Source organism: Chiloscyllium plagiosum, unplaced genomic scaffold (genome assembly GCF_037043375.1).
Source record: "Chiloscyllium plagiosum isolate Xiang-an unplaced genomic scaffold, Cpla_swu_hap1 HiC_scaffold_21, whole genome shotgun sequence".
NCBI lineage: Eukaryota > Metazoa > Chordata > Chondrichthyes > Orectolobiformes > Hemiscylliidae > Chiloscyllium > Chiloscyllium plagiosum.
Window position 1 is genome coordinate 62,211,228 of NW_028270159.1, and position 71,494 is coordinate 62,282,721.

Here is a 71,494-nt window from a genome sequence, read left to right on the forward strand (position 1 = left end):
TCCCTGCTTTACCCTGGTGCCTTAAAGATTTGATCACATTCAGATGATGCTCGGTCCATTTGGTACACTCTGATCTCCACCCAAGAAACCCAAAAACAAGGCTCTGTCTTTTTCATTTTGAATCCTCTTCTTCTCAGCAGTTCTGTATTTGAAGCTGATAAATGTTCCAAACAAAGTTGAAAACAACATTCACACTGTTCAATGAGATTAATCTAATTCATTTTTGATGATTAAAATGACCTGTGCGAGCTTGCCGCAAATTGAACTAAAGAGATACCAGCTAAACAGCTTTTCCCCGCAATTTAACTCAGTGCAGTCAGCTCTCTGAGAATCAACTTCGAATTGAACAAGATCACCTTCTCTTGCTTCTCCCGATATATTTCTTCACGTTTTGATTATTTCCAGGATGTGTTGGTTGATTGGTGAGCCATTTCTCAATCTACAGAAACTGGTATTTTTTAGACAACTCAGCATCGGCGATGAGAAGATGAAACTGCTCCAGGTGATGCTTAAACTCAGAACCTCGGCATAGCTCACTCTGCCATATAAATACGGCGCGCTGACCGATGACTCCACAGGAGCGAGATGCTTTTCGATTGCTTAATATCACGTTCCAATATCACAAGTTATAACTCAACAGTTGACAAATTGGCCGTGATGTAAAATTTTCCGGTTGTATTTACACGTGGTTCCTCACTTATTTGAGGAATTTGCTTAATTACATAGTGCTAAACTGGATTGATATTGAAAAAATGTATTTTCAATATTTTCCTCGATTGCTCTCTGACCAATTGAGGCCTTTAGTCAGTAGAATCATTACAATCTCATTCGCGGGTCGCCTCAATGACTGATCACCACCGTATCTTTGGCACCAAGTTCCAGAAGTTGATCTTGCTCTGAGTTTTGGCATCACAAACAGAAACATATCCTGGCTGTGGAGTAAAAGAAAGACCTTTTAGATTGGAGATCAGGAGAAACCTCTTCAGCCAGAGAGTGGTGGAATTCAAAAAGCTGTAGAGGCTAGTGGGTGATTGAGTATATTTAAGATTGAGATAGATTGGTTCTTGAGTATCAAGGGGACCCAGGCTTACAGGGAGCAAGCGGGAGAATGGAATTGAGAAACTTATCAGCCATGATTTAATGGAGGAGAGTACTCGATGGGTTGAATGGCCTGATTTCTGCTCCTCTGTCTAATGGTCTTACGGTCTATTCATCAAGTGAACCTATGAAAGAATATTTTCATTTTAAACATAACAAATGCAAATAACACATGCAGCCACTCAGCCCATCGAACCTGCCTCGCTGTTCAGTGAGATCATGAGCCGCTCCTCCATCATCGTTATTTTTCTGTACTATCCCCTGAGCTCTTGGTGTTTTTATGGAGGCGTGGGAGGCCACAGTTGTCAGATCAAGTCCCACCCAAAGCAGTTTTTATGAACATAGATCAGGGCTTCTCGGAACATCTGGCTCAGGCAAATGACGGAGAGTGAAATTCAGTGAAACAGAACAGACCCCAGTTTCCAGCTTTGTCAATCTTTCAAAATTCTTCATGTACAAAGTGGAAGAAAATGGTTGAATAATCCGTCAATGGACAGGGCCCAGTCCCAGGGAAAAGGATACACTGGAAACAGAATGAGAAGGAGATGTTCTTGAAACTCTTCCCAGCTTCAAATTCCTGGAGCAAGGTGGGATGGACTTCGCTCTGAGCCAGTCTCAGCCGATAAGGCAAACACTGCCCATTTTATCGGATGGTTCGTTCGAGGAAGTCTGTGGTTCCCGCTTTGGGCTTTGTTATATTGTACACATGGGAGAGGTCAGCAGTTCCAATCCCGGACGAGTACTTCTTGCTTGTTCTCAGTTTCGCCAAAATGCACGATCCGCTTTCCAACAAAACAGCTTCGCTCAATGCGGTTGGACTACCTGAAGTAGAGATGGGGCATTGGCTATCACTTGGTCAAAGTGAAAACAAGTGTCTCCGAGTGTTCGCCCCCGCCATCCGACTCTGAGTGAATCCCCCCAGCTGCATCATTGCTGAATTCTGGGTGTGAAACGTCAGGAAGCGGTGAAGTGGTTGGAGACAGGTTCACAGGAAAGGTGCAGTTTTTGAGGAATGTCAGCAATGAAGAGAGATTGGGAAGTAGAGACACTTCTCCTTGGAGAACAGAAAGCTGAAAGCTGGTCTGATTGAAGCTTTCCAAGTCATGGGGGATCTGGACAGAGGAAATATGGGAGTGAAAATGCTGCCACACCTAAAAGGATCGAGAACGATTAGACAGAGATTTGATGTCTCCAGGAAAAGGAGTAAAAGTGCCATGAGGAAGACTGTTTTCACACAGGGAGTGGTCCGGGTCTGTGAGCGAGCTGCATGTTGCTGCATGTGTGCCCTGTCCCCGTCAGTGTTCCTCTGGAACACAACTCTGTTCGACTTGCTGCATTTTTAATCAGCTTTCTGCTTCCCGTCACTCCATAGATCTGAAATAAATCTTTCACATTGATACACGGGCCACATTTACACAGGGTGGGGTGAGGCGCTTGTGAAGGTCTGGATGCTCTTCTGTTTTTTAGATTAGATTACAGTACATTGTGGAAACTGGCCCTTCGGCCCAACAAGTCCACACCGACTTGTGGTCCACACCGAAGCGCAACCCACCCATACCCCTAACCTAACACTACGGGCAATTTAGCGTGGCCAATTCACCTGACCTGCACATCTTTGGACTGTGGGAGGAAACCGGAGCACCCGGAGGAAACCCACGCAGACACGGGGAGAACGTGCAAACTCCACACAGTCAGTCGCCCGAGGCGGGAATTGAACCCAGGTCTCAGGCGCTGTGAGGCAGCAGTGCTAACCACTGGGCCACCGTGCCGCCCTCCCAATCCGACATTCATTCAATCCTCCGTCAGGCTTCAGGAAGCGGATAGGTGGTGATTGGAGAGAGGGCTGAGCAGGTTCATGGGAATGATGCCGTGTAGAAGGAATGTCAGCAATGAAGATAGATTGGAAATCTGGGACAGTTCTCCTTGGAGACTGAAGGCTGACAACTGATCTGATAGAAGCTTACCAAGCCGTGAGGTGTCCAAACAGAAGAAATAGGGAGTCGATGTGCCCATACCTGAAAGGATCGAGAGCGATTAGGCAGAGATTTACAGACATGAGGAAAAGAAGAAAAAGTGACATGAGGAAGAATGTTTTCACACAGGGAGTGATTCGGGTCTGTAAATCACTGTCTGACAGGGACAAAGAGACAGATTCAATCGAGTTATTGAAAATGGAATACGACGGCTATGTTAAAAGCAATAATGTGCAGAGAGACAGGAGGAGGGAAGAAACTGATGCTAAAAGAGACACTCATTTCCGCACTGTGGAGAGCTAGCACTGCCAAGGTGGGCTGAATGGCCTCCGTCTGCACTGTGACCAATTTGAGATCCTGAGTCAAACAAAGTCCGAATGTGGGGAGTTGACACAGCTACACAACAGAATATTACACATGTCCATGTCTCAGGGAGGATGGCGCTGTCTGAGTCAATGTGGGGGGGTCCTGGGCATCCGACACAGTACACTGTACCATTCAGGGAATGCCAGAGTGAGAGAGCCAGAGAAGGCCAATCGGTCCATCATACCTGTGTCAGCTCGGACGGTGGTGCAAAGGATTCGTGAAAGTGGAAACACGTGATAGATTTATTCGGCTTCGAAGTGTTTTACCGGAAGTTGGAAGGAGAGTAAGGTATGGGGTGAAGCGATTGAGATCTGACTGCAGGTGCAGCAAAGACACTGTACAGTGCAGAGGAGAGCTTTGATGTATTGAATTCGGGATGATGGGCCCAGCATGCTTTCACTCGGCCATGCTGCTCCAGGAGAGAGTATGTCAGTGCGTGTCAGTGCTGTCATGTAGCGAGGCAAATATTCAGCTGCTCACCACAGTTACACTGCAGGAAATTCAGTCTCTCCAATGTGACTGCAGTCTGTATGGAGCAGAGGTTATATTAAGAATTCTTTCACACAAATAATTACACTCCACCTCAGCGTGTTACATGTCTCCTTGACACTTAGTCTGGCAGTGTGCCTGTGTCTTTCTGTGGCTCTCTTTGCATGACCCTTACCCTCTGGGTGATGTGACGCAGGGGAATTGTGACGTCAGATTTAGGCTGCAAAAAAAAATGTCCTTATCTTCAAACTGATAGAAATCTGACAAAGACCTTAAATTTTTGGAATATTCTGAAATATTCCTTGTGCCTCCTTCTGAGTCTGCCATTGCATCTACATTTTCCACTTAACATCACCCTAACTCCATCCTGATATCTTTGCCCTTGTTTAGGTTTTAAACATTCATCTTAGATCCAACCTCCTCTCCCTCAAAACTCAGTGAGTCTGTCATCACTGCCCCTGTACTCTGAGGTCATTAGTAATCCCTGTTTCATTTTCGGTGTTGCTTCTAGATAGTACTGATGTAATAAATTTTAAAATTATCATGATGAACGTGCCGTGCTCCTCAAGCTTGTGATTTCAAAATAACTATTGGATTATAACCTGATGTTGTGTGACTTCTGACTTTGTCCATGCCAGTCCAACACCAGCATCTCCACATCGTCATCACGAGTGAGATTGGTTGGAATAGTTGGAAAAGTAAGATAAACTGACAAATTATGTGATGGCAAAATCTAGAACGGGATGCGAAGGGATCACAGTGAGTGATAGCATTCTGAGAATTTTGAAGATCACTGTACACGTGAGTCAGGCAACTGCACAATTCAGGAAAGTTTACCATCCACAAACAAACGACAATGAGGAATGTAACTGTTGGGACAGCCTTTCTTGGAATCAGATTGTGAAATCTGGATAGGACTCTGACTGCAATTGTTTTGGTTTTAATGAGCACACCGATGTTGGCCAGTGCAGTGATGATTACCAAACCCGGAGAAGGAAATACTCGCCTTCAAGATCATGTCAGAAATATTCAGTGGATTCAGATGAATGAGAAAATTGTCTTCCGGGAGCATACCAATAAAATCAGTCCATGTGCCATGGAGTTTAGAATAATGAGAGTTGAGGAGAATGTCTCCATTCACGAATTCCATTCCCTTTATCCAATTCCATTGGGTGGAATTGGATAAAGGGAAACAGGAAGTGATGTAAAAGGGGACACCAACATAGAAAGACAGCACGCGATAAATAGGACAGCTTTTCTTTATTGAAGTGTAGATTTCCGATTCATAACGACAATTAAAGGCCTTTACTGTCCTTATCCAACCTGCAATAGAAGTGACGATAGCCACACAGTGAGGTGGTTGAATCTTACTTAGTTCAAATTCACACAATACCACGTTATACTCCAACATGTTTAATTGGAAGCACTAGCTTTCAGAGCACCGTCTTTTTATCAGATGGTTGTGGAGGACGCAAATTTAAGACACAGCATTTATAGCAAAATTTACAGTGTGATGTAACTGAAGTTATATATTGAAAAATACCTTGATTGTTGAGTCTTTCTTCTGTTAGAATGACCGTGATAGTTTAACTTCTTTCATATGCCAATTACAAACCTTTTTTTTAAAGTTACATTCTCAGGTTAAGTGTAACAATTGGTGTCAAACAAGATAATATGTTGAAGGTGTTCGCCCCCGGTGTTCCCTGTCTGTGCCATAATGTTTAGATTGATTCTATTCTAAAAAGTGAGTTAACAGAGTCTCACATGGATTCATGCAGTTTTTGAGAAAAGTACAATGTAACTCTGCAAATACAAATTTACCCCACAACGTATATGTATATGTGTGCATATGGAGTATGGGGTTGTGCGTGTGAGAGAGAGTGTATATGTGTGTGTATAGGAGTGCCTGTGAGCGTGTGTGTGTATAGGAGTGCTTGTGTGTGTGTGCGTATAAGAGTGCGTGTGTGTGTGTGTGTGTGTGTGTGTAGGAGTGCCTCTGTGTGTGTGTCTGTGTATGTGCGTGTGTGTATAGGAGTGCCTGTGTGTGTGTCTATGTGTGTGTAGGAGTGCCTGTGTGTGGGTGTGTGTGTGTAGTGTATATATAAAGGAGTGTCTGTGTGTGCGTGTATGTGTGTATAAGAGTGCCTGTGTGTGTGTGTGTGTGTGTTTAGGAGTGCCAGTGTGTGTGTGTGTGTAGGAGTGCCTGTGTGTGTGTGTGTGTGTGTGTAGTGTATATATAAAGGAGTGTCTGTGTGTGTGTGTGTGTAGGTGTGCCTGTGTGTGTGTGTGTGTGTAGGAGTGCCTGCATGTGTGTGTGTGTATAGGAGTGCCTGTGCGTGTGTGTATGTGTGTCGGAGTGCCTGTGTGTGTATAGGAGTGCCTGTGTGTGTGCGTGTGTGTGTATAGGTGTGTCTGTGTCTGTGTGCGTATGTGTGTAGGAGTGCCTGTGCGTGTGTGTGTGTATAGGAGTGACTGTGTGTGTGTGTGTATGTGTGTGTGTGTGTGTAGGAGTGCCTGTGTGTGTGTGTGTGTATGTGTGTGCATAGGAGTGCCAGTGTGTGTGTGCGTGTGTCTGTAGGAATTCCTGTGTGTGTGTGTGTATGAGTGCCTGTGTGTGTGGGTGTGTGTATAGGAGTGCCTGTGTCTGTGTGTGTGTGTCTGTAGGAGTGCCTGTGTATGTGTGTGTATGTGTGCGTATAGGAGTGCCTGTGTCTGTGTCTGTGTGTATAAGAGTGCCTGTGTGTGTGTGTGTGTATGTGTGTGTTTAGGAGTGCCTGTGTATGTGTGTGCGTGTGGGAGTGCCTGTGTGTGTGTGTGTGTGTATATATAGGAGTGTCTGTGTGTGTGTGTGTGTAGGAGTGCCTGTGTGTGTGTGTGTATAGGAGTGCCTGTGCGTGTGTGTATGTGTGTAGGAGTGCCTGTGTGTGTGTGTGTGTATAGGAGTGCCTGTGTGTGTGTGTGCGTGTGTGTGTATAGGAGTGCCTGTGTCTGTGTGTGTATGTGTGTAGGAATGCCTGTGCGTGTGTGTGTGCATAGGAGTGCGTCTGTGTGTGTAGGAAGGCCTGTGTGTGTGTGTGTGTATGTGTGTGTATAGGAGTGCCTGTGTGTGTGTGTGTGTAGGAATGCCTCTGTGTGTGTGTCTGTGTAGGAGTGCCTGTGTGTGTGTGTGTGTGTATATGAGTGCCTGTGTCTGTGTTTGTGTGTGTGTGTGTGTAGGAGTGCCTGTGTGTGTGTGTGTGTGTGTTTTTAGGAGTGCCTCTGTGTGTGTGTATGTGTGTAGGAGTGCCTGTGTGTGTGTGTGGGAATGCCTCTGTGTGTGTGTACAGGAGTGCCTGTGTCTCTGTGTGTGTGTTGGAGTGCCTGTGCGTGTGTGTATGTGTGTAGGAGTGCCTGTGTGTGTGTGTGTGTGTGTATGGGAGTGACTGTGTGTGTGTGCGTGTGTGTGTATAAGAGTGCCTGTGTGTGTGTGTAGGAGTGCCTGTGTGTGTGTGTATGTGTGTGTATAGGAGTGCCTGTGTGTGTGTGTGTGTAGGAATGCCTCTGTGTGTGTGTGTGTATAGGAGTGCCTGTGTGTGTGTATAGGAATGCCTGTGTCTGTGTGTTTGTGTGTGTGTGTGTAGGAGTGCCTGTGTATGTGTGTGTGTGTGTATAGGAGTGCCTGTGTGTGTGTGCATGTGTGTGTGTGTGTGTATAGGAGTGCCTGTGTCTGTGTGTGTGTGTGTGTGTGTATAGGAGTGTCTGTGTGTGTGTGTGTGTGTTGGAGTGACTGTGTGTGTGTGTGTGTAGGAGTGCCTGTGTGTGTGTGTGTGTGTATGGGAGTGCCTCTGTGTGTGTGCATAGGAGTGCCTGTGCATGTGTGTGTACAGGAGTGCCTGTGTGTGTGTGCGTGTGTGTGTATAGGAGTGCCTGTGTGTGTGTGTGTGTGTATAGGAGTGCCTGTGTGTGTGTGTAGGAGTGCCTGTGTGTGTGTAGGAGCGCGCACGTGTGTGTGTGTATAGGAGTGCCTGTGTGTGTGTACAGGAGTGCCTGTGTGTGTGCGCTTGTGTGTGTAGGAGTGCCTGCATCTGTGTGTGTGTGTGTGTGTGTATATAGGAGTTCCTTTGTGTGTGTGTATGTGTGTGTGTGTAGGAGTGCCTGTGTGTGTGTGCATGTATAGGAGTGTCTGTGTGTGCGTGTGTGTGTGTATGGGAGTGCGTGTGTGTGTGTGTGTGTGTGTGTGTATAGGAGTGCCTTTGTGTGTGTGTGTATAGGAGTGCCTGTGTGTGTGTGTGTGCATGTGTGTGTATAGGAGTGCCTCTGTGTGTGTGTGTATAGGAGTGCCTGTGTGTGTGTGTTTCGGAGTGCCTGTGTATGTGTGTGTGTAGGAGTGCCTGTGTCCATGTGTGTGTGTGTAGGAGTGCCTGTGTGTGTGTATGTGTGCGTATAGGAGTGCCTGAGTGTGTGTGTGTGTTTAGAAGTGCCTGTGTGTGTGTACATATATAGGTGTGTGTGTAGGAGTGCCTGTGTGTGTATGTGTGTCGGAGTGCCTGTGTGTGTGTGTGTGTGTGTATAGGAGTGCCTGCGTGTGTGTGTGTGTGTGTGTGTGTATAGGAGTGCCTGTGTCTGTGTGTGTATGTGTGTAGGAGTGCCTGTGCGTGTGTGTGTGTACAGGAGTGCCTGTGTGTGTGTGTAGGAGTGCCTGTGTGTGTGTGTATAGGAGTGCCCGTGTGTAGGAGTGCCAGTGTGTGTGTGTGTATGTGTGTGTATAGGAGTGCCAGTGTGTGTGTATGTGTGTGTATAGGAGTGCCAGTGTGTGTCTGCGTGTGTCTGTAGGAATGCCTCTGTGTGTGTGCGTGTGTGTGTGTGTATAAGAGTGCCTGTGTCTGTGTGTGTGTGTGTGTAGGAGTGCCTGTGTGTGTGTGTGTGTGTGTGTATGTGTATGGGAGTGCCTGTGTGTGTGTGTGTATGTGTGTCGGAGTGCCTGTGTGTGTGTGTATAGGAGTGCCTGTGTGTGTGTGCGTGTGTGTGTGTATAGGAGTGCCTGTGTCTGTGTGTGTATGTGTGCAGGAGTGCCTGTGCGTGTGTGTGTGTACAGGAGTGCCTGTGTGTGTGTAGGAGTGCCTGTGTGTGTGTGTGCGTGTGTGTGTGTGTGTAGGAATGCCTCTGTGTGTGTGTGTATAGGTTTGCCTGTATGTGTGTGTATAGGAGTGCCTGTGTCTGTATGTGTGTGTGTGTGTGTGTTGGAGTGCCTGTGTGTGTGTGTGTGTGTATAGGAGTACCTGTGTGTGTATAGGAGTGCCTGTGTGTGTGTTTGTATAGGAGTGCCTGTGTGTGTGTGTGTATAGGAGTGCCTGTGTGTGTGTGTGTATAGGAGTGCCTGTGTGTGTGCGTGTGTGTATAGGAGTGCCTGTGTGTGTGTGTTTCGGAGTGCCTGTGTATGTGTGTGTGTAGGAGTGCCTGTGTCCATGTGTGTGTGTGTAGGAGTGCCTGTGTGTGTGTATGTGTGCGTATAGGAGTGCCTGAGTGTGTGTGTGTGTTTAGAAGTGCCTGTGTGTGTGTACATATATAGGTGTGTGTGTAGGAGTGCCTGTGTGTGTATGTGTGTCGGAGTGCCTGTGTGTGTGTGTGTGTGTGTGTATAAGAGTGCCTGTGTCTGTGTGTGTGTGTGTGTAGGAGTGCCTGTGTGTGTGTGTGTGTGTGTATGTGTATGGGAGTGCCTGTGTGTGTGTGTGTATGTGTGTCGGAGTGCCTGTGTATGTGTGTGTGTGTGTGTATAGGAGTGCCTGTGTGTGTGTGCATGTGTGTGTGTGTGTGTATAGGAGTGCCTGTGTCTGTGTGTGTGTGTGTTGGAGTGCCTGTGTGTGTGTGTGTGTATAGGAGTGTCTGTGTGTGTGTGTGTGTGTTGGAGTGACTGTGTGTGTGTGTGTGTAGGAGTGCCTGTGTGTGTGTGTGTGTGTATGGGAGTGCCTCTGTGTGTGTGCATAGGAGTGCCTGTGCATGTGTGTGTACAGGAGTGCCTGTGTGTGTGTGCGTGTGTGTGTATAGGAGTGCCTGTGTGTGTGTGTGTGTGTATAGGAGTGCCTGTGTGTGTGTGTAGGAGTGCCTGTGTGTGTGTAGGAGCGCGCACGTGTGTGTGTGTGTGTATAGGAGTGCCTGTGTGTGTGTACAGGAGTGCCTGTGTGTGTGCGCTTGTGTGTGTAGGAGTGCCTGCATCTGTGTGTGTGTGTGTGTGTGTATATAGGAGTTCCTTTGTGTGTGTGTATGTGTGTGTGTGTAGGAGTGCCTGTGTGTGTGTGCATGTATAGGAGTGTCTGTGTGTGCGTGTGTGTGTGTATGGGAGTGCCTGTGTGTGTGTGTGTGTGTGTGTGTGTGTATAGGAGTGCCTTTGTGTGTGTGTGTATAGGAGTGCCTGTGTGTGTGTGTGTGCATGTGTGTGTATAGGAGTGCCTCTGTGTGTGTGTGTATAGGAGTGCCTGTGTGTGTGTGTTTCGGAGTGCCTGTGTATGTGTGTGTGTAGGAGTGCCTGTGTCCATGTGTGTGTGTGTAGGAGTGCCTGTGTGTGTGTATGTGTGCGTATAGGAGTGCCTGAGTGTGTGTGTGTGTTTAGAAGTGCCTGTGTGTGTGTACATATATAGGTGTGTGTGTAGGAGTGCCTGTGTGTGTATGTGTGTCGGAGTGCCTGTGTGTGTGTGTGTGTGTGTATAGGAGTGCCTGCGTGTGTGTGTGTGTGTATAGGAGTGCCTGTGTCTGTGTGTGTATGTGTGTAGGAGTGCCTGTGCGTGTGTGTGTGTACAGGAGTGCCTGTGTGTGTGTGTAGGAGTGCCTGTGTGTGTGTGTATAGGAGTGCCCGTGTGTAGGAGTGCCAGTGTGTGTGTGTGTATGTGTGTGTATAGGAGTGCCAGTGTGTGTGTGTGTGTATGTGTGTGTATAGGAGTGCCAGTGTGTGTCTGCGTGTGTCTGTAGGAATGCCTCTGTGTGTGTGCGCGTGTGTGTGTGTATAAGAGTGCCTGTGTCTGTGTGTGTGTGTGTGTGTAGGAGTGCCTGTGTGTGTGTGTGTGTGTGTGTATGTGTATGGGAGTGCCTGTGTGTGTGTGTGTATGTGTGTCGGAGTGCCTGTGTGTGTGTGTATAGGAGTGCCTGTGTGTGTGTGCGTGTGTGTGTGTATAGGAGTGCCTGTGTCTGTGTGTGTATGTGTGCAGGAGTGCCTGTGCGTGTGTGTGTGTACAGGAGTGCCTGTGTGTGTGTAGGAGTGCCTGTGTGTGTGTGTGCGTGTGTGTGTGTGTGTAGGAATGCCTCTGTGTGTGTGTGTATAGGTTTGCCTGTATGTGTGTGTATAGGAGTGCCTGTGTCTGTATGTGTGTGTGTGTGTGTGTTGGAGTGCCTGTGTGTGTGTGTGTGTGTATAGGAGTACCTGTGTGTGTATAGGAGTGCCTGTGTGTGTGTTTGTATAGGAGTGCCTGTGTGTGTGTGTGTATAGGAGTGCCTGTGTGTGTGTGTGTATAGGAGTGCCTGTGTGTGTGCGTGTGTGTATAGGAGTGCCTGTGTGTGTGTGTTTCGGAGTGCCTGTGTATGTGTGTGTGTAGGAGTGCCTGTGTCCATGTGTGTGTGTGTAGGAGTGCCTGTGTGTGTGTATGTGTGCGTATAGGAGTGCCTGAGTGTGTGTGTGTGTTTAGAAGTGCCTGTGTGTGTGTACATATATAGGTGTGTGTGTAGGAGTGCCTGTGTGTGTATGTGTGTCGGAGTGCCTGTGTGTGTGTGTGTGTGTGTATAGGAGTGCCTGCGTGTGTGTGTGTGTGTGTGTATAGGAGTGCCTGTGCCTGTGTGTGTATGTGTGTAGGAGTGCCTGTGCGTGTGTGTGTGTACAGGAGTGCCTGTGTGTGTGTGTAGGAGTGCCTGTGTGTGTGTGTATAGGAGTGCCCATGTGTAGGAGTGCCAGTGTGTGTGTGTGTATGTGTGTGTATAGGAGTGCCAGTGTGTGTGTGTGTGTATGTGTGTGTATAGGAGTGCCAGTGTGTGTCTGCGTGTGTCTGTAGGAATGCCTCTGTGTGTGTGCGTGTGTGTGTGTGTATAAGAGTGCCTGTGTCTGTGTGTGTGTGTGTGTAGGAGTGCCTGTGTGTGTGTGTGTATGGGAGTGCCTGTGTGTGTGTGTGTATGTGTGTCGGAGTGCCTGTGTGTGTGTGTATAGGAGTGCCTGTGTGTGTGTGCGTGTGTGTGTGTATAGGAGTGCCTGTGTCTGTGTGTGTATGTGTGCAGGAGTGCCTGTGCGTGTGTGTGTGTACAGGAGTGCCTGTGTGTGTGTAGGAGTGCCTGTGTGTGTGCGTGTGTGTGTGTAGGAATGCCTCTGTGTGTGTGTATAGGTTTGCCTGTATGTGTGTGTATAGGAGTGCCTGTGTCTGTATGTGTGTGTGTGTGTGTGTGTTGGAGTGCCTGTGTGTGTGTGTGTGTATATAGGAGTACCTGTGTGTGTATAGGAGTGCCTGTGTGTGTGTTTGTATAGGAGTGCCTGTGTGTGTGTGTGTATAGGAGTGCCTGTGTGTGTGTGTGTATAGGAGTACCTGTGTGTGTATAGGAGTGCCTGTGTGTGTGTTTGTATAGGAGTGCCTGTGTGTGTGTGTGTATAGGAGTGCCTGTGTGTGTGTGCATGCTGTAGGGTGACATTAACCCAAGGTTCCGGTTGAGGCCCTCTCTATGGGTAGGGAATTTAGCTATCAGCCACTTTTCGCTGCTGCCTGTCCTGAAGTCCACCTTGGAGGATGGTCACCTGAAGGTCTGAGCTCGGATGTCCTGGACCACTGAAGTATTCCCCAACTGGGAAGGATCACTCCTGTCTGTTGATTGTTGAGCGGTGCCCATTCATCTGTTGACCGTAGCCTTTGCTCAGTTTCCCCAGTGTACCATGCCTCAGGGCATCCTTGCCTGCAATGTATAAGATAGACAAAGTTGGCTGAGTCACACGAGTACCTGCCACGTACATGGTGGGAGGTGTCCCCACGTGTAATGGTGGTATCCATGTCCACACTCTGACACGTCTTGCAGTTCCTACCGTGACAGGGTTGTTTGGAGTTGTCCTAAAGGCCGGGAAGCTTGCTACGAATCTGTTTGAGGTTTGGCGGTTGTTTAAAGGCGAGCAGTGGAGGTGTGGGGAATGTCCTGGGAGGTGTTCATCCGAATTGTGTAGTTTTCAGCTACTGGGAAATACTGGACAACGAAGGGAACCCTGTCGGTTGAAGAACGTGTCAATCCCCTGAGGATATCATTATGGATCCTTGCTGCGTCAAGTCGGAACACGTGTGGACACCTCCCACCCTGCAAGTGGCAGGAAATCGTGTGACTCAGCCAACGCTGTCTATCTTATACAATGCAGGAAAGGATGCCCTGAGGCATGGTACATTGGGGAATTTCGAATTTCTGTGGCATCATATGTGTAGAAGATTATTGAACACTGAAGATTGAGTATGAAAAAAAGCTGCTAGTTTTGAAAAGTCACTTTACCCTTGGCTTGCCCGAAATTTAAATCGGAGCAGTCCGCTGTTTCATAGCATTTTCGAGCTGTGCAAGATCACCTGCTCATGTTTCTCCCCAGTTCAAATATTTCCAGGATAAGTTGGTTGACAGCCGAGACATTTCTCAGGAAAGGTCATTTGGCAATCCCGAGAAACTTGTATTTCCCAAGAGACTCTTTGGTCATGAGTAGATAAAACTGCTCCAGGTGAGGCTCGAACTCACAACCTCGGCATTGCACACGCCTCCATACTGCCATATAAGTACCGCGCGCTGACCCATTGCGCCACTGGAGCTGCATGCTGGTGGCTTTTCCAATATCACAGGTTATACCTCAACAGTTGACAAATTGGCCGTGATGTAGGATTTTACGGTTGTATTCACATGTGGTTCCTCACTTATTTGAGGAATTTGCTTAATTACACAATGCTAAACTGGATTGATATTGAAAAATGTATTTTCAATACTTTCCTCGATTGTTCTCTGACCAATGAGGTCTTTAGTCAGTAGAAACCATACAATCTCATTCAGGGATAGACTCAATTACTCATCGCCACCGTATCTTGGGCACCAAGTTCCAGAGGTTGATCTAATGTATATGCCAGCATTTGGTCTATATCCCTCTCAAACCTTCCGATGTGAATGTGTTCAGAAAAGATGTACAAGGATGGCTAGCCCGCAATTTAAAAGGAAGCAGTCCACTGTTTCGAAGAGTTTCGAATTGAACAAGGCGACCTGCTCATGTTTCTCCCCAGATATTTCATCACGTTTCAAATATTTCCAGGATAAGTTGGTTGATGGCAGAGGCATTGCTCAGGAAAGGTCATTTGTCAATCCAGAGAAACTGGTATTTTCCAATAGACTCTTTGGTCATGAGGCGATAAAGCTGCTGCAGGTGAGGCTCGAACTCACAACCTCAGCATTGCACACGCCGCTATACGGACATATAAAACATCACGTGCTGACCGATCGCGCCACCTCCTGCACTGCCCTGCTTCGGGATGCAACGACAATAGTATTTTTGTGGAAACACCCCGTGCAGAGATGCTACTGTGCAGCTCTGAAGCAGATGGAGCTTGAATCCGGGGTCCCTGCATCCGAGGTGGGGACATTGTCACCGCCTGAGTGTCACTGGGTTTATATTCAAAGACGGCTGCATTATTGCACGTTCGTTGACCTGGCGGTAGGATTCTCGCTTCAGTTAAGTGCTCGCACATGCGGGAGGTCCCGGGTTTAAATCCCGGCCGAGCCCTGTCTCTTGCTCCCGTTGTGTGGGGAATGTATGACGGTGGCTATTCCAAACCGAATGAGACAATCTCATTCAGGGATAGACTCAATTACTCATCACCACCGTATCTTGGGCACCAAGTTCCAGAGGTTGATCTAGTGTATATGCCAGCATTTGGTCTATATCCCTCTCAAACCTTCCGCTGTTTCTGATTTACAGCATCTGCAGCACTGTTGGGTTTTGTTAAATATCTCACGTTGTTTGCCCACGCAATCCGACCTTGAATGAATCCTCCATAATAAATGCGTGAAGGTGAAACACATCAGTTACAGTGTGTTTGATGCTCAGGACGCCCTGCAGTAATTCCCCACGCTGTTCCACACAGCAGCCTCCTCCCGGGAAGATGGGAAATTGTAAATAACAACATATTGGAGACAGCATCACCGCACAGACACAGTTCCCCATTATTCCGACAGATATCACCGATTGTGAATAACCTCAGAGAGATTGTGGTGACAGATAGCCGCCTTGGACACGATGGGCTGAACGGCTTCTGTCTGTGTGGGAATGAAACCACGTGTTTGTGATGTCCCTCTCCCTGTCTCTGGGACAGAGTGGCTGAGGGAGAAACAATGGCCCATCTTTAACCCTACCTTCCGCGTTCGACTGTCTGCAGCCCCTTCCCCCGCCCCTCCCCCGAGCTCCGGACCGTGGGGGTGACTCTCCGGGAGTGAGGGTCTCCATCGGATTCTCCTAATCTGGGACCGTTGGGGATCAGATACTAACTGCTGCCCGATCACAGCAGAGAAAGCGACCCCCGCATTGTGAAGATCTTTCTGCAGGAATACTGTGTGAAGACGGATCCTCAACAGCAAACACGCTGCATAGAAAGATCCCATATTAAGTTACCCACGTGTCCCTGGTGTCCATTTCTCTCTTTCCCACCAGCTCAGCACCTTTCTCTCTGTCTCAGGTAAATGAGGAAGTTCACAATCAAAGTTGGAGGAGGCAAAAGGGCAGCATTTGCCCTTCCCTGCCCTGGCGCTGCCTGTCAGTGGGAGAAAATGGCTGAACTCTCCGCTAATGGAGACAGCTTGGTCCAGGGGGAAGGGACAAACAGCACCGTCCCGACAGCAAGGAGACAGAACGAGAAGCAGATATTCTTGACATTCTTTGCTGCTTGGAATTCCTGCTGCAACGTGGGATGTACTTCTCTCTGAGCGACTCTCAGCTGGTTCGGTGGTAGAAATGCCACAATTTCACCTGCTCCTTTGTCTCGGGGCACGATCGTCGCTCAGGAGCTTGTGTTAAACTGGTCTGACTTCATAATTTGGAGATGCCGGTGTTGAATTGGGGTGTACAAAGTTAAAAATCACACAACACCAGGTTATAGCCCAACAGGTTTATTTGGAAGCACTAGCTTTCGGAGCGACGCTGCTTCATCAGGTGATTGTCCGCCGGCTTAAAGTGGAGAGGATCTCCAAGAAGATTGTACATATCGACACAGACAAAAAAGTACACCCCAGTCCAACACCGGCATCTCCAAATCACATCTGTTAGAATGACCGTGATAGTTTCACTTCTTTCATATGTGAATCGCAAAATATATTTTTTTAAAAATTACATTCTCAAGTGAACTTTAACAATTGGCGTCAGCCCAGATAATGTATTGGGTATTAGCACCTCTGTGTGCTGCTCTCTGTGTCAAAATATTTGGACTGATTCTAATCCAAAAAAATGAATTAACACTATCGTACATGGATTCATGCAGTTTTGGAGCAAAGCATCTACGCTGACCCCTGTCTTTGTTTAATTTTCAACTTAACTTCAGCCCTAACATCATCCTGATACCATTGCCCTTGCTTAGGATTTAAACGATCGGCTTAGGGCCAACCTTCTCTCCCTCAAAGTAAACGGGAAACTCAGTTACAGAGGGGGTCCTGCACTCTGAGGTCATTAATTACCTCAGTTTCATTTTCGTGGTTGCCTCTAGACAGTACCGCTCTAATAAATTAATAATTTATCTTGATCAATGAGCAGTGCTCCGAAAGCTTGTGATTTCAAATAAACCTGATATCGTGAGGCTTCTGACTTTGTCCATGCCAGTCCAACACCGGCATCTCCACATCGTCATCATGAATGAGATTGGTTGGAATAGTTGGAAAAGTAAGGTCGTTTGATAAATTATGTGATAGCAATATATAGAACGGGATTCAAAAGGGATAACAAAAGTGACTTTTATTCGAGTGATGGAAAGGGATAAGTGTGCACTGCAGAGCAAGAGTTATAGTTGGGGGCAGGGAAATTATGATGCGGTGAGGCATGTCTTTGGATGTGTGGCTTGGAAAAGTCGGCTTCAAGGGAAGGGCGCAATTGGTGTGTGGAGCTTGTTCAAGGAGCAACTATTGAGTGTCCTTGATAAGTATGTACCTGTCAGGCAGGAAGGAAAGGGTCGTGTGAGGGAGCAGTGGTTTAATAGGGAATTCGAATCCCTTGATAAAGGGAAGAGAGCGGCCTATGTAAAGATGAGGCGCGAAGGTTCAATTGGGGCGATTGAGAGTTATAAGGGAGCCAGGAAGGACCTGAAGAGAGTGCTAAGAGCAGCAAGGAGGGGACATGAAAAGTCCTTAGTTGGTAGGATTAGGGAAAACCCAAAGGCTTTCTATAGATATGTCAGGAATAAAAGAATGACTAGGGTAGGAATAGGTCCCGTCAAGGATAGTAGTGGGAAGTTGCGTGTCGAGGCTGAAGAGATTGGGGAGACACTGAATGAATACTTTTCGTCAGCATTCACTCAGGAACAGGACATTGTTGCCGATGTGAATACTGAGTCACAATTAATTAGAATGGACGGCTTTGAGGTATGTAGGGAAGAGGTGTTGGAAATTCTGCAAAGGGTGAAAATAGATAAGTCCCCTGGGTCTGATGGCATTTATCCTAGGATTCTCTGGGAAGCAAGGGAGGAGATTGCAGAGCCATTGGCCTTGATTTTTATGTCCTTGTTGTCTACAGGAATAGTGCCAGAAGACTGGAGGACAGCAAATGTGGTTCCCTTGTTCAAGAAGGGGAGTAGGGATAACCCTAGTAACTATAGGCCAGTGAGTCTCACTTCTGTTGTGGGTAAAGTCTTAGATAGAATTGTAAGGGATAGGATTTATGAACATCTGGATAGGAATAATGTGATCAAGGAGAGTTAGCATGGTTTTGTGAAGGGCAGGTCGTGCCTCACAAACCTTAGTGAATTCTTTGAGAAGGTAACTAAGGAGGTGGATGAGGGTAAAGTGGTAGATGTGGTGTATATGGATTTTAGTAAGGCGTTTGATAAGGTGCCCCATGGTAGGCTACTGCAAAAAATACGGAGGCATGCCATTGAGGGTGAGTTGGAAGATTGGATTAGGAATTGGCTGGCTGGAAGAAGACAGAGGGTAGTAGTTGATGGTATAGGTTCATCTTGGAGTGCAGTTACTAGTGGTGTTCTGCAAGGATCTGTTTTGGGACCATTGCTGTTTGTCATTTTTATAAATGACCTGGAGGTTGGGTGAGCAAGTTTGCGGATGATACGAAAGTCGGTGGAGTTGTTGATAGTGAGGAAGGATGTGGCAGGTTACAGCGGGATATAGATTAGCTGCAGAGGTGGCAAATGGAGTTCAATGTAGGTAAGTGTGAGGTGATTCACTTTGGTAAGAGTAACAAGAAGATGGGGTGCTAGGCTAATGGTCGGATACTTGGTAGTGTGGATGAGCAGAGGGATCTTGGTGTCCATGTACACAGATCTCTGAAAGTTGCCACCCAGGTAAATAGTGCTGTGAAGAAGGCATATGGCGTACTGGCTTTTATTGGTAGAGGAATTGAGTTCTGCAGTCCTGAGGTCATATTGCAGTTGTATAAGAAGCTAGTGTGGCCGCATCTGGAGTATTGAGTGCAGTTTTGGTCGCCATACTATAGGAAGGATGTGGAGGCACTGGAACGGGTGCGGAGGAGGTTTACCAGGATGTTGCCTGGTATGGTAGTAGGATCGTATGAGGAAAGGCTGAGGCACTTGGGGCTGTTTTCATTGGAGAAAAGAATGTTTGGGGTGACTTGATAGAGGTGTACAAGATGATTAGGGGTTTAGATTGGGTTGACCATGAGAACCTTTTTCCACGTATGGTGTCAGCTATTATGAGGGGGCATAGCTTTAAATTAAGGGGTGGTAGGTATAGGACAGATGTTAGGGGTAGATTCTTTACTCAGCGAGTCATGAGTTCATGGAATGCCCTGCCAGTAGCAGTGGTGGACTCTCCCTCTTTATGGGCATTTAAACGGGCATTGGATAGGCATATGGAGGATAGTGGGCTAATGTAGGTTAGGTGGGCTTGGATCGGTGCAACATTGAAGGCCAAAGGGCCTGTACTGAGCTGTATTTTTCTATGTTCTATGTTCTAACAGTGAGTGATAGCATTCTCAGAATTTGGTAAATCACTGTACACAGTGAGTCAGGCAACTACACAATTCAGGAAAGTTTACCATCCACAAACAAACGACAATGAGGAATGTAACTGTTGAGACAGCCTTTCTTGGAATCAGATTGTGAAATCTGGATATGACTCTAACTGCAATTGTTTTGGTGTTAATGAGCACACCGATGTCGGCCAGTGCGGTGATGATGACCAAACCCGGAGAAGGAGATACTCGCCTTCAAGATCATATCAGAAATATTCAGTGGATTCAGAGGAATGAGAAGATTGTCCTCTGGGAGCATACCAATAAAATCAGTCCACGTGCCATGGAGTTTAGAATAATGAGAGTTGAGGACAATATCTTCATCCACAAAAATTAATCATCGTGTAGAATTCAACAAAGGGAAAAATGAAGTGGTGCACACAAACGGGACACTGGCACAGAAAGACAGCACACGATGTATAGGACAGGTTTTCATTGAAGTATCGATTTCCTAATCATAATGACAGGTTAAAGGTATTTATTGTCCTTATTCAACCTGCAGTAGAAGTGATTATATCCCACAGTGAGGTGGTTGAATCTCACTTACGTTTTGAAACAGTTGAAAGTCACTCAGATCACGGGGATTGACCTTCCAAGCCATTCCCATATTCTATGAACGTACAAAGAGAAGTGAGTGGAGAGATCTTTTGTTTTTCTTTTCCCAGAAACTATATACAGAAGCTGATTCCAGCATGTTTTAAAATTCACACGAGCATAGAATCACACAATCATACAGCACTAAAACAAATGCTTCGGTCTAAACACTCCATGCCGAACACAATCCCAAACTAAACTCGTCCTTCCTGCCAGATCCTGCTCTCTGTCCCTCCAAACCTTTCCTGGTCATGTACCTGTTCAACTGACTCTTAAACGTTGTAATTGTACCTGCATCCACACTTCCTCAAGGGGTTCATTCCACATGCAAAGCACCCTGTGTGAAACAAAAAAAGCCTCTCATGTTTTTTTTTGAAAATATCTCTCAACTTAAAAATGTGCCTCTGCATCTTCAATCCTCCCGACCTAGGAAAAAGACAGCTATCGTTAACATTACCTATACTTCTTATTATTTTATAAACTTTTATCAAGGTCCCCTCTCCATCTCCTATCCTCGAACACAAAAAGTACCAGCCTGACTAACCTTCCTTTATAACTCAAATCTTCTATACCAGGCAAAATCTTGGTACAGATCTGAAAATGTGTTGCTGGAAAAGCGCAGCAGGTGAGACAGCATCCAAGGAGAAGGAAAATCGACGTTTCAGGCTTGAGCCCTTCTTCAGGAATGAGGAAAGTGTGTCCAGCAGGCTAAGTCTGAACCCTCGACAGCTTGATAATGCCCTTCCAATAACTGGGCAACCAGAACAGGATACAGCATTCCAGAAAAGCCCTCACTAGTGTCCTGTACAATCTCAACCTGGCTTCCGAATTCCATTCCTCAAACACTGAGCCAACGAAGGCAAGCTTACCAAAAGACTGTTAAACATCCTGTCGACTGTGCCTCAAACTTCAAAGAATTATGTGGCTGCACACCCCGTTCCCTAAGGAGGGAATTTAACAGTGGGAGAAAGTCGATTAGTGGTTGGGGAACAACTCTGAATTTCTTTGACTTCCCGTGTGGAGAGGTTTATTGAACACTTGTAGCTGTGTAGGATTGAGTATGAGAAAAGCTGATGGTTTTGAAAAGTTAGACCCTCGTGAGCCTGAAGTGAACCGTCTCTCAGAGATGCAATCCCTGCTTTATCCTGGTGCCTTAAAGATTTGATCACATTCAGATGATGCTCAGTCCATTTGGTACACTCTGATCTCCACCCAAGAAACCCACAAACAAGGCTCTGTCTTTTTGCAATTTGAATCCTCTTCTTCTCAGCAGTTCTGTATTTGAAGCTGATAAATGTTCCAAACAAAGTTGAAAACAACTTTCACACTGTTCAATGAGATAAATCTAATTCATTTTTGATAATTAAAATGATCTGTGCGAGTTTGCTGCAAATCGAACTAAAGAGATACCAGCTAAACAGCTTTTCCCCGCAATTTAACTCAGTGCAGTCAGCTCTCTGAGAATCAACTTCGAATTGAACAAGATCACCTTCTCTTGCTTCTCCCGATATATTTCTTCACGTTTTGATTATTTCCAGGATGTGTTGGTTGATTGGTGAGCCATTTCTACATCTACGGAAACTGGTATTTTTTAGACAACTCAGCATCGGCGATGAGAAGATGAAACTGCTCCAGGTGATGCTTAAACTCAGAACCTCGGCATTGCTCACTCTGCCATATAAGTACGGCGCGCTGACCGATGACTCCACAGGAGCGAGATGCTTTTCGATTGCTTAATATCACGTTCCAATATCACAAGTTATACCTCAACAGTTGACAAATTGGCCGGGATGTAAAATTTTCCGGTTGTATTTACACGTGGTTCCTCACTTATTTGAGGAATTTGCTTAATTACATAGTGCTAAACTGGATTGAGATTGAAAAATGTATTTTCAATATTTTCCTCGATTGCTCTCTGACCAATTGAGGCCTTTAGTCAGTAGAAACATTACAATCTCATTCGCGTGTCGCCTCAATGACTGATCACCACCGTATCTTTGGCACCAAGTTCCAGAAGTTGATCTTGCTCTGAGTTTTGGCATCACAAACAGAAACATACCCTGGCTGTGGAGTAAAAGAAAGACCTTTTAGATTGGAGATCAGGAGAAACCTCTTCAGCCAGAGAGTGGTGGAATTCAAAAAGCTGTAGAGGCCAGTGGGTGATTGAGTATATTTAAGATTGAGATAGATTGGTTCTTGAGTATCAAGGGGACCCAGGCTTACAGGGAGCAAGCGGGAGAATGGAATTGAGAAACTTATCAGCCATGATTGAATGGAGGCGAGTACTCGATGGGTTGAATGGCCTGATTTCTGCTCCTCTGTCTAATGGTCTTACGGTCTATTCATCAAGTGAACATATGAAAGAATATTTTCATTTTAAACATAACAAATGCAAATAACACATGCAGCCACTCAGCCCATCGAACCTGCCTCGCTGTTCAGTGAGATCATGGGCCGCTCCTACATCATCGCTACTTTTCTGTACTATCCCCTGAGCTCTTGGTGTTTTTAAGGAGGCGTTGGAAAATGCCACAGTTGTCAGATCAAGTCTCACCCAAAGCAGTGAACATAGATCAGGGCTTCTCGGAACATTTGGCTCAGGCAAATGACGGAGAGTGAAATTCAGTGAAACAGAACAGACCCCAGTTTCCAGCTTTGTGAATCTTTCAAAATTCTTCATATACCAAGTGGAAGAAAATGGTTGAATAATCCGTCAATGGACAGGGCCCAGTCCCAGGGGAAAGGATACACTGGAAACAGAGTGAGAAGGAGATGTTCTTGAAACTCTTCCCAGCTTCAAATTCCTGGAGCAAGGTGGGATGGACTTCGCTCTGAGCCAGTCTCAGCTGATAAGGCAAACGCTGCCCATTTTATCGGATGGTTCGTTCGAGGAACTCTGTGGTTCCCGCTTCGGGCTTTGTTATATTGTACACATGGGAGAGGTCAGCGGTTCCAATCCCGGACGAGCTCTTGTTGCTTATTCTCAGTTTCGCCAAAATGCACGATCCGCTTTCCAACAAAACAGCTTCGCTCAATGCGGTTGGACTACCTGAAGTAGAGATGGGGCATTGGCTATCACTTGGTCAAAGTGAAAACAAGTGTCTCCGAGTGTTCGCCCCCGCCATCCGACTCTGAGTGAATCCCCCCAGCTGCATCATTGCTGAATTCTGGGTGTGAAACGTCAGGAAGCGGTGAAGTGGTTGGAGACAGGTTCACAGGAAAGGTGCAGTGTTTGAGGAATGTCAGCAATGAAGAGAGATTGGGAAGTAGAGACACTTCTCCTTGGAGAACAGAAAGCTGAAAGCTGGTCTGATTGAAGCTTTCCAAGTCATGGGGGATCTGGACAGAGGAAATACGGGAGTGAAAATGCTGCCACACCTGAAAGGATCGAGAACGATTAGACAGAGATTTGAAGTCTCCAGGAAAAGGAGTAAAAGTGCCATGAGGAAGACTGTTTTCACACAGGGAGTGGTCCGGGTCTGTGAGCGAGCTGCATGTTGCTGCATGTGTGCCCCGTCCCCGTCAGTGTTCCTCTGGAACACAACTCTGTTCGACTTGCTGCATTTTTAATCAGCTTTCTGCTTCCCGTCACTCCATAGATCTGAAATAAATCTTTCACATTGATACACGGGCCACATTTACACAGGGTGGGGTGAGGCACTTGTGAAGGTCTGGATGCTCTTCTGTTCTCAATGGGTCTGCTCTGATCAATTTGCAAATGCTGCTCTCTGAGGCTGGAATAAATGGGTGAAGGTGAAAAACATCAGCTCCGGTGTGTTTAATGCTCAGGACGCCCTGCAGTAATTCCCCACGGGGTTTCACACAGCAGCCTCCTCCCGGTGACATGGAAAGCGGTGAATGACAAGACGATCAGCATGTCAGAGATCACATCACCGCACAGACACAGTTCCCCATTATTCCGACAGATATCACCGATTGTGAATAACCTCAGAGAGATTGTGGTGACAGATAGCCGCCTTGGACACGATGGGCTGAACGGCTTCTGTCTGTGTGGGAATGAAACCACGTGTTTGTGATGTCCCTCTCCCTGTCTCTGGGACAGAGCGGCTGAGGGAGAAACAATGGCCCATCTTTAACCCTACCTTCCGCGTTCGACTGTCCGCAGACCCCTCCCCCGCCCCTCCCCCGAGCTCCGGACCGTGGGGGTGACTCTCCGGGAGTGAGGGGCTCCATCGGATTCTCCTAATCTGGGACCGTTGGGGATCAGATACTAACTGCTGCCCGATCACAGCAGAGAAAGCGACCCCCGCATTGTGAAGATCTTTCTGCAGGAATACTGTGTGAAGACGGATCCTCAACAGCAAACAGACTGCATAGAAAGATCCCATATTAAGTTACCCACGTGTCCCTGGTGTCCATTTCTCTCTTTCCCACCAGCTCAGCACCTTTCTCTCTGTCTCAGGTAAATGAGGAAGTTCACAATCAAAGTTGGAGGAGGCAAAAGGGCAGCATTTGCCCTTCCCTGCCCTGGCGCTGCCTGTCAGTGGGAGAAAATGGCTGAATTCTCCGCTAATGGAGACAGCTTGGTCCAGGGGGAAGGGACAAACAGCACCGTCCCGACAGCAAGGAGACAGAACGAGAAGCAGATATTCTTGACATTCTTTGCTGCTTGGAATTCCTGCTGCAACGTGGGATGTACTTCTCTCTGAGCGACTCTCAGCTGGTTCGGTGGTAGAAATGCCACAGTTTCACCGGCTCCTTTGTCTCGGGGCACGATCGTCGCTAAGGAGCTTGTGTTAAACTGGTCTGACTTCATAATTTGGAGATACCGGTGTTGAACAGGGGTGTACAAAGTTAAAAATCAGACAACACCAGGTTATAGCCCGACAGGTTTATTTGGAAGCACTAGCTTTCCGTGTGCTGCTCCTTCAGCAGGTGGTTGTGGAGTCCACGATTGTAAGACACAGAATTTATAGCAAAAGTTTACACTGTGATGGAACTGGAATTATAGATTGAAAAATACCTTGATTGTTTGTTAAGTCTCTCATCTATTAGAATGTTAAAAATCACACAACACCAGGTTATAGCCCAACAGGTTTAATTGGAAGCACTAGCTTTCGGAGCGACGCTGCTTCATCAGGTGATTGTCCGCCGGCTTAAAGTGGAGAGGATCTCCAAGAAGATTGTACATATCGACACAGACAAAAAAGTACAGCCCAGTCCAACACCAGCATCTCCAAATCACATCTGTTAGAATGACCGTGATAGTTTCACTTCTTTCATATGTAAATCGCAAAATATTTTAAAAAAGTTACATTCTCAAGTGAACTTTAACAATTGGTGTCAGCCCAGATAATGTATTGGGTATTAGCACCTCTGTGTGCTGCTCTCTGTGCCAAAATGTTTGGACTGATTCTAATCTAAAAAAAATGAATTAACACTATCTTACATGGATTCATGCAGTTTTGGAGCAAAGCATCTACGCTGACCCCTCTCTTCATTTAATTTTCAATTTAACTTCAGCCCTAACATCATCCTGATACCATTGCCCTTGCTTAAGATTTAAACGATCGGCTTAGGGCCAACTTTCTCTCCCTCAAAGTAAACGGGAAACTCAGTTACAGAGGGGGTCCTGCACTCTGAGGTCAATAATTACCTCTGTTACATTTTTGTGGTTGCGTCTAGACAGTACTGCTCTAATAAATTAATAATTTATCTTGATCAACGAGCAGCGCTCCGAAAGCTTGTGATTTCAAATAAACCTGATATCGTGAGACTTTTGACTTTGTCCATGCCAGTCCAACACCGGCATCTCCACATCGTCATCATGAATGAGATTGGTTGGAATAGTTGGAAAAGTAAGGTCGTTTGATAAATTATGTGATAGCAATATATAGAACGGGATTCAAAAGGGATAACAGTGAGTGATAGCATTCTCAGAATTTGGTAAATCACTGAACACAGTGAGTCAGGCAACTACACAATTCAGGAAAGTTTACCATCCACAAACAAACGACAATGAGGAATGTAACTGTTGGGACAGCCTTTCTTGGAATCAGATTGTGAAACCTGGATATGACTCTAACTGCAATTGTCTTGGTTGTAATGAGCACACCGATGTAGGCCAGTGCGGTGATGATTACCAAACCCGGAGAAGGAGATACTCGCCTTCAAGATCATATCAGAAATATTCAGTGGATTCAGAGGAATGAGAAGATTGTCCTCTGGGAGCATACCAATAAAATCCGTCCATGGAGTTTAGAATAATGAGAGTTGAGGACAATATCTTCATCCACAAAAGTTAATCATCGTGTAGAATTCAACAAAGGGAAAAATGAAGTGATGCACACAAACGGGACACTGACACAGAAAGACAGCACACGATGTATAGAACAGGTTTTTATTGAAGTGTCTATTTCCTAATCATAATGACAGTTTGAAGGTATTTATTGTCCTTATTCAAACTGCAGTAGAAGTGATTATATCCCACAGTGAGGTGGTTGAATCTCACTTACATTTTGAAATAGTTGAAAGTCACTCAGATCACGGGGATTGACCTTCCAAGCCATTCCCATATTCTATGAACGTACAAAGAGAAGTGAGTGGAAAGATCTTGGTCGCCATAGAGACAATGTTCATGATGTGGTAAGATAATGAATTGGATTCGGGCTGAAAATATGTTGCTGGAAAAGCGCAGCAGGTCAGGCAGTATCCAAGAAGCAGGAGAATCGATGTTTCGGGCATAAACCCTTCTTCAGGAATGAATTGGATTACTTGAGTTTATAAATGAATAAATCATACTACAGAAGCGTATAGATCATTGTACAAGTGTAATATCCTTGATTGCGCCTCACTTAGAGCATGGTGTGTAATCCTGATCTTCAATCTTCACCACAAATGTGAAAAGTTTGGAAAGGACACAGAAGCGTTTCCTGGGATATGAAGACATCGAAAGGACACAGATGGGGTTTATCGGCATGGTGGGAAGGATGAAGGATTTTAGTCGCGAGATATTGGAAATGCTGTTGCAGAAACAGGAAAAATTGGCAAGTAAACTAATAGATTTTCCAGATGATGTGATGTTCGAACTAACTGAGTAGGAAGTGAATTCCCTCTTTCAGGTGAATCAATAAGTTAGAGATTTAAAACTGTGTATGATAAATATAGGACGAGAGCAGAGTTTCTTTCACTCAGAGAATTATTTATCTCATGAATGTTTTGTTTTTCTTTTCCCAGAAACTATATACCGAAGCTGATCCCAGCATGTTTTAAAATTCACACGAGCATAGAATCACACAATCATACAGCACTAAAACAAATGCTTCGGTCTAAACACTCCATGCCGAACACAATCCCAAACTAAACTCGTCCTTCCTGCCAGATCCTGCTCTCTGTCCCTCCAAACCTTTCCTGGTCATGTACCTGTTCAAATGACTCTTAAACGTTGTAATTGTACCTGCATCCACACTTCCTCAAGGGGTTCATTCCAAACGCAAAGCACCCTGTGTGAAACAAAAAAAGCCTCTCATGTTTTTTTTGAAAATATCTCTCAACTTAAAAATGTGCCTCTGCATCTTCAATCCTCCCGACCTAGGAAAAAGACAGCTATCGTTAACATCACCTATAGCTCTCATTATTTTATAAACTTTTATCAAGCTCCCCTCTCCATCTCCTATCCTCGAACACAAAAAGTGCCAGCCTGACTAACCTTCCTTTATAATTCAAATCTTCTATACCAGGCAAAATCTTGGTACAGATCTGAAAATGTGTTGCTGGAAAAGCGCAGCAGGTCAGACAGCATCCAAGGAGAAGGAAAATCGACGTTTCAGGCTTGAGCCCTTCTTCAGGAATGAGGAAAGTGTGTCCAACAGGCTAAGTCTGAACCCTCGACAACTTGATAATGCTCTTCCTATAACTGGGCAACCAGAACAGGATACAGCATTCCAGAAAAGCCCTCACTAGTGTCCTGTACAGTCTCAACCTGGCTTCCGAATTCCATTCCTCAAACACTGAGCCAACGAAGGCAAGCTTACCAAAAGACTGTTAAACATCCTGTCGACTGTGCCTCAAACTTCAAAGAATTATGTGGCTGCACACCCCGTTCCCTAAGGAGGGAATTTAACAGTGGGAGAAAGTCGATTAGTGGTTGGGGAACAACTCTGAATTTCTTTGACTTCCCGTGTGGAGAGGTTTATTGAACACTTGTAGCTGTGTAGGATTGAGTATGAGAAAAGCTGATGGTTTTGAAAAGTTAGACCCTCGTGAGCCTGAAGTGAACCGTCTCTCGGAGATGCAATCCCTGCTTTACCCTGGTGCCTTAAAGATTTGATCACATTCAGATGATGCTCGGTCCATTTGGTACACTCTGATCTCCACCCAAGAAACCCACAAACAAGGCTCTGTCTTTTTCATTTTGAATCCTCTTCTCAGCAGTTCTGTATTTGAAGCTGATAAATGTTCCAAACAAAGTTGAAAATAACATTCACACTGTTCAATGAGATAAATCTAATTCATTTTTGATAATTAAAACGACCTGTGCGAGCTTGCCGCAAATTGAACTAAAGAGATACCAGCTAAACAGCTTTTCCCCGCAATTTAACTCAGTGCAGTCAGCTCTCTGAGAATCAACTTCGAATTGAACAAGATCACCTTCTCTTACTTCTCCCGATATATTTCTTCACGTTTTGATTATTTCCAGGATGTGTTGGTTGATTGGTGAGCCATTTCTCAATCTACGGAAACTGGTATTTTTTAGACAACTCAGCATCGGCGATGAGAAGATGAAACTGCTCCAGGTGATGCTTAAACTCAGAACCTCGGCATTGCTCACTCTGCCATATAAGTACGGCGCGCTGACCGATGACTCCACAGGAGCGAGATGCTTTTCGATTGCTTAATATCACGTTCCAATATCACAAGTTATAACTCAACAGTTGACAAGTTGGCCGTGATGTAAGATTTTCCGGTTGTATTCACATGTGGTTCCTCACTTATTTGAGGAATTTGCTTAATTACATAGTGCTAAACTGGATTGATATTGAAAAAATGTATTTTCAATATTTTCCTCGATTGCTCTCTGACCAATTGAGGCCTTTAGTCAGTAGAATCATTACAATCTCATTCGCGGGTCGCCTCAATGACTGATCACCACCGTATCTTTGGCACCAAGTTCCAGAAGTTGATCTTGCTCTGAGTTTTGGCATCACAAACAGAAACATACCCTGGCTGTGGAGTAAAAGAAAGACCTTTTAGATTGGAGATCAGGAGAAACCTCTTCAGCCAGAGAGTGGTGGAATTCAAAAAGCTGTAGAGGCCAGTGGGTGATTGAGTATATTTAAGATTGAGATAGATTGGTTCTTGAGTATCAAGGGGACCCAGGCTGACAGGGAGCAAGCGGGAGAATGGAATTGAGAAACTTATCAGCCATGATTTAATGGAGGAGAGTACTCGATGGGTTGAATGGCCTGATTTCTGCTCCTCTGTCTAATGGTCATACGGTCTATTCATCAAGTGAACATATGAAAGAATATTTTCATTTTAAACATAACAAATGCAAATAACACATGCAGCCACTCAGCCCATCGAACCTGCCTCGCTGTTCAGTGAGATCATGGGCCGCTCCTCCATCATCGTTATTTTTCTGTACTATCCCCTGAGCTCTTGGTGTTTTTATGGAGGCGTGGGAGGCCACAGTTGTCAGATCAAGTCCCACCCAAAGCAGTTTTTATGAACATAGATCAGGTCTTCTCGGAACATCTGGCTCAGGCAAATGACGGAGAGTGAAATTCAGTGAAACAGAACAGACCCCAGTTTCCAGCTTTGTCAATCTTTCAAAATTCTTCATGTACAAAGTGGAAGAAAATGGTTGAATAATCCGTCAATGGACAGGGCCCAGTCCCAGGGGAAAGGATACACTGGAAACAGAATGAGAAGGAGATGTTCTTGAAACTCTTCCCAGCTTCAAATTCCTGGAGCAAGGTGGGATGGACTTCGCTCTGAGCCAGTCTCAGCCGATAAGGCAAATGCTGCCCATTTTATCGGATGGTTCGTTCGAGGAACTCTGTGGTTCCCGCTTCGGGCTTTGTTATATTGTACACATGGGAGAGGTCAGCGGTTCCAATCCCGGACGAGTACTTCTTGCTTGTTCTCAGTTTCGCCAAAATGCACGATCCGCTTTCCAACAAAACAGCTTCGCTCAATGCGGTTGGACTACCTGAAGTCGAGATGGGGCATTGGCTATCACTTGGTCAAAGTGAAAACAAGTGTCTCCGAGTGTTCGCCCCCGCCATCCGACTCTGAGTGAATCCCCCCAGCTGCATCATTGCTGAATTCTGGGTGTGAAACGTCAGGAAGCGGTGAAGTGGTTGGAGACAGGTTCACAGGAAAGGTGCAGTTTTTGAGGAATGTCAGCAATGAAGAGAGATTGGGAAGTAGAGACACTTCTCCTTGGAGAACAGAAAGCTGAAAGCTGGTCTGATTGAAGCTTTCCAAGACATGGGGGATCTGGACAGAGGAAATACGGGAGTGAAAATGCTGCCACACCTGAAAGGATCGAGAACGATTAGACAGAGATTTGAAGTCTCCGGGAAAAGGAGTAAAAGTGCCATGAGGAAGACTGTTTTCACACAGGGAGTGGTCCGGGTCTGTGAGCGAGCTGCATGTTGCTGCATGTGTGCCCCGTCCCCGTCAGTGTTCCTCTGGAACACAACTCTGTTCGACTTGCTGCATTTTTAATCAGCTTTCTGCTTCCCGTCACTCCATGGATCTGAAATAAATCTTTCACATTGATACACGGGCTACATTTACACAGGGTGGGGTGAGGCGCTTGTGAAGGTCTGGATGCTCTTCTGTTTTTTAGATTAGATTACAGTACATTGTGGAAACTGGCCCTTCGGCCCAACAAGTCCACACCGACTTGTGGTCCACACCGAAGCGCAACCCACCCATACCCCTAACCTAACACTACGGGCAATTTAGCGTGGCCAATTCACCTGACCTGCACATCTTTGGACTGTGGGAGGAAACCGGAGCACCCGGAGGAAACCCACGCAGACACGGGGAGAACGTGCAAACTCCACACAGTCAGTCGCCCGAGGCGGGAATTGAACCCAGGTCTCAGGCGCTGTGAGGCAGCAGTGCTAACCACTGGGCCACCGTGCCGCCCTCCCAATCCGACATTCATTCAATCCTCCGTCAGGCTTCAGGAAGCGGATAGGTGGTGATTGGAGAGAGGGCTGAGCAGGTTCATGGGAATGATGCCGTGTAGAAGGAATGTCAGCAATGAAGATAGATTGGAAATCTGGGACAGTTCTCCTTGGAGACTGAAGGCTGATAACTGATCTGATAGAAGCTTACCAAGCCGTGAGGTGTCCAAACAGAAGAAATAGGGAGTCGATGTGCCCATACCTGAAAGGATCGAGAGCGATTAGGCAGAGATTTACAGACATGAGGAAAAGAAGAAAAAGTGACATGAGGAAGAATGTTTTCACACAGGGAGTGATTCGGGTCTGTAAATCACTGTCTGACAGGGACAAAGAGACAGATTCAATCGAGTTATTGAAAATGGAATACGACGGCTATGTTAAAAGCAATAATGTGCAGAGAGACAGGAGGAGGGAAGAAACTGATGCTAAAAGAGACACTCATTTCCGCACTGTGGAGAGCTAGCACTGCCAAGGTGGGCTGAATGGCCTCCGTCTGCACTGTGACCAATTTGAGATCCTGAGTCAAACAAAGTCCGAATGTGGGGAGTTGACACAGCTACACAACAGAATATTACACATGTCCATGTCTCAGGGAGGATGGCGCTGTCTGAGTCAATGTGGGGGGATCCTGGGCATCCGACACAGTACACTGTACCATTCAGGGAATGCCAGAGTGAGAGAGCCAGAGAAGGCCAATCGGTCCATCATACCTGTGTCAGCTCGGACGGTGGTGCAAAGGATTCGTGAAAGTGGAAACACGTGATAGATTTATTCGGCTTCGAAGTGTTTTACCGGAAGTTGGAAGGAGAGTAAGGTATGGGGTGAAGCGATTGAGATCTGACTGCAGGTGCAGCAAAGACACTGTACAGTGCAGAGGAGAGCTTTGATGTATTGAATTCGAGATGATGGGCCCAGCATGCTTTCACTCGGCCATGCTGCTCCAGGAGAGAGTATGTCAGTGCGTGTCAGCGCTGTCATGTAGCGAGGCAAATATTCAGCTGCTCACCACAGTTACACTGCAGGAAATTCAGTCTCTCCAATGTGACTGCAGTCTGTATGGAGCAGAGGTTATATTAAGAATTCTTTCACACAAATAATTACACTCCACCTCAGCGTGTTACATGTCTCCTTGACACTTAGTCTGGCAGTGTGCCTGTGTCTTTCTGTGGCTCTCTTTGCATGACCCTTACCCTCTGGGTGATGTGACGCAGGGGAATTGTGACGTCAGATTTAGGCTGCAAAAAAAAATGTCCTTATCTTCAAACTGATAGAAATCTGACAAAGACCTTAAATTTTTGGAATATTCTGAAATATTCCTTGTGCCTCCTTCTGAGTCTGCCATTGCATCTACATTTTCCACTTAACATCACCCTAACTCCATCCTGATATCTTTGCCCTTGTTTAGGTTTTAAACATTCATCTTAGATCCAACCTCCTCTCCCTCAAAACTCAGTGAGTCTGTCATCACTGCCCCTGTACTCTGAGGTCATTAGTAATCCCTGTTTCATTTTCGGTGTTGCTTCTGGATAGTACTGATGTAATAAATTTTAAAATTATCATGATGAACGTGCCGTGCTCCTCAAGCTTGTGATTTCAAAATAACTATTGGATTATAACCTGATGTTGTGTGACTTCTGACTTTGTCCCTCCCAGTCCAACACCAGCATCTCCACATCGTCATCACGAATGAGATTGGTTGGAATAGTTGGAAAAGTAAGATAAACTGACAAATTATGTGATGGCAAAATCTAGAACGGGATGCGAAGGGATCACAGTGAGTGATAGCATTCTGAGAATTTTGAAGATCACTGTACACGTGAGTCAGGCAACTGCACAATTCAGGAAAGTTTACCATCCACAAACAAACGACAATGAGGAATGTAACTGTTGGGACAGCCTTTCTTGGAATCAGATTGTGAAATCTGGATATGACTCTGACTGCAATTGTTTTGGTTTTAATGAGCACACCGATGTTGGCCAGTGCAGTGATGATTACCAAACCCGGAGAAGGAAATACTCGCCTTCAAGATCATATCAGAAATATTCAGTGGATTCAGATGAATGAGAAGATTGTCTTCCGGGAGCATACCAATAAAATCAGTCCATGTGCCATGGAGTTTAGAATAATGAGAGTTGAGGAGAATGTCTCCATTCACGAATTCCATTCCCTTTATCCAATTCCATTGGGTGGAATTGGATAAAGGGAAACAGGAAGTGATGTAAAAGGGGACACCAACATAGAAAGACAGCACGGGACAAATAGGACAGCTTTTCTTTATTGAAGTGTAGATTTCCAATTCATAACGACAATTAAAGGCCTTTACTGTCCTTATCCAACCTGCAATGGAAGTGACGATAGCCACACAGTGAGGTGGTTGAATCTTACTTAGTTCAAATTCACACAATACCAGGTTATACTCCAACATGTTTAATTGGAAGCACTAGCTTTCAGAGCACCGTCCTTTTATCAGATGGTTGTGGAGGACGCAAATTTAAGACACAGCATTTATAGCAAAATTTACAGTGTGATGTAAGTGAAGTTATATATTGAAAAATACCTTGATTGTTGAGTCTTTCTTCTGTTAGAATGACCGTGATAGTTTCACTTCTTTCAAATGCCAATTACAAACCTTTTTTTTAAAGTTACAGTCTCAGGTTAAGTGTAACAATTGGTGTCAAACAAGATAATATGTTGAAGGTGTTCGCCCCCGGTGTTCCCTGTCTGTGCCATAATGTTTAGATTGATTCTATTCTAAAAAGTGAGTTAACAGAGTCTCACATGGATTCATGCAGTTTTTGAGAAAAGTACAATGTAACTCTGCAAATACAAATTTACCCCACAACGTATATGTATATGTGTACATATGGAGTGTGGGGTTGTGCGTGTGAGAGAGAGTGTATAGGTGTGTGTATAGGAGTGCCTGTGAGCGTGTGTGTGTATAGGAGTGCTTGTGTGTGTGTGTGTGAGTATAAGATTGCCTGTGTGTGTGTGTGTGTGTGTGTGTAGGAGTGCCTCTGTGTGTGTGTCTGTGTATGTGCGTGTGTGTATAGGAGTGCCTGTGTGTGTGTGTATGTGTGTGTGTGTAGGAATGCCTGTGTGTGTGTGTGTGTGTATAGGAGTGCCTGTGCGTGCGTGTATGTGTATAGGAGTGCCTGTGTGTGTGTGTATAGGAGTGCCTTTGTGTGTGTGTATGTGTGTAGGAGTGCCTGTGTGTGTGTGTATGTGTGTAGGAGTATGTGTGTGTGTGTGTGTTTTTAGGAGTGCCTCTGTGTGTGTATGTGTGTAGGAGTGCCTGTGTGTGTGTGTGTGTGTGTGTGTGTATGGGAGTGACTGTGTGTGTGTGTGTGTGTTTTTAGGAGTGCCTCTGTGTGTGTATGTGTGTAGGAGTGCCTGTGTGTGTGTGTGTGTGTGTGTGGGAATGCCTCTGTGTGTGTGTATAGGAGTGCCTGTGTCTCTGTGCGTGTGTTGGAGTGCCTTTGAGTGTGTGTGTGTGTGTGTGTGTGTGTGTATAGGAGTGCCTGTGCGTGTGTGTATGTGTGTAGGAGTGCGTGTGTGTGTGTGTATGGGAGTGACTGTGTGTGTGTGTGCGTGTTTTTAGGAGTGCCTCTGTGTGTGTGTATGTGTGTAGGAGTGCCTGTGTGTGTGTGTGTGTGTGTGTGTGTGGGAATGCCTCTGTGTGTGTGTATAGGAGTGCCTGTGTCTCTGTGTGTGTGTTGGAGTGCCTTTGTGAGTGTGTGTGTGTGTATAGGAGTGCCTGTGCGTGTGTGTATGTGTGTAGGAGTGCCTGTGTGTGTGTGTGTGTTTTTAGGAGTGCCTCTGTGTGTGTGTATGTGTGTAGGAGTGCCTGTGTGTGTGTGTGTGTGTGTGTGGGAATGCCTCTGTGTGTGTGTATAGGAGTGCCTGTGTCTCTGTGTGTGTGTTGGAGTGCCTTTGTGTGTGTGTGTGTGTGTGTGTGTATAGGAGTGCCTGTGCATGTATGTATGTGTGTAGGAGTGCCTGTGTGTGTGTGTGTGTGTGTGTGTATGGGAGTGACTGTGTGTGTGTGCGTGTGTGTGTATAAGAGTGCCTGTGTGTGTGTATAGGAGTGCCTGTATGCGTGTGTATGTGTGTGTATAGGAGTGCCTGTGTGTGTGTGTGTGTGTAGGAATGCCTCTGTGTGTGTGTGTGTATAGGAGTGCCTGTGTGTGTGTATAGGAGTGCCTGTGTCTGTGTGTTTGTGTGTGTGTGTGTGTGTAGGAGTGCCTGTGTATGTGTGTGTGTGTGTATAGGAGTGCCTGTGTGTGTGTGCATGTGTGTGTGTGCGGGAATGCCTCTGTGTGTGTGTGTGTGTGTATATAGGAGTGCCTGTGTGTGTGTGTGTGTGTGTGCGCGTGTTGGAATGCCTGTGTGTGTGTGTGTGTGTGTGTATAGGAGTGTCTGTGTGTGTGTGTGTGTGTTGGAGTGACTGTGTGTGTGTGTGTGTGTAGGAGTGTCTGTGTGTGTGTGTGTGTGTATGGGAGTGCCTGTGTGTGTGTGCATAGGAGTGCCTGTGCGTGTGTGTGTATAGGAGTGCCTGTGTGTGTGTGTATAGGAGTGCCTGTGTGTGTGTGTGTGTGTGTGTGTGTATAGGAGTGCCTGTGTGTGTGTGTAGGAGTGCCTGTGTGTGTGTAGGAGCGCGCACGTATGTGTGTGTGTATAGGAGTGCCTGTGTGTGTGTACAGGAGTGCCTGTGTGTGTGCGCTTGTGTGTGTAGGAGTGCCTGCATCTGTGTGTGTGTGTGTGTGTGTATATAGGAGTGCCTTTGTGTGTGTGTATGTGTGTGTGTGTAGGAGTGCCTGTGTGTGTGTGCGTGTATAGGAGTGTCTGTGTGTGCGTGTGTGTGTGTATGGGAGTGCCTGTGTGTGTGTGTGTGTATATAGGAGTGCCTGTGTGTGTGTGTATAGGAGTGCCTGTGTGTGTGTGTGTGCGTGTGTGTGTATAGGAGTGCCTCTGTGTGTGTGTGTGTATAGGAGTGCCTGTGTGTGTGTGTTTCGGAGTGCCTGTGTATGTGTGTGTGTAGGAGTGCCTGTGTATGTGTATGTGTGTAGGAGTGCCTGTGTGTGTATGTGTGCGTATAGGAGTGCCTGTGTGTGTGTGTTTAGAAGTGCCTGTGTGTGTGTACATATATAGGTGTGTGTGTAGGAGTGCCTGTGTGTCTGTGTGTGTGTGTATGTGTGTCGGAGTGCCTGTGTGTGTGTGTGTGTGTGTATAGGAGTGCCTGCGTGTGTGTGTGTGTGTGTATAGGAGTGCCTGTGTCTGTGTGTGTATGTGTGTAGGAGTGCCTGTGCGTGTGTGTGTGTACAGGAGTGCCTGTATGTGTGTGAAGGAGTGCCTGTGTGTGTGTGTGTATAGGAGTGCCCGTGTGTAGGAGTGCCAGTGTGTGTGTGTGGATGTGTGTGTACAGGAGTGCCAGTGTGTGTCTGCGTGTGTCTGTAGGAATGCCTCTGTGTGTGTGTGTGTGTGTAGGAGTGCCTGTGTGTGTGTGTGTGTGTGTGTATGGGAGTGCCTGTGTGTGTGTGTGTGTGTGTGTCGGAGTGCCTGTGTGTGTGTGTGTGTGTGTGTGTGTGTATAGGAGTGCCAGTGTGTGTGTGCTTGTGTGTGTGTGTAGGAGTGCCTGTGTCTGTGTGTGTATGTGTGCAGGAGTGCCTGTGCGTGTGTGTGTGTACAGGAGTGCCTGTGTGTGTGTAGGAGTGCCTGTGTGTGTGTGTGTGTGTGTGTGTAGGAATGCCTCTGTGTGTGTGTGTATAGGTTTGCCTGTATGTGTGTGTATAGGAGTGCCTGTGTCTGTATGTGTGTGTGTTGGAGTGCCTGTGTGTGTGTGTATAGGAGTACCTGTGTGTGTATAGGAGTGCCTGTGTGTGTGTTTGTATAGGAGTGCCTGTGTGTGTGTGTAATAGGAGTGCCTGTGTGTGTGTATAGGTGTGCCTGTGTGTGTGTGCATGCTGTAGGGTGACATTAACCCAAGATTCCGGTTGAGGCCCTCCCTATGGGTAGGGAATTTAGCTATCAGCCACTTTTCGCTGCTGCCTGTCCTGAAGTCCACCTTGGAGGATGGTCACCTGAAGGTCTGAGCTCGGATGTCCTGGACCACTGAAGTATTCCCCAACTGGGAAGGATCACTCCTGTCTGTTGATTGTTGAGCGGTGCCCATTCATCTGTTGAACGTAGCCTTTGCTCAGTTTCCCCAGTGTACCATGCCTCAGGGCATCCTTGCCTGCAATGTATAAGATAGACAAAGTTGGCTGAGTCACACGAGTACCTGCCACGTACATGGTGGGAGGTGTCCCCACGTGTAATGGTGGTATCCATGTCCACACTCTGACACGTCTTGCAGTTCCTACCGTGACAGGGTTGTTTGGAGTTGTCCTGAAGGCCGGGAAGCTTGCTACGAATCTGTTTGAGGTTTGGCGGTTGTTTAAAGGCAAGCAGTGGAGGTGTGGGGAATGTCCTGGGAGGTGTTCATCCGAATTGTGTAGTTTTCAGCTACTGTGAAATACTGGACAACGAAGGGAACCCTGTCGGTTGAAGAACGTGTCGATCCCCTGAGGAGATCATTATGGATCCTTGCTGCGTCAAGTCGGAACACGTGTGGACACCTCCCACCCTGCAAGTGGCAGGAAATCGTGTGACTCAGCCAACGCTGTCTATCTTACACATTGCGGGAAAGGATGCCCTGAGGCATGGTACATTGGGGAATTTCGAATTTCTGTGGCATCACATGTGTAGAAGATTATTGAACACTGAAGATTGAGTATGAAAAAAAGCTGCTAGTTTTGAAAAGTCACTTTACCCTTGGCTTGCCCGAAATTTAAATCGGAGCAGTCCGCTGTTTCATAGCATTTTCGAGCTGTGCAAGATCACCTGCTCATGTTTCTCCCCAGTTCAAATATTTCCAGGATAAGTTGGTTGACAGCCGAGACATTTCTCAGGAAAGGTCATTTGGCAATCCCGAGAAACTTGTATTTCCCAATAGACTCTTTGGCCATGAGTAGATAAAACTGCTCCAGGTGAGGCTCGAACTCACAACCTCGGCATTGCCCACGCCACCATACTGCCATATAAGTACCGCGCGCTGACCCATTGCGCCACTGGAGCTGCATGCTGCTGGCTTTTCCAATATCACAGGTTATACCTCAACAGTTGACAAATTGGCCGTGATGTAGGATTTTACGGTTGTATTCACATGTGGTTCCTCACTTATTTGAGGAATTTGCTTAATTACACAATGCTAAACTGGATTGATATTGAAAAATGTATTTTCAATACTTTCCTCGATTGTTCTCTGACCAATGAGGTCTTTAGTCAGTAGAAACCATACAATCTCATTCAGGGATAGACTCAATTACTGATCACCACCGTATCTTGGGCACCAAGTTCCAGAGGTTGATCTAATGTATATGCCAGCATTTGGTCTATATCCCTCTCAAACCTTCCGATGTGAATGTGTTCAGAAAAGATGTACAAGGATGGCTAGCCCGCAATTTAAAAGGAAGCAGTCCACTGTTTCGAAGAGTTTCGAATTGAACAAGGCGACCTGCTCATGTTTCTCCCCAGATATTTCATCACGTTTCAAATATTTCCAGGATAAGTTGGTTGATGGCCGAGGCATTGCTCAGGAAAGGTCATTTGTCAATCCAGAGAAACTGGTATTTTCCAATAGACTCTTTGGTCATGAGGCGATAAAGCTGCTGCAGGTGAGGCTCGAACTCACAACCTCAGCATTGCACACGCCGCTATACGGACATATAAAACATCAAGTGCTGACCGATCGCGCCACCTCCTGCACTGCCCTGCTTCGGGATGCAACGACAATAGTATTTTTGTGGAAACACCCCGTGCAGAGATGCTACTGTGCAGCTCTGAAGCAGATGGAGCTTGAATCCGGGGTCCCTGCATCCGAGGTGGGGACATTGTCACCGCCTGAGTGTCACTGGGTTTATATTCAAAGACGGCTGCATTATTGCAGGTTCGTTGACCTGGCGGTAGGATTCTCGCTTCAGTTAAGTGCTCGCACATGCGGGAGGTCCCGGGTTTAAATCCCGGCCGAGCCCTGTCTCTTGCTCCCGTTGTGTGGGGAATGTATGACGGTGGCTATTCCAAACCGAATGAGACAATCTCATTCAGGGATAGACTCAATTACTCATCACCACCGTATCTTGGGCACCAAGTTCCAGAGGTTGATCTAGTGTATATGCCAGCATTTGGTCTATATCCCTCTCAAACCTTCCGCTGTTTCTGATTTACAGCATCTGCAGCACTGTTGGGTTTTGTTAAATATCTCACGTTGTTTGCCCACGCAATCCGACCTTGAATGAATCCTCCATAACAAATGCGTGAAGGTGAAACACATCAGTTACAGTGTGTTCGATGCTCAGGACGCCCTGCAGTAATTCCCCACGCTGTTTCACACAGCAGCCTCCTCCCGGGAAGATGGGAAATTGTAAATAACAACATATTGGAGACAGCATCACCGCACAGACACAGTTCCCCATTATTCAGACAGATATCACCAATTGTGAATGACCTCAGAGAGACAGAAGCGACGGACAATCGCAGTGGATTCGATGGGCTGAACGGCTTCTGTCTGTGTGGGAATGAAACCACGTGTTTGTGATGTCCCTCTCCCTGTCTCTGGGACAGAGCGGCTGAGGGAGAAACAATGGCCCATCTTTAACCCTACCTTCCGCGTTCGACTGTCTGCAGCCCCCTCCCCCGCCCCTCCCCCGAGCTCCGGACCGTGGGGGTGACTCTCCGGGAGTGAGGGGCTCCATCGGATTCTCCTAATCTGGGACCGTTGGGGATCAGATACTAACTGCTGCCCGATCACAGCAGAGAAAGCGACCCCCGCATTGTGAAGATCTTTCTGCAGGAATACTGTGTGAAGACGGATCCTCAACAGCAAACACGCTGCATAGAAAGATCCCATATTAAGTTACCCACGTGTCCCTGGTGTCCATTTCTCTCTTTCCCACCAGCTCAGCACCTTTCTCTCTGTCTCAGGTAAATGAGGAAGTTCACAATCAAAGTTGGAGGAGGCAAAAGGGCAGCATTTGCCCTTCCCTGCCCTGGCGCTGCCTGTCAGTGGGAGAAAATGGCTGAATTCTCCGCTAATGGAGACAGCTTGGTCCAGGGGGAAGGGACAACCAGCACCGTCCCGACAGCAAGGAGACAGAATGAGAAGCAGATATTCTTGACATTCTTTGCTGCTTGGAATTCCTGGTGCAACGTGGGATGTACTTCTCTCTGAGCGACTCTCTGCTGGTTCGGTGGTAGAAATGCCACAGTTTCACCGGCTCCTTTGTCTCGGGTCACGATCGTCGCTCAGGAGCTTGTGTTAAACTGGCCTGACTGGGAGTGACAGGCGAGCCCGGGCTGGTGGTTACACTTTTGCCAGGTCGCCCCATCAGCTTTTCAAAGACAAACACAGGTGCACTCCTTGAAATAAGACTGAGCTTTGGGGCCAGAGGGATGGTTGTAGTGAACATGGCACATCAGAACACGCACTGAAAGGGAAAACAAGTGTTTCCGGATGTTCGCCCTCCCAATCCGACATTCATTCAATCCTCCATCTGGATTACCGCACAGTTCTGGGCGTCAGGCTTCAGGAAGCGGATAGGTGGTGATTGGAGAGAGGGCTGAGCAGGTTCATGGGAATGATGCCGTGTATAAGGAATGTCAGCAATGAAGATAGATTGGAAATCTGGGACAGTTCTCCTTGGAGACTGAAGACTGATAACTGATCTGATAGAAGCTTACCAAGCCGTGAGGTGTCCAAACAGAAGAAATAGGGAGTCGATGTGCCCATACCTGAAAGGATCGAGAGCGATTAGGCAGAGATTTACAGACATGAGGTAAAGAAGAAAAAGTGACATGAGGAAGAATGTTTTCACACAGGGAGTGATTCGGGTCTGTAAATCACTGTCTGACAGGGACAAAAAGGCAGATTCAATCGAGTTATTGAAAATGGAATACGACGGCTATGTTAAAAGCAATAATGTGCAGAGAGACAGGAGGAGGGAAGAAACTGATGCTAAAAGAGACACTCATTTCCGCACTGTGGAGAGCTAGCACTGCCAAGGTGGGCTGAATGGCCTCCGTCTGCACTGTGACCAATTTGAGATCCTGAGTCAAACAAAGTTCGAATGTGGGGAGTTGACACAGCTACACAACAGAATATTACACATGTCCATGTCTCAGGGAGGATGGCGCTGTCTGAGTCAATGTGGGGGGGGTCCTGGGCATCCGACACAGTACACTGTACCATTCAGGGAATGCCAGAGTGAGAGAGCCAGAGAAGGCCAATCGGTCCATCATACCTGTGTCAGCTCGGTCGGTGGTGCAAAGGATTCGTGAAAGTGGAAACACGTGATCGATTTATTCGGCTTCAAAGTGTTTTACCGGAAGTTGGAAGGAGAGTAAGGTATGGGGTGAAGCGATTGAGATCTGACTGCAGGTGCAGCAAAGACACTGTACAGTGCAGAGGAGAGCTTTGATGTATTGAATTCGGGATGATGGGCCCAGCATGCTTTCACTCGGCCATGCTGCTCCAGGAGAGAGTATGTCAGTGCGTCTCAGCGCTGTCATGTAGCGAGGCAAATATTCAGCTGCTCACCACAGTTACACTGCAGGAAATTCAGTCTCTCCAATGTGACTGCATTCTGCATGGAGCAGAGGTTATATTAAGAATTCTTTCACACAAATAATTACACTCCACCTCAGCGTGTTACATGTCTCCTTGGCACTTAGTCTGGCAGTGTGCCTGTGTCTTTCTGTGGCTCTCTTTGCATGACCCTTACCCTCTGGGTGTTGTGACGCAGGGGAATTGTGACGTCAGATTTAGGCTGCAAAAAAATCCATGTCCTTATCTTCAAACTGATAGAAATCTGACAAAGACCTTAAATTTTTGGAATATTCTGAAATATTCCTTGTGCCTCCTTCTGAGTCTGCCATTGCATCTACATTTTCCACTTAACATCACCCTAACTCCATCCTGATATCTTTGCCCTTGTTTAGGTTTTAAACATTCATCTTAGATCCAACCTACTCTCCCTCAAAACTCAGTGAGTCTGTCATCACTGCCCCTGTACTCTGAGATCATTAGTAATCCCTGTTTCATTTTCGGTGTTGCTTCTAGATAGTACTACACATAGAGTAATAGAGATGTACAGCACGGAAACAGACCCATTGGTCCAACCCATCCATGCCAACCAGATATCCCAACCCAATCTAATCCCACCTGCCAGCACCCGGCCCATATCCCTCCAAACCCTTCCTATTCATATACCCATCCAAATGCCTCGTAAATGTTGCAATTGTACCAGCCTCGACCACTTCCTCTGGCAGCTCATTCCATCCACATTCCACCCTCTGTGTGAAAAAATTGCCCCTCAGATCTCTTTTCTCTTTCCCCTCTCACCCTAATCATATGCCCTCTAGTTCTGGACTCCCTGACCACAGGGAAAAGCCTTTGCCTAGTTACCCTATCCATGCCCCTCATAATTTTGTAAACCTGTATAAGATCACCCCTCAACCTCCGACGCTCCAGGGAAATCAGCCCCAGCCTGTTCAGCCTTTCCCTGTAGCTCTAAACCTCCAATCCTGGGAACATCTTTGTAAATCTTTTCTGAATCCTTTCAAGTTTCACAACATCTTTCCGATAGGAAGGAGCCCAGAATTGCACGCAATATTCCAACAGTGGCCTAACCAATGTCCTGTACAGCCGCAACATGACCTCCCAACCCCTATACTCAATACTCTGACCAATAAAAGAAAGCATGCCAAACACCTTCTTCACTATCCTATCTACCTGCAACTCCACTTTCAAGGAGCTATGAATCTGCACTCTATGGTCTCTTTGCTCAGCAACACTACCTAGGACCTTCCCATTAAGTGTATATGTCCTGCTAAGATTTGCTTTTCCAAAATGCAGCATCTCGCATTTATCTGAATTAAACTCCATCTGCCACTTCTCTGCCCATTTGTTACAGAGTTGGAAGAATAATGAATAAAAGTCCAGACTAAATTGAAAAACTTTGTTAAAAGTGTTCAACTTTGTCTCCTTTTCACAGGGTCTGTGGCAGTATTTAGCCTCCAGCAAAATTTCCAGACCACGCTAGACTTCAAAACTTGAGGCATCGCTTCCATTCCCCAAGGATCACACTGCCTTCAGTCGGGACTCACCCTGCGCTGGCCTGGTCAGGGACTCACTCCCGCACTGGCCTCCTCTGGGTCTCCCCTCCTGTGCTGAGACTCGCCCCTGGAACATGCATCGTTCCCTGGCCTGATCTATGATTCATTTCCGGAGCTCGCCAGTGATGGCCTCCAGTCTGAGAGTCGTCCCCTCCATTCCCCGCCCAGTGAGGTTAAGATGTTAAAAGTTTTGTACACTAAACTACACAGAATAGAAAAATTTCAAACAAAAAGATAAAGAGTTGGAACAGAGGAGCTCCGAATGGAGCGTCCTATTGTGCCACTATCAGGGGAACATCAGAACAGCACAAGTGGGTCACTACTTCCCCTTAAAATGAAGTTGTGGTTGTTCTTATTCTGGTTCCAGTAAAACTTTTCCTTTCAGACCGTGTTATCCCTGACTCACTCTCTATCGAAAATCTGTCTGTTTTAATTCTCCAGCCTCCACAAACTACTGTTGAAGAGAACTCTCACTTGAATCACCTCTGAGAATGTCCCCTTGGCCCTCTTCAGGTTGGTGTTCAGGGCTGACTGTGATCCTTTGTGTTCCCGCTCCTCAACCAATCACAACACATTTCAAATTTGACACGGTCAATGATACAGGCCTCAGACTGGGCCAAGTTCACTGTTAAGAGTAAGTCAGGTGGGTTTCATTAGTCAACAACAAACGACTTGTTTATTTCCAAGATGAAATTGGTATGAAACCTAATGACAAAAAAAATGTTTAGACAATACAAGTATACACTGGGAATCCATATGTTCGACTGTCTTCAATATCTAGTATGGCTCAATATGATCACCTCTTCTAATTTGTTAAAAGCAACAAGAAACTTGTTAACACCTTCATACCATAACTCCGTCATCAAGGAAGTAGTGAAGTGAAATATCTCTCAGCTGTAAATCAATGAGATATTTTGGTTTCTAATTAAGATGTCACAGCTGCACAAACTGATCTGATGTGGTCTCACCAAGACCCTGTACAGATGAAGCAAATAATATTGAACATCTATATTCAATAATCTATATTCAATCAAGACACACACTTCATCTGCACTGCTGAATTCTACAATCTCACTCTATTTAAATAGTTTGCTGTTGATTTATCCTTCCTGCCAAAATGGACAAATTCTCAGTAACACATCACACTGCTCCTGCTGACTGTTTGTTCACTCACTTCCTCCCGTCTAATTCCCATCGATACCTCGATACCTCCAACTGACAACTTATTGAAGGATTTCCTTGGTACATTAGCTAATTGAGATCCAATGCATTCTCAGTTTCAGAGCATAAACTGAGATAGCATTGGTTCAAAGACAATTAGCATTCCACTCTGTCAGAATTCCAGTCTTTCATTAATATCTCTAAAGTAACAATTCAAACCCATAGACATTTCACATGAGGAAACCATATTATACAGAAATAAAGATTCATCTGTATGTCAAAATAATATTCAAAAGATCACTATCGCCAGAAAATGAGAATCAAATCTTGACAATTTAATAATGTAACCAATTATCAAAAGCTCTATCCTTAATGTAACTCAGGAAAAGTAGGGACAAATTGCATGCTGTTTCCTAATTATTCTTTCTCCAGTTGGCCTTATGCAGCTCTTTACAGCTGAGGGAAATTCGTACAAAAGATCTTTACATTCTGACTTTGAATTAAAGTTTAATAGCAGTCTGTTTGTGATCACTAAAATGTCCTTACCGTGAAAGAACACTTTGCCTCTCCATCCTTTAATCAATTTGGAATTTGCTTCAAAATTCTTCCTTCAGACCAGCGGGTCAGAATAATGCCATGAAGCCCAACACTAAATGCAACAGCCAATTCTGCAAATTAACCTGACATCTCTATAATTTCAACTGATAAAGTACAGATACTCTCTCTGTGGGACTGGTTTCAGATACTCTCTCAGATATAGAGATTTCTGCGATTGTATTCAGACGTACCATTCATAGGGCATGGCCACAATACAGGAGCTTACCTCCACTCCTCCTCCCAGCTGTGACTAATATGTACTGTTTGCAGAATGTTCCTTGTAATTCCAACATCCGAAATTCAAACAGAGAATGATTTCCTTCTCTGTGAGGGTGTCTCGAACTCCTGATGTTTGTTTCCTAATGTATTATTCACTCACTTCATCACGTTTTCAATTTGTCGAAACGGAAAGATCCAAATGTTGTTCATCATGATCTATCTTTTATTTGTCCCAACACACGCCCTGTTGCGTGGGGATTGGAATTGGATTCCTGCTGTTCTTAAAACATCTCTTCCTCCCTGTAGGATCCTTATTTTTATCAGCCAGCAACCTAGTTAGTGACAGATCGAATGGGTCAGTCGGAGAGACAGTTAGAGGCAATGAGGAGTTTACAAGAGCAAGGGGATGTGATGGATGGAAGTTATAGGAAGGGGGAAACATTGCAGATACAGTCACATGGATGGGTTAACTTCAGGAAAGGTCACAGAGATAGTCAGGTAGTGTAGGAGTCTTCTGTGGCTCTCCCCATTTCAAACAAGTTTGCTGTTTTGGAAAATGTAGGGAGTGATGGATTCTCAGGGGAATGTAGCATGAACAGCCAAGTTTCTGGTATTGAGACTGGCTGTAATGTAATGAGGGGTATGTTGAGTTCCAAGAGATCAATTATGTTAGGGGACTCTCTATTCCAAGGCACAGACACACATTTCTGTGGCCAGCAGTGAAAAATCAGAATGGTGCATTGCCTCCTGGTGTCAGGATCAAGGATGTCTCAGAATGTTCTCAAAGGGGGAGAGGGGCCAGCAGGAGGTCATTGTACACATTGGAACCAATGACAACGGAAGGGAAAATGGTGAGATTCTGAAGGGGAAATACAGAGAGTTAGGCAGGATTTTAAAAAGGAGGTCCTCAAGAGTAATCTGGATTACTCCCAGTGCTGCGAGCTAGTGAGGGTAGGAATAGGAGGATAGAGCAAATGAATGCGTGGGTGGGGAGCTGGTGTATGTGAGAAGCATTCACATTTTTGGATCATTGGAATCCTTTCTGGGGTAGAAGTGACCTGTACAAAAAGGACGGGGATTGCACCCGAATTAGAAGGGGGATAATATACTGGGAGGAAGATTTGCTAGAGCTCCTCAGGAGGATTTAAACTATTAAGGTGGGGGCATGGGACCAAAGGAGATAGTGAGGAAAGAGATCAATCTGAGACTGGTACAGTTGATAAAAGAAGTGAGTCAAATAGTCAGGGCAGGCAGGGACAAAGCAGGAGAACAAGGTAGGACTGATAAATTAAACTGCATTTATTTATTGGCAAGAGGCCAAACAGGGAAGACAGATGAACTCAGGGCATGGTTAGGAACATGGGACTGTGATATCATCGTATTTACAGAAATGTGGCTCAGGAATGGACGGGACTAGCAGTTTAAAGTTCCAGGATACAAATGCTACAGGAAAGGCAGAAAGGGAGGCAAGGGAGGAGGGGGAGTACTGTTTTTGAAAAGGGACAGCATTACCACTGAACTGAGTGAGGATATTCCCAGAAATACATCTAGGGAAGTTATTTGGGTGGAACTGAGAAATAAGAAAGGGATGATCACCTTACTGGGATTGTATTATAGACTCTCTAATAGTCAGAGGGAAATTGAGCAACAAATTTGTAAGGAGATCTCAGTTATCTCAGATTAATAGGGTGGTTATAGTAGGGGAGTTAGTGGGTTTGTAGAAGATGTCCGTGTTGTGTCGGTCACCATTGATGGAGATGGAGAGTTCCAGGAAAGGGAGGGAGGTGTCCGAGATAGTCCAGGTGAATTTTAGATTGGGGTAGAATGTGTTGGTGAAGTTGATGAACTGTTCAACTTCCTCTTGGGAGCCTGAGTTGATGCTGATACAGTCATCAATGTAGCAGAGGAAAAGGTGGGGAATGGTGCCAGTGTAACTGCAGAGGATGAACTGTTCCACGAAACCAACGAAGAGGCAGGCATAGTTGGGGACCATGCGGGTGGCCATAGCTACCCCTTTCGGCTGGAGGAAGTGGGAGGATTCAAAACAGAAATTATTGGGGGTAAGGATCAGTTCTGCCAAATGAATGAGAGTGTCAGTGGAGGGTTACTAATGGGGATGCCACCAGTATGAGAGGAATAAACAGAGGGCATGGAGGGCTTCGTCATAGCGGATAGAGGTGTGTAGGGACTGGATGCCCATGGTGAAGATGAGGCATTGGGGGTCGAGGAAACAAATCTCTTGGATGAGCCTGATAGCGTGGGTGGTGTCCTGAACATGTATGGGGATTTCCTGGACCAGGGAGAAAGGACAGCGTCAAGGTACGTGAATGATGTTCAGCGGGACAGGAGCAGGCTGAGAGGATGGGTCAGCTGCGGCAGTCAGGCAGTGGATCTTCGGTAGGAGGAAGAACTGGGGGTTTGGGGTTCACGGACGATGAGGTTAGAAGCTGAAGGTGGGAAATCCCCTGAGGTGATGAGGTGGTGAATGAACTGGGAGATGATAGTTTGGAGATGGGAGGGTGAAGTCATGGTCAAGGTGGCAGTAGGAGGAGGTGCCTGCGAGTTGGTGCCTGACTTCAGCAGAGTAATGATGAGTGTGCCAAATTACCGCTGCCCCCCCGCCCCCCCCCCCACCCCACCCCACCCCACCTCCTTGTCTGCTGGTTTGATGATGAGGTTGGGGTTGGAGTGAAGGGAGTGGAGGGCTCCGTGTTGCGAGGATGAGAGGTTGCAGTGTGTGAGGGGGGTGGAGAGGTTGAGGTGGTTAATGTCACACCGGCAGTTTGAAATAAAGAGATCGAGGGCAGGCAACAGACCAGCACGGGGTGTCCAATTGGCTCGGGTGTGTTGGAGGTGGGAGAAGTGGCCCTCAGAGGGTGGGCAGGAGTCTTGGTGAAAACAGGAAGCCCGGCTGTGGAGGCGGCAGAAGAAACGTTCGATGTCACAATGCGTTTTTTCAAATAGTGCTACATTGTATTCTAAACACCGAACTTTCTAATGAGCTGTCACCAAATAACATGTGATGCACTCATTGGTTGGAAGGAATAGAGTAAACACTGACTTTAAGAATTTACACTGGTGTTTCATCCAATCAGTGCACTGGCTGTTACCACCAGGATTTAGAATTAAATCACAACAGTATATGCAGATCCAATGTTAACTTTCAGAGTCTTACTTGTTTAATTACACCTGACCTCAATAAACGTAGAGTCTGCTTTGCTGTCATAACTGTCAGTATAGTGAGGGGACAAGGCCATTCATTGCATCTTCATTCCTGCTCTTGGTCATCTGTCCTCTCTGTATTTGCAGTTTTTCAGCACTATGGGCTCTGTGGCTTTAATCAGTACATCCTTTCTGTCACTTATAACGCTGAGCTTTTATCATCTTTTATTTTACTCCCTAACATTTCACCCTTCAGTGTGGAAATTTTACACAGACTGGAGGAATTCCTGAAGGTGGTGAGGACTGAAGAAATGAAGTGAGAAAATCTATAAAACTTGTCTTTAAACATTCAGATTAAAATGTAATGCTGAGTTATAGAACACATTTACTGCACTAGAAAATAGACAGGTAGGAAGGCTCAGAAAAAGGGGTGAACTCAAGAAACGCACAAGATAAAAATCATCTTTTACTCACCAAGTCAGTGATAATAGGATGCTCACCAAGTGATAACAGGATGCCCTAAGGCAATTAAGAACATTTGCCTAAGTATCAGTGAATCTGTGTGAATAGGACACCAAATGATAACATTCCCTTGTGAAATTAATGACAGTGTTTGATTCTGACCCTGAATTGAAACTCGGTACAATCAAAAGCCTTGTAATTGACGGTCAGATCCTGTCAATAATAATGGATTCTTATTACCCCTTGCAAGCGGGGCAGACACAGAGAGAAAAAAAAACATCTTTGCTGTTATAAGACCCTGCCTTGAGAGTTCAAAAGGACACGAGAGAGAGAGAGAGAGAGAGAGGGAGACCATTTTAGCGCTGAGGCTGCTGAAGCCAGGAGAAAATTAATTCTCAGTGCTTACCTGCTATGGATTGAATTTAATTGCATTTTGGGACTTTATGATGATATTGCGTTGCCATTACCGGTTATTAAATACAAACTCTGTAAAAGGTAATATTGATGAAGTTTTAACTTACTTGCTGTCCTTGCAGACTACTCTACAGACCTTACAGATTACACTACTGTCAACTCTAACTAATCAGATCTTATGTCTTATTGGAATTTGAATTGCAACCCTGAAAAGAAAGAATGTTTAATTCAATGACTGAGGAATCAGTTTAAATGCAACCTGACAGTGACTTCTCAGCCTCAGGTACAGAATGATCCAGTGCTTCAAAAGCAGGAGTCTGCTCTGACCTTAGAAATTATTCCAAACATTGAAATTATTCCAAACATTCCGAACAATGTGTCAGGAAGCCATTTTATGGTCAAACGTTTGCCCTCCTCGCCAAGAAGCCATTTTATAAAATAATTATACCAGACATGTGAGCTGTGCAAGGTTACCTTATGAACTCTTCAAGTAGCTTAGACTGGTACTTCTTTATGATAGGAGTTTATCTCGCGAGTAGGTTCCTAACTTGGCTGGGTATGGCTTGGGCCTGTAGGAGTGATTAGTCAAGCGTACACAGACCTGTCAATTAACTTTTCTCCTTACGAATTATTGTCTTTCACTGTTATCTGTCGAATTAAGAACATGCAATGTTTTTGTAAACTTTTGTATCAGGGAAGCCACTTTGTATCAGTCCATCGGAGTAGCCTGCTGGGGCACTTGAAGAGCTGGTACCCTACTCTCTGAGGTTATCAGAACCTAGTCAGGTTAGCTTACAGGTAACAGTATTATGTTGTAATAATGATGCTATTGGTAAATAAAGGGGATGTCTAAAATTAAACTAATTTGTCTGTAAGAGGTTTTTTTATTCCAGATTTCCAAAGAGTACGATCTCCGGGACGAACCAAGAGAGGGGCTTATAGGTCTGAGTCCACACAGGATCCCCTGGTACTTTAACAAGAGAGGTTACAGAGACCTCTCTTGAAATCTGAAGTAGTTTATAAAGAGAAGGAGAATTGTGGTGTTCTGGAGAATGATGCAAAGTGAAGGAAGTTTGCCGAGTCTCGAACAGGATTACAAGGATTGTAGGACTGTGTGAGAAACAAAGCTCACTCACTTCAATAATTTTAGTCCGAGACAAGATCTGAATCAGTAGCGTCATTTATTTTACTCTTGCAAGAGGGTGCGATGTCCACTGTCGAAAAGGCAGGGATACACACACACAGAATTCAACTAATACACGATATTTATGTAATTTGGTTCCTATCTTTTTATCCCATTGCTCCTCCCTGTTTACATCTTCTACTTCTCTAAGACCGGCACCCATTACTCCTGTTTATTTCTTGCCTTAGCCGGCCTTGTCTGTGACAAAATGCTTATTTCTGGCCTCACAAGGCCATTTGACCACATCCCGCTGTGGCCCATTGTTAGGTATATCCTTTCTTCACCATTATCTACTCCCTCCATCTGTGCTTTCCCCAACCATACTGATCCTTATGACCTTTTAATTGGGGTTTGTTCCTGAGTTTCTGTAAAAGTGGGAAACAGATGCTTATAACTACTGCTTGTGCAAGCATATCTGGCTTAACCTACATCCTCACAGCACCTTATCTATTTGTCTGCAACATCTACCATTGTTTTGCAGTCACGTTTCATTCTTGCATACAATTTTAGCTCATACAAAAACAATAATGTATTTCCTCCACATAATTTGCATTCTTGTTGACTCAGCTCTTAGTTGAAACAATTACACACTGGTGTGAGTTCATTTACCTTGCTTAAGTAATTATAAGTGCAGAAGTAACACTGCTTTACCTATATCCCACAGATGAGACAAGGTTAGAAAGTTGGGGAGAGTGTATGCTTTTGGGCAACTTCCTCAAATGGTATGGTGTTTTCGAGTCTGAAGTTAATTACAAAAATATGGAGCCCTACAGGGTCTGGACAACTTTGCAGCACTATGGAAGATTATGGAAGTGATGAAAGGTTATTCATTGCTGAAAATGTGTTGCTGGAAAATCGCAGCAGGTCAGGCAGCATTCAAGGAACAGGAGAATCGACATTTCGGGCATAAGCCCTTCTTCAGGAATGAGGAAAGTGTGTCCAGCAGGCTAAGATGAAAGGTAGGGAGGAGGGACTTGGGGGAGGGGCGTTGGGGGGAGGTCAAGGTGAGGGTGATAGGCCGGAGTGGAGTGGGGGCGGAGAGGTCAGGAAGAAGATTGCAGGTTAGGAAGGCGGTGCTGAGTTCAAGGGATTTGACTGAGACAAGGTGGGGGGAGGGGAAATGAGGAAACTGGAGAAATCTGAGTTCATCCCTTGTGATTGGAGTGTTCCTAGGCGGAAGATGAGGCGATCTTCCTCCAACCGTCGTGTTGCCATGGTCTGGCGATGGAGGAGTCCAAGGACCTGCATGTCCTTGGTGGAGTGGGAGGGGGAGTTGAAGTGTTGTTCCACGGGGTGGTTGGGTTGTTTGGTCCGGGTGTCCCAGAGGTGTTCTCTGAAACGTTCCGCAAGTAGGTGGCCTGACTCCCCAATATAGAGGAGGCCACATCGGGAGCAGCGGATGCAGTAGATAATGTGTATGGAGGTGCAGGTGAATTTGTGGTGGATATGGATATCCCTTGGGGCCTTGGAGGGAAGTAAGGGGGGAGGTGTGGGCACAAGTTTTGCATTTCTTGCGGTTGCAGGGGAAGGTGCCGGGAGTGGAGGTTTGGGTGGTGGGGGGTGTGGACCTGATGAGGGAGTCACGGAGAGAGTGGACTTTTCGGAACGCTGATAGGGGAGGGGAGGGAAATATATCCCTGGTGGTGGGATCCGTTTGGAGGTTGCGGAAATGACGGCGGATGATACGCTGTACATGGAGGTTGGTCGGGTGTAGGTGAGGACCAGTGGGGTTCTGTCCTGGTGGCGCTTGGTGGGGCGGGGCTCAAGGGCGGAGGAGTGGGATGTGGAAGAGATGTGGTGGAGGGCATCATCGACCACGTCTGGGGGGAAATTGCGGTCCTTGAAGAAGGAGGCCATCTGGGTTGTACGGATTTGTAACTGGTCCTCCTGGGATCAGATGCCTTGGAGACAAAGGAATTGGGAATATGGGATGGCGTTTTTACAGGGGGCAGGGTGGGAGGAGGTGCAGTCTAGGTAGCTGTGGGAGTCGGTCGGTTTATAGTGAATGTCCATGTTGATTCAGTCGCCCGAGATAGAAATGGAAAGGTCTAGGAAGGGGAGGGAGGAGTCTGAGACAGTCCAGGTGAATTTGAGGTCGGGGTGGAAGGTGTTGGTAAAGTGGATGAACTGTTCAACCTCCTCGTGGGAGCACGAGGCAGCGCCGATACAGTCATCGATGTAGCGGAGGAATAGGTGGGGGGTGGTGCCAGTGCAGCTGCGGAAGATGGACTGGTCCACATATCCTCCGAATTCACGAATTTATGAATAGACAATAGGGGATATTTCAACCTGCTCCTCAACTGCTCTCTGAACCTTGACTGAGTAGCCACGTAAATAAATGTGTTTGTGCAGCAACTTAAATTTCTCAGCATATAGGCAAGCACTTCAAACATCCCATCAGAACTGACTATGGAATCATCAAAATCAAAAAAGTATATAATGTAAACAAACCACAGGAGGATGAAGGTGCCCGATATGGTAAAGAGTAAAATCATTGACTTCCTTCTGCTCTCCATCTCTTGGTCACTGTGTTTTTCATCTTTTTTGTGATGCTTCAGTCCCATACGGACTCGACTGGCCATTAAAATGTGTCTGACTGTCAAGGCATTGATGAACAGAATTAAACCGAATGGTAATAATGGCGTCAAAACCTTTTCAAACATCCTAAATCCAATCCACCTTGGATCTCTAAAGTAGATTTGCTTATTAGAACAGCGCCATTCTACATTTTTAATTACCCACTTAGGTTTATATCTGAAGTAAATGGGAATGTTTTTTAAACATAGGAAAATGCCTGTTGTTGCTAGAACCACAGTCGCAGTTTTCTTAGTGCAATATTTCAATTTCAGTTTCCGGCAAGAAATGGCAACAAATCGATCAAAAGTGAAAGTCACGGTGAACCAGACGGAACAGTCTATGGCTACACGGATCACAACATAGAGAAGTCGACACACAGAAGTGAGCTTCACGACATTCAATGGGAAATAATAATTGTTGATTCGACGGAGTATGATCTCAGTGATAATGACCAGGAGATCCATCAATGCCATGGCCACCAGGTAGCAAGTGGTGGAAGTGGAAAGTCCACACTTTCCCTGGGACAGGATCACAATTGCTATTAAGTTAACTGCGAAAAAAAAATGAAAGACCCAGTGAGCAAACTTAATCTTTCAAGGACAAATAACATCAATTGTGAGCTGAGGTACAGATTACATTTGTATAGAAATGTGTACAAATGAAAAAACAATTCAAACATTAGTTTCTCTTTCTGAACCTGTTCTCTCACTGCTCTTGGGATAGATACATAACTTAAATACATGTCATTTTGAACAGTACATGGTCATTCGCATCAAACAGACAACAAGTGGCTGTTACTAAAATTCAGTGCAATTTTAGACTAAAAAATACTTCTGGTAATCCTCTGCGATAGCAGCACCAGCAGGGCTAGGTGCACACTGCCCTCCTGCCTTCGCGATCACTCCTCTGCAAACACATGACACACAACTGTTGCCATTTCACTTGAAAGCCGATCAGGAAATAAAAATGGACCATCCCCAATCAGGATGCATCAACCCAGCTTTTTGTCTTTCAGGTTCCATCAGAATTCCATTCCACTACAAGGAGCACATTTCTATTTTTCAATGTGAAGGTGCCATCAATATTTGGTCAATGTATTTAGCGCAAGTTATGTGAATACATATGAACTCTAACACCAGGTGTCCTCAATATTTTTGGTTAAATTAGCATTTGCTGAGACAGACGGTAACAATATTTTTACAGTCCATCAAAAGAACAGTATTTTACTTTAGCCATTCCATACTTTAAAATTGTTTTTCAAATTTTGGAATTCCTTTTTCTGATCTACTGTTAATTTCATGTCATCATCTAATATACATCTCTTACATTTTCCTGAAGAGTTGTGGAATATCTCCTTGAAAGTTTCCATTTCTTCTCTGCCTTTACCTTTCCACATTCAACCTTTGCCACCACGTCTTCACACTGTTGTAATGTTTTATTTTAGGTTTATCTGAGTCAAGTTGAGCCTGCATGTAATACTGCAGCATTTCATGTTCACTTCCATGAACACTTATGTTCACCTTGAAAATAACTTGTTCACTGGTCACTTCAGAAAAGAGTTTTCATCAAAACTGTCCTCAATCAAAACTGTCTGAGTGTGGCATCAAGGAACTTTTGTAAAACTAAAATCAATGGATATAAGGGAGCACACATCCATTGGTTGGAGTCATACCTGACACATGGGAAGATGGTCGTAGTTAATGGTGGTCAATTGTTTCAGCTCCAAGACATCTCTATGTGAGTTCCTCAGGGTAGTGTCCTGGGCCCAACCATCTTCAGCTGCTTCATCAATGACCTTCCCTCCATCATATGGTCAGCAGTGGGGATGTTTCCAGATGAGTGCACAATGTTCAGCATCTTTCACGACTTCTCAGATACTGAAGCAGTTCATGTTCAAATGCGATAAGTTCTGGACAGTGCCAACACTTGGACTGACAACTGGCAAGTAATAATCAGGCCACATAAATTCAGGCTACAACAATGACCAATAAGAGACAACATAACCACTGCCCCGTGACACTCAATGGTGTTACCGTCACTGATTCTTCTGCGATCAACAACCTGAGCTTTACTATTGAATAGTAAGTCAACTGGACTCACCACATAACCACATTGGCTACAAGCGCAGGTCATGGCCCAGAATACTGATGAAAGCAACTCACCATCTGTATCCCCAAAGTCTGTCCATCACCTCCAAGGAACATGTCAAAGTGTGGTGGAATACTTCCCACTTGCCTGGATGGTGGAGCTCCAACAACAGTCAAGGAACTTGACACCATCCAGGACAAAACAGGCTTAATTAGCTTTACATCAACAAACTTGCATTCCCTCCACCACCAAGGCTCAGTGGCAACAAAATGTAACATCCACAAGATGGGCTGCAGAAATTCACCAAAGATCCTCAGATAGCACCATCTAAACTCACAGCCACTTCTGTCCAGGACAGGAGCAGCAAATCCACAGGAACATCATCACTTTCAATTTCACCCCCACAACCCAAAATACTGACACAAAGCTACTTACCATTCTGTCTTGAAATATATCGTCGTTCCTCCACTGTCACTGGGTTAAAACACTGCAATTGCCTCCCTAATGGCATTTGTCTGAAATCATTGCGCATTGACTGCAGCGGTTCAAGAAATTAATTTACCATTATCCTCTCAAGAGCAACTAGGGGTGGGTTATGAATGCTGGCCAGCCAGTGACACCCGTATCCCACACAATGAATGAAAAAAAGAATACTGGTCTAAGTCAGTCCTTAATTCTGCCTTTTACATTTCGGTTTGTGAAAGTTTAGTGAAGTTAAATCCTGCACAATTATTCCAGCAACAGCCTTTACACCTCAATTATTCTCTTTATTTTTAGTTTATTTCAATCTTCATCTCCCAGGCTACTTATTGCGAAGGTGTTTATTTTATCAGAGACTTCAATTAACTCACTTTTTTTTCATCTTCATCGGATATCTTGGTTTTGTCTTCATTAAGAAAGACACAAACAAGACGATACAACTTTTGGAGAACACAGATTCCTTGAAGGGAGAGCAACTGAATGATTACTAGGGAAAAGGTGGTGGGGAACTTGATGAGAATAAATCCCCATGATCATCAGGGCCAATAAGATGCATCATAGAACACTTAAGGAATTGACCTTGGTGGTTGTCTTTCAAAGTTCTGACATTCTGGAATTGTTGGAAATGCAGGTTGTGAAATGGGACACCACTTTATTTTCTAAATGCAGTCACCAGACTGACATCAGTAGTGGGGAAAATCTTGAAGTCCATTGGAAAATATTTGATGGCAATGACAAGATCAGATCAACTCAACAGTAATTTAAGAAAAGTAATTCAACTTTGAAAATTATTCTCTGATTTCTCAGACGTAAATAATAAAGTGGTTCAGAGGAACGATTGTAAGGCTTAATTGGAATTTCAGAGAGTGTTTCAGAAATTCCACATAGAGATTAGTATGTTAAGGCGTGGAATGGAGGAAAGTGTACTGACATGAAGAACATGCCAATTGGAGGACAACAGCAAAGAACAGGAAGAAATGGGAATTCGTCTGAGAGACCGGCAGTGACTGGTTAGGCAGCACAGGGATCAATAATTGTCCTCATCTATTCACAATACATTTTAATGTTCTAAATGATGGAACTTAACATATTATCTCTGGCACTGTGGACAGCACAAAGTTGGTTGGGATGGTGAACTTTGAGGAGTCAGCAGAGATTAATTCCTGTGTTTTGTACAAGTTAAATGAATGGATAAATTTATAGCAGAGAATATGCAAAGTGGATAAATGTGAGGTTACCAATTTAGCAAATCAGAAAGGAAGATTATTATCAATATATTAATAAATTGATAAAGTGGGAGGTGCAATGAGACCTGAGTGTCCTTTTGTACCAGACAATGAAGATTAACATGCAGGTGAGCGGAAGGAGAAGACAGGTGGCATGTTGGCTTTTATAGCGAGAGGATTCCAGTATAAAGCACAATTATCTACTCTGCTATTGCATTAACCCCTGGCAGAGCAGAACAGTGGTATGAAGAGAGACTATCAATTAAGATTATACTCACTGGCCTTTCGAAGAATGAGAGGGGATCTCATCAAACATGTAAATTTGTAAATAGGTCTGAGCAGGTTAACAGACTAAGGATGTTTCTAATGACCAGTGAGTCCAGACTCATTTGTCACAGGCTATTCAGCACTGAAATAAGTAAAAATTTCTTCACCCAGAGAGAGGTGAGCCTGTGGAATTCTCAGCTGAAAATGCTGTTCAGGATAAACCATTCAAGAAGGCTTCCAAAATCATTTAAAAATCGCAAGGGATCAAAGGATCTGAGAAGGAAGTAGGAGCAGTCTACTGAGATAGACAATCAGCCAGAATGATACTCATTGTTCAGGCATGCTCAGGCCTACTTCTGCTCACATTTGCTATGTGTTAGGGTTTGCTGGATTGGCTGGGTTTGTTGAGAGGTGTTCTGCAGCCCTGGGGAATGATCTTCTCACAGTTTCCAACGATAATCTCATGTGAAATCATGGAAACTAAATTCAGACGTTGTTTGATTCAGCACAGAGGTGACCACAGAGCTCGGTCCCATCCTTCCATGGTCCCTTTCCACTTTGTTCCTGGGTTTGCTGGAGCTTGGTAAGCTGTTCCTTGCAAACCCGGGATGGATCCGACAGATCTCTTTCCCCACACCCACTCAGGCTGTGCTCTCAGAGCTTCCACACTCTGCAGCCTCTGCTCCATTTTTTGTGAATGTTCGAAACCAAGACACATTGTAACTACATTCCCTAAGCTTCAATCTGAATTGTATGGTCACACACTCAGGTCTCCCTGAAATATCTCCAGCAAAACATTCCAGTCCTTCCACTATCTTTCCAGGAACAGAATTAATTGGAATGCCTATTTCCAGCAAGTTACTGGCTGGGTCCATTGCAATAATAACTGAAGGGCTTCAGCATGTTGCTGTCCACGTGATCAGCTCAGAGTAACTAACACAGGCTCTCAGTGCACAGGCACAGAGCAAGTTTCAAACCCAGGAGTCAATGCGGGGTTGAAACCCCTTTCCAATATGGAGCTTCACAGCCAGCTCCTGGTGAAATGGGTGATACCCCACCACATTCAAATTCATTGTTTCTGAGCTTCATAACACAGCACTGCATACACAGGGGCAAAATAACGAGTACAAGGAAAGATACAGCAAGGATAAACATTCACCTTAAAATAGATTAGGGTCATTACTTACTGGAGAATAAGTTTCCGAAATATGGGGTATACCAGGGGACTTGGGCTAACAGGAGGAATGTGAGATCATGTGAAATGATCTGTTATATCACAATCTGAATCTACTGAACAGAACGAGTCGAGACATAACCAAACCAGACAGAAGGCACTTTGCAGACCACACTGATGCACTAGTCAGTGAAGTGGACTATTTGCAGCATGGATGTGGGCATAGATCACTCTCCTGCTTGGCATACATGCACTAGATAGTGGAGACAGTGAGGTCTGCAGGCGCTGGAGATCAGAGTTGAGAGTGTGTTGCTGGAAAAATGCAGCAGGTCAGGCAGCATCCCAGGAGCAGGAAAATTGACGTTTCAGACCGGAGCCCTTCATCAGGAATGTGATAGCGACCTAGTATGAGGAAATTTCCAGATCCTGCTGTAAATGACTGGAAGTGGTGCTTCTATGAGTTCATGTCTCTGTATCTGCAATACACCAGTAAAGGACAAATACTGAGGGAGTGCAGATGTGAAAATCGCTATTAGAGACAGAGCAGAGGGAAATCAGTTTAAACACAAACAACCAGCAGAGATTTGGGAACAAGAACTGGGTGCGATATCATGAACAGATGTCATCACGTGTGTGAGAATTTTAACTTGGAGACACTTAAGAGTTAACAGCAACATACATTGAAGCTCACAGGAATGACAAGTGGATGAATTTCGGTCTAACCTCTGGGAAGAGACGTGGAATCTTTGGATGAGCTTTAGTGATGCCGTTTTGTGAACAGGAACGGGGTCAGCAGAGTCCTGGGAATACCCAAACTGGATTTCACATTTCACGCTTTAAGCAGCAGCTGGGTTGATCCGGTGAAAGATGTTCTTGTGGGTTTAGTAAATACAATGAATAATGGTCAGGATATGGGGCCCGGAAATCAGCCCAGGGATAAAGGGATCACTGTATATGTGGAAGAGCTGTTGCACCTTCAGGTATTGGACAGGGATGGAATAGAAGACAATGAGTTTTATGTTCCTAATCTATTAAGAATGATAACAGGAACACAATGATTCATAGTTTACAGATGAAGCTGAGCAATCTCCCTCTTGTGTGTCGACCAGAATCAAAGAGAAGACAGACAGTTAGCAATGGTTTGCAGAGCGGAAGATGAATTCAGAGACTCATCAGATGTAATAACAGCAGCAAGGGCAGTAGAATAAGCGGAAAGAATAACAGTTAAACATGGTTTATAGAAATTACAACCGGTCAGTGAGACTTACCAGGGACGCCAACAATAGCCAGGATGGGATAATAAAAGAATTCAGTCATGTACATTATGTAATGGATTCGCAGGGATAATGGAATCTTATCATAAAAAGCAGAAAGGGCCAACAGATCCCAGTATACAGTCCTATCCATTGTTGTAACATTCATGCCCAGTATTACTAGATTATGGTCCCTTAATGAAATATTCCAGCCAACTTTATTCTCAGATTCTCATCTTTCCTTTCCCCGTCTCTGGAGCTGTTGAGTGTCGGAGATGCTGCTGCCACTGACTCTTAGGAATGTCACATTGACATGAGCCTGCTTTTAACAGAAAAGCGAGTTATTCCAGTGTCACAGGTAGAATCCATGGACACTAACATTAATTCCAGCCACTAAACAAACAGGTTCATTTCAGCTGGGAACCAGAGCAGCAGGTTAGGAAGTGGAGGGATTGAAGTGAAGGTAAATGTTAGAATCAGTAACTCCAACAGGAAGGACAGTCAGAGACAGGTTAATGAACACAATGATATTCATGAGCTGAAGTGTGTTTATTGAGTGAGACAGATGAACTTAGAGCCCGGGTGAGGACATGAGACTATGGTATTGTGGCCATTACAAGGATTTGATTGAGACAGGGACACGATTGGCTGCTCAAATTGTCAGGGTTTTGTGTTTTAGATGAGGAAGACAAGAAGATAAAAGAGGTGGAGGAATTGAATTGCTAATTAGGGAGAATGTCACTGCTGCACTCAGAGAGGAGACACCAGAGGGCTTATCCACTGAGGCAATATGGATAGAGCTCATAAATTAGATGGGTACAATCACTCCAATATGATGATGCTGTAGGCACCGACACATTGATGATCACCTGTGTAGGCAGGTTCTGGAAAGATACAATAACACCAGGGTTGGCAGCATGGGTGACTTTAACTTCCCCAATATTAACTGGGACTCCCTTAAAGCAAGAGGCTTGGATGAGGCAAAACTTTTAAGCACATCTAAGAGGGCTTCTTGAAATGGTATGTGAATAGTCCAATGGGAGGAGGGGTCATACTGGACTTTGTATTGGCTAATGAACTCGCCAGTGACTGACCCATTTCAGAAACAGTGATCAGAACTGGTTAGGTTTTTAGATATCTACGAACAATGATAAATCAGGACCATATGGGAAAGGACTCAACTGGAGGAGGGAAAATTAGATCAGTATTAGGCAGGAGCTAGTGAGTGTTAATTGGGAGGATCTGTTACAGTTCAAGTCCACATTTGACTTGCAGGAATTGTTGAAAAACCTACTGGTCAGGGTTCAGGACCAGCATGTTCCAGTGAGAAGGAAGAACATGATTAGCAAGGTAACGGACCCTTGGATAACGAGAGAGGTTGTGAAATTAATCAACAGGAAAAGGGAAGCATATGTAAATTTCAAGAAAGTAAAGTCAGACAGGGTCCATGAGGAATATAAAGAAAGCAGGAAAGAACTCGAGCAGAGAATTGGGAAAGCAAGGAGGGGCCACAAAATGACCTTGGCAAGTAGGGTTAAAGAGAGTCCAAAGGCATTCTGTACTGACAGTAAAAACAAGAGAATAACTTTGAGAAAGTAGGTCCACTCAATGATAAATAGGGAAATTGTGTTTTGATGCAGATGGTATGGGTCAGATCTTAAATGAGTACTTTGCATCAGTATTCACTCAGGACACTGATATGGATGAGAGGGAGACTAATGTGGAGCATGATAATATGCTGGGACATTTTGATATCATGAAAGAAGTGATGTTGGGTCTCTTGAAGAGTATTAGTCCCCATGGCCCATTGGTATTGAGCACAGGTTCAGAGAGAACCCAGAGAGGAAGTGAATGGGACCTTGAGCGTGATCTTTGTAACCTCGTCAGCCACTGGAGAGGTTCCGGAGGACTGGCGAGGAGCTAATGCTTTCCCTCTGTTCACAAAGTCAAATAGGGATAGTCCAGGATTCTATAGACTGGTGAGTCTTACACCGGTAGTTGGGAAGCTATTGTAGAAAATTCTCAGCGATAAGATTTATGCGCATTTCAAAGAACATGGCCTAATTTGGAACAGTCAGTGTGGCTTTATGCAGGGCAAGTCATGTCTTACCAACATGATTGAAGTTTTTGAGGAGTTGAAGAAGGTGATCGATGAGGATACAGCCGTGGATGTTGTTCACATAAATTTCAGTGAAGTTTTTGACAAGCTCTTTCATGATAGTGATGCGAAGTTGGTGTGAAAAAATAGTAAAATTGTAAAATTTGGGGAAAGCATTACATCTTCCCTTGAAAAGATAGTGTTCCTTTTGATGATTTGAGTTCGTATGGATGTTTGAACAGCTGGGAAAATGCAGGTGCACGAATTGAAACATTTTACATTGAACAGCAAAGGAGCATTTTACCACGACAACAATTCTTTTCAAATTTTGCCAATTAATTCAAACCAAGCACTTCGAGATTGAAACCAATTAATTGTAAATCTGAAGATATTTGCAAGCTTGAACCAATCCAATTCTAAAGAAATCAACAAGTCACCCCCGGGATAAAGACAGTGCACTTGGACAGAGAGAGGAGAGCCAATTGCCATCTGAAGAGATAAGAAACCTCTATACTCTCACAAAAAAGAAACACAACTTATTCATGAAGACACACGGCACGTTCAGCGTATATTCCTGACATCAGAATTCGACCGAGAGAGGTGTTCAGAGCAGACAAATTCACAGAGAAAAGATCCCAAAGAGCAGACTCAGCGGAGAGGTAGAGGAGTATTCTGGAAGACACATTCTGTGTGATTTTTGAGAGACTAAGCTTTAATTTATTGTTTTTATATTACCTGCATTTATATCAGCTGGGCCTGCATTATTGAAGCAACATACAAATAGAATTTAATTCCATGAGTGAATGGGTAGTAGTTAGGGAGTAATTGTTACATATGTGAGGAATTCTGTGAATTTGTTCACTGTTGGAGTCAGAAAAATAAATTGTTATTTGTTATTTTCAGAGTGAGCAAAATAATTTTGTTTCATTGTTCAATTCTTTACAACAGATTGGGGAATGAGAGGTAGGTTATAACCCTTGTCACACTTCTTTATTCAATTACAAGGTGAGGTGCTGCTCTCTGGGTGTTTCGGTTTTACCTGTCAGAGGGGTGACAACCTCCTCTTCGAAACTGTCAGCTCACCTAGAAGATTAAGATAAATGAATGACCTGGATGAAAATCTAGATGGTTGAGTTAGTACGTTTGCAGACAATACAATAATTGATGGATTTGTGAATAATGTAGGAGGTTGTCAAAGGATCGAGCGGGATATCGTTCAGTTACACAGGAACAGGCCCATTGATACATGAGGAAAAAGAGCAGGTGGAGTTTAATCCGGGTAAGTATGGGTACTACCCTCCGGAAGATCAAATACGAAGGAAAAGTATCCAGTTAATGGCAGGAGCCTGAACAGCGCTGATGTGCAAATGGTTCTTGGGGTAGATGTTCGTAACTCCCTGAAAGTGGCCACACAGGTAGATAGGGTGGGAAAGAAGGCCCAATGCATGCTTGCCTTTATTGTTCGAGGAATTGAGTACAAGTGTCAGGATGTCATGGTGCAGCTTTATAGGGCTTTACTTCGGCCACACTTCGAGTATTGCATTCAGTTCTGGTTGTCACATTACAAGAAGGATTTGGAGGCTTTGGAGAGGGTTACCAGGGTGTTGTCTGGGTTAGAACGTATGAGGAACAAGGAGGGGTTAGAAAAACTCGTGTTGCTTTCTCTGGTGCAGCAATGGATGTGGAGAAACTTGGTCAAAGTCTCTAAAATTATGGGATGCCTGGATAAGTTTGACGGTCAGAATGTGTTTCCCAGAGTTGAAATGTCTAATACTATGGGGTATTAATTTAACGTGAGAGGGGAAAGTTCAAAGGAGCCATGAGGGTCAGGTTTTTTACACTGAGTGGCAAGAGTCTTTGTTGGTGGTGGGCAATTACAATAGGGACAATGAAAGTAATTTTGGATTATCACATGAATACGTAAGGAATGGAGGAATGCAGATCAAAGGCAGGCAGAAGGAATTTATTTAATTTGGCATCATGGACGCCACAACATCATGTGTCAATGGGCCCGTTCCTGTGCTGTATTGTTCTATGTTCCATGTTCTATGAAAGATTGCAAGATTTTTAGATATCTTAAAGGTTACAGAGAGGCAAGAGTGGACATTGAACCGCTGGAAATGCACCTGGACAAGGAACAATAGGGAACAAAGAAATGCTGGAGAAACCTTGCATCAGTTTTCCCAGTGCATGATGCCAGCAACATCCCAGAACCATAAGGAGTCTGGGAGAGGGATGAGTGCAGTGGCCACCATTTTGGAGAAGTTGCTGCGAATGCTGAAAGGTTTGAAGGTGGATACGTAACCCAGACTGAATGGGTTGCACCACAGGGTTCCAAGGGAGATAGCTGAGGAGGTTGTAAAGGTATTGGTGATCCTTCAGGAATCACTGGAGTCTGGTAGTGTTGTAAGGACTGAAAATGACTGATGTTAACACACCTGTTTAAGGAGGGAGAGAGGCAGAAGATAGATTACTATAGTCTGGATGGCATGGCCTTGGTCAATTCTCAGATTTGAGAGTTTGTTTTTGTGGATGTGATTGGTGAGCACATGAACATCAAGGTTCTGCCTGACAAATCTGTCAGACTTCTTTGAGGAGAGAATGAGCAAGTTAGACAGAGGAGAGCCAGTGGACATGATCTGTTTGGATTTCCAGAAGGCCTTTGACAAAGTGCAGCACAGAAAGCTGTTGTGTGATGATGCTGCTCCTTTAACAAGGTTATGTTGGTCTTGTGTTTCTTATAGTGAGGTCATAAAAGACACAGATTTCAAAAAGTCTAAGTTCAAGGTTTTAGGGCCAGTTAGATTAGAGCTAACAGGTACTACCTCAGGCAAAAGGTTTATAAGTTTAAAATTTTTAAAAATTGCACAGTGTAAGGGGAGTGCGCAGTTCAAGAAAGATATGGAAATATATGAAAATAACCACAAGGTGAATTGAAGTGAGCGGAAAGCTGGGTAGATTTTAAATTCTACACAAGAACTTAAACACTTGAGTTGTCCTTTGGGGAAAATTCTAAAATATTTCTGGTGAAATGTCAGAACTGCAGACTTTGTTTATTGTCACCGTGTGCAGATCATCTCACTCAATTCAAGTTCTTGTGTAGAATGTTCCTGATTCTGATCATTTTCATGGATGTTAGCGACGGTGTATAATGGAGGAATTAGGAAAACCAGCTTCGAGATTAGAAATTGTTCAGTAAGTTAGAAATCAATTGTGAGAAGTTTATAAGGAAACTCCTTTCTCGAGGATCAGAGATTTATAGGAAAACTGTTCTTCCATGTTTTTCCATTCTGTCTTAACTCTGTCTCAGTCTTCCTCTGTTCTTTGGACTACTTTCACTCAATGAGTTCCGAACAAGCCAGAAAATGTAAACTCATTAGAACTTGAAGGTTGTAAGTCCTCACTGCCTGCCTTTGTAAAATGGAAATGCAGTAAACCCAGGTCTCCAACTCGTCTTGTAATTTTCACACACCAGTGTGTTCCCTTTATTCTATTCACCATCCCGTAGTGCATTGCATTGTCAAGGGAGGTGAAGAAGAGTCAAACATTATTCAATTACTACAATTACTGATTTATCTCTGAAGATGTTTCAATTATGATAGAAACAAGTAAATTAGTCATGAAATATCAACCTCCCGACCCGTCTCACAGCAGCCATCAGATTTGTTTTAGTCTGAGAACCTTGTGAACATCGAGCTCGCTAACTCCAGGGTTTGAAAAGCTGCCCTGAGCTGGACATTCACAGATACAATGATAGAATCAGACCGTACTGAAGAGGTCACTCTCAGCCTTCTCTGATTTCAACAAAAGAACCTGAGCTTTTCCAGCTTCTCTTCACAATGACATTTCCATCCAGGGCAACGTCCTGGCAATTTCCTGCAACCTCTCCAGGCCAACCACATCCTTCTACGGTGCAGAGACCGGAACCGCACACAGTACTCCTGCTGTGGGACTGGCTGAGGTGCTCGGTGAAATGTTCCCTTAATTTACATTTTTAAAAATCCATTCATGTGATGAGGACATCACTGGCTGGGCCAGCATTTATCACCCAGAAGGCAGTTAAGAGTCAACCACATTGCTGTGGGTCTGGAGACACATGTAGGCCAGACCAGGTACGGATAGCAGATTCTTTCCCTAGAGGACATTAATGAACCAGATGGGTTTTTCCAACCATCGATAATTGATACATGGCCGTTAGACTCTTATTTCCAGATTTGTTGATGAGTTCAAATTCCACCATCTGCCATGGAGGGATTCAAAACTGGGTCCCAGAACGTTCCCTGGGTCTCTGGATTAACAATCCAGCAATAATACCATTAGGCCATTGTCTCCCTGATGTAGAGAAGATCACATCGGGAGCAACTGGTGCAGGAAACTAGTATGGAGGAGAGGTAGGTGAACCTCTGTCTCAAATGGAAGGACTGTTTGGGGCCCTGGATGAAGGTGAGGGGTGGGAGGGTGGTGTGCTGGCAGATTTTGCATCTTCTCCAATTTCAGCGGAAGGTGCCTTGTGGTTTGGGAGGGGCGTGGGGAGGGTGGGGAATGGTGGGGAGATTGGCGCAAACTAAGCATTAGGAAAGAGAGCGGTCCTTGTGGAAAGCAGGTTGGCTGGTGAGGGGAAGGTATTCTTGGTGCTGGGGTCCAGGTGGACTTGGTGGAATGGTTAACTGCGTTAGTAATCTGTCCTGCTGCCTTCAGAGATCTGTGGACAAGCATCCACGCCCTCTATGTTCATCTGATGTTTCTTGTGTCCTGCTATTCATTGAGTATTCCCTTGACTTGTTATTTCTCAAGTGCATCATAGAGTCATAGAGATGTACAGCATGGAAACAGACCCTTTGGTCCAACCTGTCCATGCCAACCAGATATCCCAACCCAATCTAGTCCCACCGGCCAGCACCTGGCCCATATCTCTCTAATCCATTTCATGGTTAATTTCAACTCTCACTCTATGGTCATCTGTCAAATTGGTCTCTATCCTTTTGGAATCTAAGACATTTTTGTCTCAGTGACAAGCACCCGGCAATTTTCGTGTTATCTGTAAATTTACTTATCATTGCCCTTGCACTTTCTTCGATATTGTAAATACAAATAGTTATGAACAATAAGAGATGCAGCACTGATCCTTGTGTTACTGGAGACCAGCACCCAGTTACACCAACAGCCTTCTATTAACAAATTAATTTTGGATCCAACTAGCCAAGTTACCCTGTTTTCTGTCGAGATAGAGGATCACATCAAAGGCTTTACTGAAATCCACATCAACTACATCAACCTCACCACCACTGTCTACAAACTGATTCATGCTCCAGGTGTAGAAAACTCTGGTGTAGCCATAATTAGAGTAAGGTTGTATTAGATCTCCCTCAACCTTCTAAACTCTAATGAATAGAATCCCAGGATCCTCAGCCATTCATCGTATGGTAGGCTGACGTTTCCAGGGATCATTTGTGTGAATCTCCACTGGACATGCTCCAGTGCCAGTATGTCCTTTCTGAGGTGTAGGGCCGAAAATTGGACACAGTATTCTAAATGGGGCCTAACCAGAGCTTTATAAAGTCTCAGTAGCACATCACTGCTTTTATATTTCAACCCTCTTGAGATAAATGACAACATGGCATTCGCTTTCTTAACCACAGACTCAACCAGCAAGTTAGCCTTTAGAGAATTCTGGACTCGCACTCCCAGATCCCTTTGTACTTTGGCTTTGTGAATTTTCTCACTATTAGAAAATAGTTCATGCCTGTATTCTTTTTTCTTTCTTTGGAAATTGACTTTTTTAAGGGGGAGTTGTGACGCTGCTGCTCCTTTAACAAGGCTTTGTTGTGCATTGTTTTTTTTTCAGAGTTTAGAAAAGACGCGACTTGGAAAAGTCTAAGTTGAAGGGTGTTAGGGCTAGTTTGATTATAGCTAATAGATACTGCCTCAGGCAAAAAGATTTTAGATTAAATAAATTACATTCTAAGGAGAGTGCCCAGTTCTCCCAGCTCAGATTTACTCTGGTTTGATCTGTTTTTTTTTGGCAGTCAGGCTATTCACTGAAGGCAGTCAGGCAGCTGAAGCTGCTGGGGTGGAGGAGGGTGTGGGGGGACAAAAACGCAGATCCAAGCTGGTTCTCTCTCTCTCTGAGAGCTCTCCTGTAAGACCTTGTGTTTGATTTTACCTTTTGTATCAAGGGGTGTTTATGGGGATTGTTGCAAATATTTGGAACAGCATCATTAAGTTGGGATCATCTGTTGTATTTTTGAATAAGTTAAGTGATTCAGTATTCTGTTCTTTTTTTTTGGTTTAATTTGGTAATCTTACAAATAAACTCCGTTTTGTTTTGACCAACTGCAGCCCTCCTGGAATATCTGCATTACATCTGCTTGAAACAGCCAGCACAGTTACAGTTAGGGCTACTTTCCTGAAATGTTTTGAGGGGGTCTGGCCTGGTCCATAACAGTTGAATACGATAAGAGGGCATGGTAATCAGGTCAAGGTACTGGCATGGATAGAGGATTGGCTAACTGGCAGAAGGCAGAGAGTCTTTTTCAGGATGGCAGCTCGTAACTCGTGGATGTTGTCAGAGGTCAGGATTACAACCTCAGCTATTCACATTATGCATTACCGATGTGAAAGAAGGCACTGAGGGCATTGTTGCTAAATTTGTGATGACATAAAGATAGCTGGAGTGTTGGAGCAACAATGCTGCAGAAGGAGTTAGATATGGTTAGTTTGTGGGAAAGCAAGTGAAAAACAATTTGAGGAGGTGTGAGGACTTGTAGGTAATCAGGAAAACTTTAGACATTTTTCTAAATTGGGAAAGCCTTAAAAAATCTGAAGTGCAAAGGTATTCGGAAGTCTGAGTTCAGAATTCTCTTCAGAGTAAAGTGCAGGTTCCGTTGGTAGTTAGGAGGGGAAATGCAGTGTAGGCGTTCATTTCAAGAGGGCTAGAATATAAGAGCAGAAATGTACTACTGAGGCTTTTCGCAGCTCTGACTAGACTGCATTGGGAATATTGTGAGCAGTTTTGAGTCTCATATTTCAGGAAGGGTGTGCTGGAGTTGGTGGGGTCCCGAGGAGGTTTACAAGAATGATGCTGGGGTTTAGGGCTTGACACATGGGGAGCAGACGTTTTGTCCCCTGTCTAGGTGACATCCTCAGTGCTTGGGAGCCTCCTATGAAGCGCTTCTGTGTTGTTTCTTCTGGCATTTATAATGGTTTGTCTCTGCCGCTGCAGGATCCGGAGTTGTTCGTATGTGGCGCTTAGGCAGTTGGCCCAGGATTCCCATTGTCTTAGCATCTCTCGCCCGTAGGTGTGCAAAGTTTGTGAGAAGATTTGTAGCTCGGGTGCTCGTTGTTGTGGTTCTGTTCGCCTGGGTCTGTACTCACTGAAGGTCAGAAGGATGAGGTGGAGATTTGATCGAAACTTACAGAAGTGATAGGCCTGGATAGAATAAACATGGAGATGATACGAAAGTCGGAGGAGTTGTAGACAGTGAGGAAGGATGTGGCAGGTTACAACGGGATATAGATAAGCTGCAGAACTGGGCAGAAAGGTGGCAAATGGAGTTCAATGTAGCTAAGTGTGAGGTGATTCACTTTGGTAAGAGTAACAAAAAGATGGGGTACTGGGCTAATGGTCGGATACTTGGTAGTGTGGATGAGCAGAGGGATCTTGGTGTCCATGTACACAGATCTTTGAAAGTTGCCACCCAGGTTAATAGTGTGGTGAAGAAGGCATATGGCTTACTGGCTTTTATTGGTAGAGGAATTGAGTTCCGGAGTACTGAGGTCATGTTGCAGTTGTATAAGACTCTGGTGCGGCCGCATCTGGAGTATTGTGTGCAGTTTTGGTCGCAATACTATAGGAAGGATGTGGAGGCACTGGAACGGGTGCAGAGGAGGTTTACCAGGATGTTGCCTGGTATGGTAGAAAGATCATATGAGGAAAGGCTGAGGCACTTGGGGTTGTTTTCATTGGAGAAAAGAAGGTTTAGGGGTGACTTGATAGAGGTGTACAAGATGATTAGGGGTTTAGATAGGGTCGACAGTGAGAATCTTTTTCCTCGTATGGAGTCAGCTATTACAAGGGGGCATAGCTTTAAATTAAGGGGGGGTAGGTACAGGACAGATGTTAGGGGTAGGTTATTTACTCAGTGAGTTGTGAGTTCATGGAATGCCCTGCCAGTAGCAGTGGTGGACTCTCCCTCATTATGGGCATTTAAGCGGGCATTGGATAGGCATATGGAGGATAGTGGGCTAGTGTAGGTTAGGTGGGCTTGGATCGGCGCAACATCGAGGGCCGAAGGGCCTGTACTGCGCTGTATTCTTCTATGTTCTATGTTCTACGTTCTAACCTGTTTCCATTAGTAGGAGACACCATGACCTGAAAACACAGCCTCAGTGTGAAGTGACGACACTTTAGAACTGAGATATGGAGGGATGTCTTTAACTAGAGAATTGTTAATCTGTGCAACTCATTGTGATAGAGGGCGATGGAGGCTACTGAATACACTTAACATAGAAATAAATAGGTTCTTGATTAGGAAAATGATCAAGAGCAACAGGGAGAAGGAAAGAGAATGGGTTTGAGGAATATATTGGCCATGATCGATTGGAAGAGCAGACTCAATGAGGTGAATGGCTAGTTCTGCCCCTCGATCTTGTCGCCTTATTTGTGTGCTTATGGATACACTGCAGTTATTGCAGGACATTAAAGCTCAGTCCAGCGGTAACATATTGGCAATGGTTAGAAGATTCACTGGCTCATAAGAAGCAATAGGCAGAGAGAAATTAGTCATTTTCTGGTTGGCAAGATGGAATGGGTGGTGAGCCACTGGGATACAGTGGTAAGTTTCTAATCTGTTACAACTGAGAGAATGACATGGATAAAGGGACTAATGTCATGGTTGGTAAAGTTGCAGATGCCACAAACACAGGGTGGAAAGGATGTTACAAAGCAAAGCTAAACATAAAGGAAGTGCAAAGGGACTTGGAAGTCTGAGTTCAGGACTTTCTTTGAATTAAAGTGCAGGTTCCGTTGGCAGTTAGGAGGGCAAATGCAGTACGGGCATTCACTTCAAGAAGGCTAGTTTACAAGAGCAGAGGTGTACTGCTGAGGCTGTTCACAGCTCTGACTCGACTGCATTGGGAATATCATGAACAGTTTTGAGCCTCATATTTCAGGAAGGATGTGCTGGAGTTTGTGGGGTCCCGAGGAGGTTCACAAAGAATGATGCTGGAGCTTAGGGCTTGACACATGAGGAGCAGCAGAAGACTCAGGGTCTGTCCTCACTGAAGGTTAGAAGGATACGGTGGAGATCTGGATGAAAATTATAGAAGTGATAGGCCTGGATAGAATAAACATGGAGAACACCATGACCTGAAGGCACAGCCTCAGTGTGAAGGGACTACCTTTTAGAACTGATATGTTGAGGAATTTGTTCAGCTAGAGAATAGCTTATCTGTGAATCTCATTGTAACAGAGGATGATGGAGGCTATTGAGTGCATTTAACATGGAAACAAATATGTTCTTGATTAGTAAAGGGATCAAGATTAACAGGGAGGAGGAAGGAGAATGGGTTGGAGGAATATATTGGCCATGATTGATTGGAAGAGCAGACTCAATGGGGTGAATGGCTAGTTCTGCTAATCTATCTTGTCGCCTTATTGTGCGCTTATGGATACACTGCAGTTATTGCAGGAAATTAAAGCTCAGTGCAGCGGTAACATATTACCAATGGATAGAAGATTCACTGGCTCATAAGAAGCAGTAGGCAGAGAGAAATTAGTCATTTTCCGGTTGGCAAGATGGAATGGGTGGTGTGCCACATGGGTATGGTGGTGAGTTACCAATCTGTTATAATTGAGAGAATGACATGGATGAAGTGACCAATGTCATGGTTGGTAATGTTGCAGATGCCACAAAGACATGTAGGAAAAGAAGTTAGAAAGCAAAGCTAAACATAAAGGATGATTACAGATTGACAAATGGACATAGAGAGCTTAATTTGTAGGTATTTGGCAAGATTAGATTAGATTCCCGACAGTATGAAAACATGCCC

At 45.1% G+C, this 71,494-nt stretch overlaps 1 protein-coding gene and 2 non-coding genes across 3 annotated transcripts; all 3 read right to left on the minus strand.

The window, feature by feature from the left end:
- Positions 1-13,606: 13,606 nt before the first annotated feature.
- On the minus strand, positions 13,607-13,702 carry trnai-uau (transfer RNA isoleucine (anticodon UAU)). Its single transcript has 2 exons — positions 13,665-13,702; positions 13,607-13,642 (listed from the first exon to the last, which is right to left on the minus strand). It is a non-coding gene; the product is annotated as a tRNA-Ile (tRNA).
- A 24,191-nt stretch (positions 13,703-37,893) lies between these two features.
- Positions 37,894-37,989, minus strand: trnai-uau (transfer RNA isoleucine (anticodon UAU)). Its single transcript has 2 exons — positions 37,952-37,989; positions 37,894-37,929 (listed from the first exon to the last, which is right to left on the minus strand). It is a non-coding gene; the product is annotated as a tRNA-Ile (tRNA).
- A 2,213-nt stretch (positions 37,990-40,202) lies between these two features.
- LOC148146279 (putative G protein-coupled receptor 139) lies at positions 40,203-59,500 on the minus strand. The gene is made up of 3 exons (XM_087998627.1): positions 59,362-59,500; positions 52,537-53,408; positions 40,203-40,301 (listed from the first exon to the last, which is right to left on the minus strand). Exons 1-3 carry the CDS (start codon positions 59,498-59,500, stop codon positions 40,203-40,205), a joined length of 1,110 nt encoding a protein of 369 aa, XP_087854753.1.
- Between the last annotated feature and the right edge of the window lie 11,994 nt (positions 59,501-71,494).

What these genes read in the sequence shown, in the direction of transcription:
- LOC148146279 (XM_087998627.1), bottom strand. Translation starts at nt 59,500, where the DNA reads ATGGATAGGACTGTATACTGGGATCTGTTGGCCCTTTCTGCTTTTTAT. An exon ending in GGCTATTGTTGGCGTCCCTG is followed by an intron (nt 53,409 to 59,361) that starts GTAAGTCTCACT and finishes TTTTTTTCGCAG; the next exon opens with TTAACTTAATAGCAATTGTG. An exon ending in TATTGTCTATTCATAAATTC is followed by an intron (nt 40,302 to 52,536) that starts GTGAATTCGGAG and finishes GTCTTTGAAAAG; the next exon opens with CTGATGGGGCGACCTGGCAA.